Raw genomic sequence first — 70675 nt, 5'->3', positions numbered from 1 at the left:
CCCCAACGAGCCAGTGTCCATGCCCTGGGGCTGTGGCTGGGGATCCCCCCGATGAGCCAGTGTCCATGCTCTGGGAGCTCAGTGAGGGCAGCAGAAGGATGTTGTGGTGCCCAAGTGTCTGGTCCTCCCTGGTTGGGCCCCCGTACCCTGGGTATCGGACCCTCCCCCCTGTCACTTTGGGGGCAGGAGGAGGGCGGGCTGGTCCCCAGAAGGGAGGCTTTGGTGATGGGATTGCACAGAGAGAACAAGGGCAGATCCGAGATGTCCCACAGAAGATGTTCAGGGAAGACGTCCCGGCACCCCTGACGACATTTCCTACCCCCAGCCAGAGCCCCCCGCCACGGCCACGGCCCTGATCATTAACGGGCCTCCCCCTCACCGCAGTCCCAGCCTCAGGGTCCAGAGGGAGCCTCTGGGCTGGCGGCAGGTCAGTGTCTTTAATTCACCAGGATTTATCTGGAGATCCTCCGGGGCACTTGTCCATCAGTGCCCCTGGGGGGAGCTTAAAACCCCACGCATGGGCAGCAGGTGGCAGCAGAGGGAAGCACTGGGCCCAGATGTGTGAGGTGATTGGCCTCTGGGGCGGCCAAGACCGGTCACGTCATTTCTCAGTGGGGAACTTCCACATCCTCAACTGGGGCCGGTTTGCTCCCATGCTGGGAGGTGGCATCTGTGGGAAGGGGGCGTGCGGATGGGAACAGCTCAGCACCTGACCACCAGCCCCCAAATTGAGGCCGGGGGGGGGGGCGCCCTGCTGCTGGAATCTTGCCTTGATGACCCCCACCCCCACCATAAAGCAAATCCCCCAGTCTTAGGTGCCATCCCCAAGGCCTCCTCAAGCGCTTGCGCACATCGAGAATGGCCCCCAGAGATGGGAGCCCCGTGAGTGCTGGCCCCCAGCCCGCTTTGCCTAAGGGAGGGGCTGGCACAGTGCCCTCTAGCTGTCGAGGACGGACGTCCCACCCCGGCCCCCTTTCTGGACAGCAGGGCGAGGGATGATTTTTCTGTTTTAATTGAGCTGAAATCCACTGTCTCAGTCTCCCGGTGCTGCTGTAACAGAAACACCACAATTGGGTGGCTGTGAGAAACAGAAATTTATATTCTCAGGGTTCAGGAGGCTGGAAATCTGGTGCAGTGGTTAAGAGCTTGGCTGCTAACCAAAAGGTCAGCAGTTCGAATCCACCAGCCACTGCTTGGAAACCTTATGGGGCAGTTTGACTCGACAGCAATGGGTTTTTCTCTAGGGGAAGGCTCTTTCTGTTGGCTCTGGGGGAAGGTCTTTGTCTCTTTTCAGCTTCTGTTCCTTGGTTCCTTGGGGATCTCCACATGGCAGCTCTTCTCCCTTCTGAGCTTGCTGGCTTCTGTGCCTTCTCTGCTGGTAGATCTCAGATGTGACTGGCTTAACACACACCGTCCATAATGCCACCTCGTTAGCATTGCAGAGAAAACCTGTTCCCAAACGAGTTCACACCCACAGGCCCAGGGGTGAGGACTTACAGCACGTTTTGGGGGGACACTGTTCAACCCCTAACACTCACCTCACCTGAGACCCACCGTGTCACCATCCTAACGCATACAGTCCTGTTTTTAGCAGATTCACAGGGCTGTGCAGCCGTCGCTGCTGATCTCAGGACATTCTCATCACCCCAGAGAACAGCGCCGCACCCCTTAGCGGCCATCCTCCGTCCCTACCTAACGGCTAATCTGCTTTCTGCCTCTGAGGGTCTGCCAGGTGTGTTCGTGTTAGCCCCGCCCTGACGGTGGGGTCATGCAGGGAGCAGACCCTCACCCATCATGTGACCTGGAGCCCGCTTCCAGAACTCTCCACCCTGTTGGCAGCTGTACACATTTTCCAAATTGCTGCGGGCACAGGGTCCCCCAACTGCTGGCCATAAAGTGCTAGTCTGTAAATTGCCCTGTGAGGCCAGAGGGCAGCGGCTTCCCTAGTGACCCCTGCCACCGCCACTGCTCACAAGGGTCAGAAAGCTCACCGGAGTCCCATCCCCAGGCGCAGTGCTCAGACTGGTGGTGAGGACAGGTTTTCCAGGGGCAGGTGACCCCGAACCGCCAGCCAGCAAGTAAGACAAGGGTTCCGTCAGAGCCTGCCTCGGCGGCAGCGAGTCCAGGTCCATTACAAAGCGGGGGTCTTGGTCTCCTAGTGCTTCTGTAACCAAAATACCACCAGTGGGTGGCTTTGAAGAACCCCAAAAAACAAACCAAACCCATTGCCATCCATAGCAACCCTATAGGACAGAGTAGAACCGCCCCATAGGATTTCTATGGCTGTAATCTTTATGGATGTAGACTGCCACATCTTTCTCCACAGAGCGGCTGGTGGGGTTGAACCACTGACCTTTTGGTTAGCAGCCCAGCGCTTAGCCACTGTGCCACCAGGGCTCCCTTTGAAGAACAGAAGTCCAAATTCAGGGCACTGGCTCGCTCTCCATTGGCTCTGGGGGAAGGTCTTTGTCCCCTTCAGCTCCTGTAGCTCCATTGTTCCTTGGTGATCTCCACATTGCGTCTGTCTTCCTGTCTGCTTCCTTTTCTCTGGGTCTGTGCTGCTCCTTATAGCTCAGAAGTGATTCGGTTTGAGGCCCACGTTACACTGGTACGGCCTTGTAACAAAGAAGATCCCAAACAGGATCACATGCACGGGTGTAGGGGTTAGGATTTATCACACATACTTTGGGGGGACACAGTTCAGTCCATAACAGGGGGCATGGAAGCATCTCTGTTCCCCTCTGTGGGCATCTCTATCTCGAAGGTTCTCGAGTAATCCAGGAACTGGGCACGATCTGGGCTCACTGGGTTTACTTCTCAGGGAAGAGTAAAGTCATAATCTTTTTTGGAGTTCTTTGAAGGGTCTCCCCTGATAGCACCTGGAATCCAGTTCTGCCTCCTTCCCCTCTGCCCCCACCTGACTCTTCCCGTTGACTCTGATCTTCGCAAGAAAGTCTGTTGTTTTAACAGCTTTTACAATTTGTTAAACACATCTTCGTATAACCTTTTCCAGTTTGTGTATTCCCTTGGGGGCTTTGCCTATAAGTAAACATCTTCCCTGAGTTAAAAGTATAGCATGGAATCTCATGATCTGCTTTTTAAAATCATTATCATTCTGGAGGAAGATGGAGAATAAGTAGGAAGTCATGATTTCCCCCCTTGTTCCTGGAAGACTCTCAGAGCTGGGACTGAGCAGACTGGCATCACCTATTCAGCCGCCAAACTATCACTTCCTCGACCAGCCTCTTGTTCTGGAGTAGTGAGGTTTTCCCAACCTTGCTGTCATATAACATGGCAGGGAATGCCCTCAAGCATCTAGATTTTTTACATTTGTTGATGAACTCTCTACAGTAGGTTTCCAAGGCCGGAGTTCCTGGGCCTAAGGTGGCACTGAGGGTCTTCGTCTTTATTTCCAGGTTGTGTTCCAGAAGCTTTGTTCTGGTGTCTGATCAGCCATATAAGGCAGGGGTCAGCACACTACAGCCTGAGGGCCAGACACCGGCTTTTTGTCAATAAAGTTTTATTGGCACCTGGCCACGCCCCCTCACTGACTTATTTTCTCTGGCTGCTTTAAGCTACAACAGCAGAGTTGGGTCTTGGTGATAGACAGCATCTGGCCTGCAAGGCCTCAAATATTTGCCCTCTGGCCCTCTACAGAGGAAGCTGGCTGACCCCTGGTCTACGGCGTGCAGTTGTCCGCTTTTTCTAAATTTTGTGTGTTGTTTCTGTCACCTCGCACGCGACCGTCTGCTGGCATCTCACCTGCTGTCCTCTCGTTCCCCACAGAAGGAAATGACCATGCGAATGTGCCACTGAGTGCCCCGACCACCCCCGGGCCTGTCCACCACCACGGAGGTGCCATGTGGACCCGCACATGCTCGGATGATGACGGTTTTGGACGTCCACGTCTGTTTTTCTAACCCAAGCGCCTCAGTGGACTTGGCCTCCATTGTAGCCCGGACATCCTCGACTGGGCCACTGCATTTCCGTCTCCCTCCTGTTCTCAAGTGGCCGCCGCGGGTCCCAGCCTTCCTGAGCCTCGGTCTCCTCATCATTCCCACGAGGAGGTGGAACTTGAACCCTCACCCTGTGTGTCCTCTGACAGTAAATGGAAAAACCCACTTTGCTTTTAAACCACTTGCTTTCGCCAGGAGGCTGGAGAGCTTCCCCAGAGTTGCTTCCAGCACGTGGTCTCGCCCTCTGGGAAGTTCCGCCCCAAACCCTCCCCGTCCCGCCTAGACCTGCACTGGGGCGTGGGGGGTGGGGGCAGGAGGAGGGCTTGGTGCAGCCTGGCTCCGCGGCTGGTGCCCCCCTCCCCAGAGACCCCTGGCCTAGGAGAGGGGGAACACGGGGCCCCTCTGAGCCACGAGAGGTACGACTGGGACCCCGCTTCCTTCCACCCTGTCTCTTCCTGAATCTACTGCTGTTCCCTCAGACCCCCTTAAACATGCGCAGCACTCGGGTTTCACAGGCCCCCACGGCCCGCGCCCGCGCCCAGGTTGAGAGTCGTGGTGCCAGGTGTTCCCTGAAGGCCCCTCATGCGACCTAGAAGGTTTACCTGGTCTCATGCACGACCACCCCGGGATGCTTGGAAAACAAAACGTTTTTTTTAACCTGTAAACAATGATGTCCTAGAAGGAGGGCCTGGGTGTCACACCAATGGTTAAGCACTCTGCTAGCCAGAACGTTAGCAGTGTGAACCCACCCAGAGGCACCTCAGAAGAAAGGCCTGGTGATCCGCTTCTGAAAGGCCCCAGCCGTGAAAGCCCCACGGAGCACACTTCTACTCTGACGCACAGGAGGTGGCCATGAGTCCGAGTGGACTCGGCAGCGCTAACAACAATAACAACATCGTAGAGAAGTGTCCCTGTCCTTCATGAAGGATGCCTCTCTGGTTTGCAGTCCTGGAGTGTTGCCTTCACGTGGCCTGTCTAGAACTTTCTATGGAAACCTTTTGTTTGCACGGCCCCTAAGGGCTGTGGGACCAAACCTCGAAAGTACTGTTGCCCTGTAGAGCATTGGAGATGCGGCTGGGGTCCTTGGTTCAGGACACACTGGAATGACCAAAGAAAACCACGTTCCGGGCCCAGCTGAGCCCCCGTGTCCGCCCCTCGCCCGCACTGGGTCCAGCTGAGCCCCCGCATCTGCCCCTCGCCCGCTCTGGGTCCAGCTGAGCCCCTGTGTCCGCCCCTCACCTGTGTTGCCATTAATTGCCAAGGTCTCTCTCCCCGTGGAGGTCCGAACCTCCACACGTTCCCAGACCAGTGGCACTGATCATTCTTGGGTGTTCTGGGAGTTCACCGAGGGGCAGGGTGGTGTCCACCTCTCTCCTGGGTGGCACCCAGAAAGCCAGCAAGAGCAGTAAACCCAGATCTCCGCCACCTGAGCTCCAGCACTGGGAACTCAGCTCTCACAGCCGCTTGCCAGAGAGAGCACAAAGCCAGGCCCATGTTGTGGAAAGTGCTTCTTTTTCTGTGTGAAGCAATGACCGAACAGCCAGAGCTGCTTTTCCTTCCCCGGGAAGGAACCCTGTGGTGCCGTGGTTAAGCGGTTGGTTGGTGACCCAAAGGTTGGTGGTTCAAATCCACCCGGCAGCTCCTCGGGGGGAAAAGACCGGGGGATCTGCTCCCCTGTGGATCACAGCACACAGAACCCTATGGAGCAGTTCTCCTCTGTCACATGGGGGCCCTGTGAGTTGGAATCGACTCCATGGCACCCAACACCCGGACACTGGATGTTTTGAGCAGTCCAGCTTTCTGTGTAGATCCGGGGATGGTAGCCTGAGCCAGCACAGACAGGAAGGAGGGAGGTGTCCGTGGGAGGGTCGCTGTCCAGGACTGCCACTGCCTTATTCCGCCACTTAGAAGTCTGCCCAGCCCTCCCGTGCTCTCCTGTGTGGATACGAACATCAGAATAAATTGTGTCCTGCTCATATTTGGCTGCTGGTTGTCCTCTGTTGCGAGTTCCTAGGTGGGAGGCCTGGCATGGGAAACGTCACCTTCCTGTGGTCATGTGAGACACTGTCCCCAAGGCTGTGACCATCGGTTCTTGGGGACCAAGAAAATCTTAGATATTACAGTGGTGTGTGGCTCTCCAAAGGACCCCAGTACATGAATAGATACCCAGTATATTGGTGGTATTGAAATTTCCTATGGGGGTGGTGGTTCGATGGTAGAATCCTTGCCTTCCATGCCAGAGACCTGGGTTCAATTCCCAGCCAGTGCCCCTCATGCGAAGGCATCAGTCATCTGTCAGTGGAGACTGCATGTTGCTCTGATGCTGAACATGTTTCAGTGGAGCTTCCAGACTAAAACAGACTAGGAAGAAAGGCCTGGCGATCGACTTCTGAAAATCAGCCAATGAACAGCCTATGGATCACAACGGTCCAATCCGCAGCCGATCGTGGGGATGGCGCAGGACCGGGCAGCGTTTTGTTCTGTTATGCGAGGGGTTGCATGAGTCAGGGGCCAACTCGATGGCAACCCACAACAGCGGGGGAGGGAACAGCTAGGACAGAGCTGTCTACAAAAGGCTTTTTATTTCGGGGAGCGATGGTGTAAGAAAAGCCAAACCTGTTGCCGGTGAGTCGACTCCGACTCATAGTGACCCTATAGGATAGAGTAGAACTGTCCCATAGGGTTTCCAAGCAACAGCTGGTGGATTCTAACTGCTGACCTTTTGGTTAGCAGCCACCAGGGCTCCTGAATCACTTAAGTGTTTGTTTTGTCTTCGAGTTACTTTCAGCATTTATCAAACAGAATTTTACCTCGCTGCCTCATTTGCCTTGTAAAAGAGAAGAAAACAGAAAACGTTTAATCAACTGCAGGACAGCCTTGGAAGGAAAATACAGAAGGGCGCCAGTGGTTGACCCTATGACAAACAAGCTCCGTGACCTTGGATCCATCAGGTATCCTTGCTGGGTGGCATCCAGCCGATTCTGACTCATTGTGACTCCCTGTGACAGAGCAGAACTGCCCCATAGCGTTTCCTACACTGTAATCTCTATGGGGAGCAGATCGCCAGGTCTTTTCTCCCTCGGAGCCACTGGGTGAATTCAAACCGCTAACCCTTGGGTTACTAGCCCAATGCTTAACCACTGCACCACCAGGGCTCCTATTCATCATATATAGATCCTAAGACCTTTTCTTGTCTGTTTGTTTTTACACGTGAAGAAATAGGATGGGACAACTTCATCTCAGAGGTCCCATTCCACAGTGGAATCTCATGGTGCCAGGTGCTACAGGAAACGGTGGATTTGACTAAGGGGTCGGTCTTTTGCAACATGGGCTGCACCCCATGTTCTGGGCTCGGGGGCAGATCGGGAAGAGGGTTGCCATGGACAGGCCACTGTTCGGCACAGCAAGGGTGACACCGAGGGAACACCAGGTCAGCCTGCAGGATCGACGGTGTGGAAAACGGGGGTGTGTTGTGACTTCTCGCCCCTAGAGGGCGCCGTGTGTCCATCGGAAGGGACGTACTTTTGGTTTTCAAAATGTATGTTCTTTGGGCAAGCTCTCTAAAGAAGCGTTAGTTTCTCACCAAGCTCACCATTTGATTATGCAAATGCACCTCAGCCCTCTCGAGGACCAGCTTTGGAATTCCAGAGCGTATGGGAGCCCTGGAGCCCTGGTGGCGCAGTGGTTAAGAGCTCAGCTGCTAACCAAAAGATCGGCAGTTCAAATCCACTAGCCACTCCTTGGGAACCCTATGGGGCAGTCCTACTCTGTCCTAGAGGGTCACTATGATTTGGAATCGACTCCACGGCAACGGGTTTTAGTTTATGGGAGACCTGCTGGCACAGTGGTTAGGCACTCAGCTGCTAACTGAAAGGTCAGCATTTCAAACCCACCCATCCGCTCCACAGGAGAAAAAGACCTAGTGATCTCCTCCCATAAAGATTACAGCTAGAAAACCCTGTGGGGCCGTTCTACCGTGCCCCATAGGGTCGCTATGAGTCAGGATCGACTCAGTGGCAATGGGATTGGAGTCCCTGGGTGGTGCAAATGGTTAACACGCTGGGCTGCTCACTGAAAGGTTGATGGTTCAAGTCCATCCAGAGGCACCTTGGAAGAAAGGCCTGGCGATCTTCTTTGGAACAATCAGCCATTGAAAACTGTATGGTGCAGTTCTCTGTCACGTGGGGTTGCTGTGAGTTAGAATCAAATCGATGCACACAACAACAACACGGGGTTTATAAACCATCCCTCTGTGGCTGGCTGAATATTGGTCCCCCCAAAACGTCCCCAACCTGTTCCCCAAACCTGTGGACTTGGTGCCTCAGAGGCACCCTGCAGATGGATGATGTGAAGGGTCTTGAGATGGGAGATGATCCTGGATCACCTGTGTGGCCCATGTGATCACAGGGTCCTCATCTGAGGGAAGCAGGAGGGACAGAGTCAGAGGAGGAGATGTGAGGACGGAAGCAGAGAGAGAGAGACTGGTAGATGCTCGCTGCTGGCTCTGAAGACGCAGGAGGGGCCACGGGTCAAGGAACACGGGGCGTCTAGAAGCTGGAAAAGGCTGGAGATGGTTCTCCCCTGGAGCATCCGGAAGGAACCACCCTGCTGACACCCCCATTGTAGGACTGATTTCTCCTGGTTTGTTTGTCCTTTAATTCTGTTTGTGGTCATTTTGTCATACTAAATGAACTTTAAAATTTTTGGTTTGGGTTCCAATTAGTCTTTTCCTTGATGGTTTCTTCCCTTGATACAAAACAAAACAAAACAAAACAAAACAAAAAAAAAAACCATTGCCGTTGAGTCTATTCCAACTCATATGACAAGCTTATAAACATGGACTGGGAAAGGTGTTGCTATAAATACTTACCTCTATTTACTTCTGGTTCTCTATGGTTTTCTCTTATATATATGTACTAAATTCCAGATAAACTAGAGAGTTAAATTTCCATGTATGATGAGAGGTAAATCTCTAACGAAATTTTTTTTTTTTACTTTTAAAAAAATGTGATAAAATATATCTAACATAAAATTGGCCACCTCAACCATTTTGAAGTGTACAATTTCCTGGCACTAATTAACAATGTTGTACAGCCATCACCTCTACCTATTTCCAAATTTTTTCCATCACCCCAAACAGAAACTCAGTGCCCCTTAAGCAATAACAACCCCAAAATCCCCCCCGTCGGTCGGCACTAATCCACTTTTTGTGTCTACGTATTTTCCTGTTCTAGACATTTCACATAACTGAGATCATACAGTATTTGTCCTTTTGTGTCTGACTTATTTTGCTCAACATGTTTTCGAGGTACATCCAAGTCATAGCATGTATCAGAGCTTCATTTCTCTTTACAGCTGAAGAAATATGTTTTTAAAACTAACCTAACCCAGCACCATCTAACCCTGATATGTGGATCAGAAATGCTGCTTATTTATACATGTGTCTGTCCCTGGATTTTCTAGGAGTTTGCCTATACCAGCTCCAGTTTTCATGTACCGTATAAAGTTATTGCTGTTGTTGTTAAATGCTATCGAGTTGGCTCCAACTCATGATGACCTCATGTACAACAGAATGAAATGTTGCCCGATCCTGCGCCATCTTCATGAGCATTGGTATGTTTGAGGCCATTGTTGTGGTGATTGTGTTCATCCACCCCATTGAGAGTTTCTCTCCTTTTTGCTGGCCCTTTACTTTACCAAACATGATGTACTTTTCTAGCAATTGATCTTTTCTGATGATGTTTCCAAAGTAAGCCAGCTGAAGTCTTGCCATCCTCACTTCTAAGGAGCATTCTGGTTGCATTTCTTCTAAGACTGATTTATTCATTCTTCTGGCAGTCTATGGTATATTCAGTATTCTTCACCAACACCACAACATCCATTCTTCTTTGATCTTCCTTTTTGTATTGTCCAGTTTTCCCATACAGAGGAGGCAACTGAAAAGACCATGGCTTAGTCACTTTGATGACTAAAAAAAACCCCTTGCCATCGAGTTGATTCTGACTCATGGCGACCCTCTAGGACAGAGCAAAATTGCCCCATAGGGTTTCCGAAGAGAACCTGGTGGATTCGAACTGCCAACCTTTTGGTTAGCAGTGATGTCCTTCTCCAGTGAGCTCTTAACCACTGTGCCTATGGGGCGCTGTATAAATTTAGAATCCCTTCATCTGGAACTGCCACATTTCAAGCACTCAAAAACTAACTTATTGGACAATGCGATTCTGTATACATTAATTTGTGACTTGCTTTCTTCAGTTAATACACATGCGCACGCACACACACACACACAAACACACACACTAGCGACCCTCAAGTTGATTGCAGTTTATGGCAACTCGGGGGCACTGGTGGCAGCATCGGCCTGCTGAGAACTGCACCCAGGGCTTTCCCAGTACAGGCTTTTTAGTCCCTGGATAGAGGTAGGAGGGCTCTGCTGACTTCAGTCCTCACTAGCACTTCATCTTTTGAGTACGTGTTTTCTTACCCTGCAGAGTTCGTTCTCCTGGAATTGCACGGGAGTGAGAAGTAAGCGCTTTCTTAAATGTCTTGCGTCCTGTTGTGGGCATTTCTCGAATGTGCCGTCCTCCGCTCGCGGCCCTGGGTCCTTATATTGCAGCTGCTCTTTCACTCGACCCACGCTGGCTTTCTTCTCTCCCTTCACTTACACATTCCTTCCTTCCATAACCAAATCTGAGCTTGGAAATGTGCTGGGTATTGGGATCTCTGCATGTCTTTAAATTTATTTCTGAATCTTGGCGAGCTTGACTTGGCTGATGAAAATGCTGCAGTATATTATTCCACATAACAAACATAAATACATACTGTAGTGGTTACATTTTGTTTTCAATGTTTTCGGCTTCTCTTTTGGCATCTCTGTTTGTGTCTGGTCTTCAGCAATATTTTCTAAGGCATCTAGAATCTGAGTGTACGATTCCAGGATTGCACTCATTGCTATAGCATGTGCTTCCCAATGTGAATTAGAACGACATTTTAATAGTCAGTCATTGCCTTAATATGTTTTAAGAACTGCCCGTTAGTGAGTAGAGGCAGTAAAAAATGTGTAGAGTGACTGAACGGTAAAAAAAAAAAAAATCAACTCCTTCCGGACAACAACCTACTGTGCTGTATCAAAAAATCAACTCCTTCCGGACAACAACCTACTGTGCTGTATCCTACAAGATTAAGGGGAAAGTGCAGCACACGGTATGAAAATGGCATATTCATTAAGTTATAAAATTTTCTGTTGCGTGCATTTATAACACCCTGACATACAGGCAGCATTGTCATAGGACTGTCCTCTGCACTTAGAAAAATTAATTTTGCAAACTTCACATAAATAGTCAAGTACTTGATTTGCAATTTCTTCACCAGTATGACTTTTTAAGCTAGTAAATATGATAAATCACTCAACGGGTTTTCCAACTGTTGGAAATACATATCTTAAAACAATCCTTAGCTGATCTGTATGAGAAAGATCAGGAGTGGAATTTACAGACAAAATGAAATATCAAGCTATACTTGTTGCTAGGTGCCATCGACTCGATGCTGACTCATAGGGACCCTGTGTACAACAGAATGAAACACTGCCTGGTCCTGTCCCATCCTCACAATCATTGCTATGTTTGAGCCCATTGTTGCAGCCACTGTGTCCATCCATCTCATTGAGGGTCTTCCTCTTTTTTGCTGACACTCTACTTTCCCAAGCATGTTGTTCTTCTAAAGGGACTGGTCCCTTCTGACAACATGTCCAAAGTACGTGAGATGAAGTCTCACCATCCTTGCTTCTTAGGAGCATTCTGGCTGTGCTTCTTCTAAGAGAGGTTTGTTCGTTCTTCTGGAAGTCCATGGTATATTCAATATTCTTCACCAACAGCATAATTCAAAGGTATCAATTCTTCTCCTTTTTTGAGCTATACTTCTTTCACTGAAAATAGCTGATTGAATTTTATCACTTATTAAAGTTTATTAATTAATCACACGTTGTTTTAGACATATATGATGAGTTGTTCTTGCCTGTATTACCATATTTTGAGATATGACCTGCTAAAAATGGATCAAATTGAGCAACAAGTTCAAGTAAACCCAAAGATTTTTCATTTTGTTGGGACCCAAACACTTCATTTCTTCCTCAAAAAGATGATTTACATTCAGCCATTGTTATAATGACAGCAACAACACATTGCAAAACGGCTTTCCAGTACTGATATTCTTCATTAATTTGTGTTTCCAGTTCATGAGTTAAGCCAAAACCGTATCTTTTGCTTAAATACGACAACACACAATCTCTGTGAATTGAACTCTTTTCATGTTTATCAATCATATTCGAGTTGTGCCAATTGCTAAATTCATCCTTAGCAAATCTAGAAAGAAATGATTTAGGACTGAACAGTTTGCAAACAAAACAATAAACAGAGCCAATTAATGGAGAATACAGTAGCCACTCACTCTAATTTTCACCATTAGCTTTGCACCCTAAAAATATATTCTGGTTACAGAACCTTGTTTGTTTATCATTCATAAATTTTCAAATGATCCACTGTGATGTTGACAATCACTTGGCCATCTTTCAATCCAATAATTTACATCATTAGAAGAAAAATTATTCCACAAAGCAGGATCTGTGTTTCTGTTATTTATGGGGTCTGCAGATGAGACAATTTCAGATTCTAAAATAGTTTCACTTTCTACACCATTATTATTTTTTTTTTTTACTACAGCAAGAAATAGATGCAGAATTTGGAACAAATTCTGTTATCTTCATATTGCTATTAGTAATTACGCGTCTGTCAGTTTGTCATATTGTGGGGGCTTGCGTGTTGCTGTGATGCTGGAAGCTATTCCACCAGTATTCAAATCTAAGTAGGGTCACCCATGGCAGACAGGTTTCAGCTGAGCTTCCAGACTAACACAGACCAGGAAGAAAGACTCAGCAGTCTACTGAAAAGAATTAGCCAGTGAAGATCTTATGAATGGCAGCAGAACATTGTCTGATATAGTGCCAGAAGATGAGCCCCTCAGGTTGGAAGACACTCAAAGACAACTGGGGAAGAGCTGCCTCCTTAAAGTAGAGTCAACCTTAATGACGTGGATGGAGTCAAGCTTTCGGGGCCCTCATTTGCTGATGTGGCATGACTGAAAATGACAAGAAACAGCTGCAAACATCCATCAATAATCGGAACATGGAATGTACGAAGCATGAATCTAGAAATTGTCAAAAAGGAAATGGAACACATAAACATCGATATCCTAGGCATTGGTGGCTGAAATGGTCTGGTATTGGCCATTTTGAATAGACAATCGTTATGGTCTACTATGCCGGGAATGACAACTTGAAGAGGAATGGCGTCGCATTGATCGTCAAAAAGAACATTTCAAGATCTATCCTGAAGTACAACACTGTCAGTGATAGGATAATATCTATACACCTACAAGGAAGACCACTTATTATGACTGTTATTGAAATTTATGCACCAACCAGTAAGGCCAAAGATGAAGACATTGAAGATTTTTACCAACTTCTGCAGTCTGAAATTGATTGAACATGCAATCAGAATGCATTGATAATTACTGATGATTGGAATGTGAAAGTTGGAAACAAAGAAGAAGGATTGGTAGTTGGAAAATAATGGTCTTGGTGATAGAAACGATGCTGGAGACCGCATGATAGAATTTTGCAAAACCAACGACTTCTTCATTGCAAATACCTTTTTCACCAACATAAACAGCGACTATAGATGTGGACATCGCCAGATGGAATACACAGGAATCAAATCGACTACATCTGTGGAAGGAGACAATGGAGAAGCTCAATATCATCATCCAGAACAAGGCCAGGGGCCGACTGTGGAACCGACCATCAATTGCTCATACACAAGTTTAAGTTGAAGCAGAAGAAAATTAGAACAAGTCCATGAGAGCCAAAGTACAATCTTGAGTGTATGCCACCTGAATTTAGAGACCATCTCAAAAACAGATTTGACGCATTGACCACTAAATGACTGAAGACAAGATGGATTGTGGAATGACATCAAAGACATCATACATGCAGAAAGAAAGAGGTCATTAAAAAGATGGGAAAGAAAGAAAAGACCAAAATGGATGTCAGAAGAGACTCTGAAAGTTCCTCTTCAACGTCGAGTAGCTAAACTGAAAGAAAGAACTGATGAAGTAAAAGAGCTGGAAAGACTTCAAAGGGCAGCTGGAGAAGACGAAGTATTATAACGACATGTGCAAAGACCTGGAGTTAGAAAACCAAAAGGGAAGAACACGTTTGGCATTTCTCAAGATGAAAGAACTTAAGAAAAAATTCAAGCCTCGAGTTGCAATAGTAAAGGATTCTACAGGGAAAATATTAAACGACGCAAGAAGCATCAAAAAAAGATGGAAGGAATATACAAAGTCACTATACCAAAAAAGAACTGGTCGACATTCAACCATTTCAGGAGGTAGCATATGATCAGGAACCAATGGTAGGGAAGGGAGAACTCCAAGCTGCACTGAAGACATTGGCAAAAAACAAGGTTCCAGGAATTGACGGAATATAGATTGAGATGTTTCAACAAATGGATGCAGCACGGGAAGTGCTAACTCATCTATGCCAAGAAATTTGGAAGATAAAAGGGGCCCACCAGCCCAGGGGCAAGGACTAGAAGACAAGAGAGGGCAGGAAAGCTGGTAATAGGAAACCTAAGGTCAAGAAGGGAGAGTGCTGACATGTCGTGGGGTTGTTTACCAATGTTATAAAACAATATGTGCACTAATTGTTTAATGAGAAACCAATTTCTTCTGTAAAACTTCATCTAAAGTACAATAAAAAAAATTGAAGATCAAAAAAAATTTTGGAAGACAGCTATCTGGCCAACCGAACTGAAGAGATTCATATTTATGCCTATTCCCAAGAAAAGTAACCCAACAAAATGCGGAAATTATCAAATATCATTAATATCACACGCAAGTAAAATTTGGCTGAAGATAATCCAAAAGCGGCCACAGCAGTATACTGACAGGGAACTGCCAAAAATTCAAGCTGGATTCAGAAGAGGACATGGAACAAGGGATGTCATTGCTGATGTCAGACGGATCCTGGCTGAAAGCAGAGAATACCAGAAAGATATTTACCTGTGTTTTATTAACTATGCAAAGGCATTCAACTGTGTGGATCATAACAGATTATGGATAACATTGTGGAGAATGGGAATTCCAGAACACTTAATTGTGCTCTTGAGGAACCTGTACATAGATCAAGAGGAAGTTGTTCAAAAAGAACAAGGGTATATTGCATGGTTTAAAGTCAGGAAAGGTGTGCGTCAGGTTTATGTCCTTTCACCATACCTATTCAATTTGTATGCTGATCAAATTAATCTGAGAAGCTGGACTATATGAAGAAGAATGGTACATCAGGATTGGAGGAAGACTCATTAACAACCTGCATTATGCAGATGGCACAACCTTGCTTGCTGAAAGTGAAGAGGACTGGAAGCACTTACTGATGAAGATCAAAGACCACGGCCTTCAGTATGGATTACACCTCAACAAAAAGAAAGCAAAAATCTTCACAACTGGACCAATAAGCAACATCATGATAAATGGAGAAAAGATTGAAGTTGTCAAGGATTTCATTTTTCTTGGGCATTGCATTGGACAAATCGGCTGCAAAAGACTTCTTTAAAGTGTTGAAAAGCAAAGATGTCACCTTGAAGACTAAGGTGTGCCTGACCCCAGCCACGGTGTTTTCAATTGCCTCATATGCATGCGAAAGCTGGACAATGATTAAGGAAGACCAAATAATAATTGAGGCCTTTGAATCGTGACATTGGCGAAGAATATTGAATATACCATGGAATGCCAAAAGAACGAACAAATCTGTCTTGGAAGAAGTACAACCAGAATGCTCCTTGAAAGCAAGGAGCATTCTTTGGACAAGTTATCAGGAGAGACCAGTCCTTGGAGAAGGACATCATGTTTGGTAAAGTAGAGGGTCAGCGAAAAAGAGGAAGACCTTCAACAAGATGGACTGACACACTGGCAGCAACAATAGGCTCAAGCATAACAAGGATTGCAAGGATGGCGCGGGACCGGGCAGTGTTTTGTTCTGTTGTACACAGGGCCGCTATGAATCGGAAAGGACTCAACGGCACCTAACAATAACATTAGTAATTGAATATACCATGGACTGCCAGAAGAACGAACAAATCTGTCTTGGAAGAAGTACAGCAAGAATTCTCCTTGGAAGTGAGGAGGATGAGATTTTGTCTCACGAACTTTGGACATGTTATCAGGAGGGACCAGTCCCTGGAGAAGGACCTCATGCTTGGAAAAGTAGAGGGTCAGAGAAAAAGAGGAAGACCCTCAAAGAGTGGCTACAACCATGGGCTCAAGCATAGCAATGATTGTGAGGATGGTGCAGGACCGGGCAGTGTTTCATTCTGTTGTACATAGGGTTACTATGAGTCAGAACCGACTTGATGACACAACAATAACAGTAATTTCACCTCTAATGGTACTAGTACAACAATCTGCACCCATTAAACCTGAGCGTTCAACAGAAGTCTCTTCTGATTGATTACGTTCTAAAAACGAAGTTAATTTTGGAATTGTCTTTAGGGATTATTCACAAATCTTTTTCTTTTATTTTCTACAAGCTTTTGTATTTGCACTCCACTTAGTTGTTGCTGTTTCATTTTACCTGGTTATAAAATTAAGTCAGTTTTTAAATTTGATTCTACCATAGTAAATAAATTTGAATAATTGAAAATAAATAAAATGTATTAAATAACATTCACGTTTGAATTTCGAGGTTAATACAAAAATTTATATTTGAAAATTATTAAGTAAAAAAATTGATTTGGAACATGTACTTTTGTTCTTCAGGTCTTAGATAGTCAAAAGAAATAGTACTTACAAAGCAGTCAGAAATAATTTCATTCATTTGTAGTACGACGTTTGTTGGCGGGCCCTTTGAAGATCTTCATGAGTGTTTTCCTCTGGAAATAATACTTAAAAACTTGCGCCCTCTCTTTCAGTCCTTTGATGCTGCATATTCACCGTTCATTGGACTACTACTGATACTCATTGGGGGCAAGATCAATTACAAAGAGCAATACACAAATACAAGTGTATGTTCAAGACGTTATTTAGTTCACTTTGTGTAGGACAGGACCAGATACATCCAGAGTCATGTGATTATAGTGCCACTGGCGCATTCTTACGTGGTCAACAAGAGAGAACTGAATGTGAGGTTATACCCAATTGGTCTGAAATACAAAGGAAAATATAATTGTTATCATATACAAAATTTATAAAATGTACATTCTATTTCTTTTTGGAATTGTTCAATTGCCACATTCGGAGAAAACAAAACAAACCATAGCGACCCTATAGGATAGAGTAGAACTGCCACATAGGGTTTCCAAGGAAAGGCTAGTGGATTCGAACTTCCAACCTTTTGGTTAGCAGCAAACGGTTAACCACTACATAACTGATGTAACAATAGCACCACTTGTCCACTAGCAAGTTTGTTTTGCGAGTCATAACAATATCAATCAATCTCTTAAAGGAATGTCAGTCTGAAGGAAGTGTAAAATAAAATAATTTATAAATTTTTATTATTTAAGTATTTATTTAAGTATTTATTTCCTTGAGGAATTGTTCAGTTTCCTTGCACACAGATATGTAAATATTCTGATAAAATATAAAAGTAATGTTCTGATAAATGCCCTTTGTTGCTTTCCTGGAAGATGAATTTAGAAACACACTCACTGCTGCAAAACAGAAACATACTTTGCATGATAAATAAATATCGAATTTTGCATCCACTTAATGTGCTTAATACTTTGTTTATTAGCATAGATAGAGTAATAGCTAGCACTGTGTCCCACACAACAGGCAATAAAAAGGAAACTCATTTGATACATAGATTAAAACTTTTTGTGTTAGATAAATATTAATATTTCTGATATTTTTTGGACGTTTGCTATGTTAGTATTATAATAAATTATTAACCATGTTACCATTATATTAAATGTATGCTAGATTGTGACTGCGTGTGTGCTGAAAATATTTTAAAGTTATAAATATTACTGTTTACAAAACTTAGGCCATAACTCAGTACGTAAATGCTATAGAAAAGTAACTTGACTGAATTCGTTGCCGTGGTCAACTAATTTGAGTTCCCTCGCTTTTACATCTAGGACTAGAGTTTCCATTGGTTGTTTACTGGGATGTGCACAAGAGCATACCTTTGTGTTTGTATCATGGCAAAGAGCATTGCTCGCCCTGCTGGCTGGAGCTGCTGGATCAGCAGACGTGGATGTACGATTCTCTCAAGATGGATCAGAGACCTGTTATCTATTAATATAATCTGTCGTTGCCCAGTAACCTCATGTTGGATCCAGTTGCATTTTGGGTGAATGTAGCAAGAGTAAGACTCGACAGCACACCATCACCTCTTGTTTATTAGAAAGAAAGTAGTATACTCCCAAGAGACCTGCCGAGAAAAGGAGTTTCAATTACAGGGGAGAGGACTGTAGGAGACAGAGGTCAACGAAGGTGTTGAAGTGGTAGGCGCCTCGTAGTTTAAACAACATTGCTTGTGGGCACCCTTGTGACCCTGCATGAACTTTATTTCCAACCAGCACATTCTCACACACTGGAGCTGTTATCAGTTTCATTTAGTGCCCTGCCAGTTCACTTCCACTTCGGCACTTGCTTTTCCTTGTGTCCTGTCTGCTTGGCATCTATAGGTCTTTGCTTTGGACAACTGGTGCCCTTGTTTTATTCATGCCCTAAGCACGTGCTTACCTTGCTTATTGGGTAATCCATCCCTGACTAGGAGAATAAGGTCGCCCGAAGCCAAGGGAGAAGTTTTGTTGGGCCCTGTGGGCCTGGAAGGCTACGCTGAGGCCCAGGACTCAAGAGTCGCCACCCAGAATCCAGAGAGTGCAACCAACATCTAGAGTCTGGAGGGCAGGGCCATTGCCCAGATGGTCTCAGAGAACAGAGGATTATTTTCAAGCCTTGAGAGCTAATGTAGTTTGTTCTGCTGTATTTTGGATTTGCTGTGTGCCCATTATCCCTTATTTCTCTCCAATTTCTCCCATTTGTAGTGGAAAGTCTACCTTGTGTCTGTTCCACCATTGTACTTTGGAAACAGATAACTTGTAGTCTGTATTTCACAGGTTCACAGATGGAGAGGAATTTTTGCCCCAGGACGGAATCTGCCTAAAGTCTCACTCATACTTGATTAAGATGATTCAGAAGATGAGATTTTGGACTTGGAGTTGATTCAAGATTTTTGAACGATGTCATGGGGCGAATGTATTTTGCAAATGGCAAGGACATGAATTTTGGGGGATCAAAGGGTGGAATGTTATGGATTGAACTGTGTCCCTCAAAAATATGTATTGTAAATCCTAACCTCTATTCCTGTGGTTCACATTCAAGTAAAATTTTGCTGAAGATAGTTCAAAAATGGTTGCAGTACATCGATAAGGAACTGTTAGAAATTACAGCCAGATTCAGAAGAGGACATGGAACAAAGGATATATCATCGCTGATGTCAGATGGATCTTGGATGAAAGTAGAGAATACCAGGAAGATGTCTACCTGAGTTTTATTGACTATGAAAAGGCATTCGACTGTGTGGGTCATAACAAATTACATATAACATTTCAAAGAATGAGAATTCCAGAACACTTAACTTCGCTAATTTACCACCTATACATAGACCAAGAGGCAGCTTTTCGAATGGAGCAAGGGTGTGTTAGTCATCTTGTGCTGCTATAACAGAAATACCACAACTGGATGGCTTTTATCAAAGAGAAATTTATTCTCTCACAGTCTAGTAGGCTACAAGTCTAAATTCAAGGCATCAGCTCCAGGGGAAGTCTTTCTCTCTCTGTAGGCTCCGGAGGAAGGTCCTTGTCATCAATCTTCTCCTGGTCTAGAAGCTTCTTAGGCACAGGGACCCTGGGTCCAAAGGACACACTCTGCTCCTGGTGCTGCTTTCCTGGTGGTATGAGGCCCCCCATCTCTCTGCTTGCTTCTCTCTTTCATATCTCAAAAGTGATTGGCTTAAGACACTATCTAATCTTTTAGATCTCAGCAATTTAACTGCTACTAATCCATCTCATTAACATCATAGTGATAGGATTTACAACACATAGGGAAATCACATCAGACGACAAAATGGTAGACAATCATTCGATACTGGGAATCACGACCTAGCCAAGTTGACAGATATTTTGGGGGGAAATAATTCAATCCATGACAAGGGGGATACTGTGCGGTTTAAAATCAGAAAAGGTGTGCATCAGGGTTATGTCCTTTTAACATACTTATTCAGTCTGTATGCTGAGCAAATAATCCAAGAAGCTGGACTATATGAAGAAGAATGCAGCATCAGGATTGGAGGAAGACTCGTTAACAGTCTGTGATATGCAGAGGACACAACTTTGCTTGCTGAAAGTGAAGAGGACTGGAAGCACTTACTGATGAAAATCAAAGACCACAGCCTTCAGTATGGATTACAGCTCAACATAAAGAAAACAAAAATCCTCACAACTTGACCAACAAGCAGTATCATGATAAATGGGGAATATATTGAAGTTGTCAAGGATTTCATTTTACTTGGACCCATAATCAACGCCCACAGAAGCAGCAGTCAAGAAATCAAGTGATGTATTGCTTTGGGCAAATCTACTCCAAGAAACCTCTTTAAAGTGTTATAAAGCAAAGACGTCACTTTGAGGACTAAGATGCACCTGACCCAAGCCATGGTATTTTCAGTCACCTCATATGCTTGTGAAAGCTGGACAATGAATAAGGAAGCCTGAAGAAGAATTGATGCCTTTGATAAAGTTACGGTATTGGCGAAGAATACTGAATATACCATGGAGTGCCAGAAGAACGAATATGTTTTGGAAGAGGTACAGCCAGAATGCTCCTTAGCAGCGAGGATGGGAAGACTTCGCCTCACGTACTTTGGACAGGTTATCAGGAGAAACAAGTCCCTTGAGGAGGACATCATGCTTGGTAGAGTGTCAGCAAAAAAGTGGAAGACCCTCAAGGAGATGGATTGTCACAGAGGCTGCAAAAAATGGGCTCAAACATAGCAACAGTTGTGAGGATGGTGCAGGACCCAGCAGTGTTTTGTTCTGTTGTACACAGGGTCTCAATGAGTTGGAATGGACTCCATGGCACTGAACAACAACATTCCTGTGGTTATAATGCCATTTGGGAATGAGTTGTCTTTGTTACGTTAATGAGGCTGGATCAGTGTAGGGTGTATCTTAAGTCAATCTCTTTTCAGGTATAAAACAAATTAAATAAGCAAGCGATAGAAGAGATGGAGAAAGACACATGCTAAGCCACATAACGATCGCTCAGGAGCAGAAGCTCAGAAGACACAAGGACCTTACTCCAGGGCCAATAGAGAAAGAAAGCCTTCCTCTAAAGCCAGAACTCTGAATTTGGATTTTTAGCCTCCTAAACTCTGAGAAAATAAATTTCTGTTTGTTAAAGCTACCCATTTGTGGTATTTCTGTTATAGCAGCACTAGATAACTAAGACAAACACCATCAACCATCTTGACCTAATTGACGTTTACTGAACATTCCACCCAAGAGCAGCATAAGACACATTATTTCCAAGTGCTCATTAAACATTCAGCAAGACAGACCATATGCTAGGTTATAATACAAACTTTAACAACAGAATAAAATGAATGAATAAATGAATAAGATAAATTGTGGAGTATTCATGCATTGGAATAAGACACAACAACAAAAAATAACAAATTACTGCTATGTGCAACAACAGATAAAATTTCAGACATTACGTTGACTAGATGAAGTGAGACACAGTATACTTCATACATTATTATTCTTATTATATGAAGTCAAAGATTGGGCAAATCTTATCTCTGGCAATAACAGTCAGAACACTGGTTACTGCCAGGGTGAATATCAACTGGGAAAAGGGCAGGAGGGAATCTTGTGCTCCTGAAAATTTCCCTAACTTGATCTCAGAGAATGTTACATGAATGTATATCCAGATGTAAAAATTTATTGTGTTGTACACCTAAGATTAGGACACGCTGTGTGCTTTATTACATGTGTAGATATAGAAGGTGCACCTGACCCAAGCCATGGTGTTTTCAATCGCCTCATACGCATGCAAAAGCTGGACAATGAATAAGGAAGACTGAAGAATTGATGCCTTTGAGTTACGGCATTGGTGAAGAATACCGAATATAGCATGGAGTGCCAGAAGAATGAACAAATCTGTCTTGAAAGAAGTACAGCCAGAATGCTCCTTAGAAGCCAGGATGGCGAGACTTCGTCTTACCTGCTTTGGACATGTTATCAGTAGGGACCAGTCCCTGGAGAAGAGACAGCATGCTTGGTAAAGTACAGGGTCAACGAAAAAGAGGAAGACCCTCAACGAGATGGATTGACAGTGGCTCTAACAATGGGTTCAAACATAACAACGATCATGAGGATGACGTCGGACCGGGCAGTGCTTCCTTCTGTAGTACATAGGGTCGCTGAGTTAGAACCTACTTGACCGCACCTAAAACACCAACATGTAAGAGAAAAAAGTAAAAACTGTTTATAATTGTCATTTTCAAAGGTACTTCACCTTTTATCTACTGGTTCTCAGAACGGCTGGTACCTCCTGCCTCTCACTCTGGAAAACTCCTTTCTCCAGGGTGCTCAGCACCTGGAGAGATCAGATTGGGTATGCACAGTCTGTACCCGCTCCTGGGGAAAAACACCTAGCATGCAAGAGACAACAAACCAGGAAATAGAAGCCAAAATAGAGACTTCAACAATTCTAAAACAAACCAAAACCAAACCCACTGCCATCGAGTAGATTCCGACTCATAGCAACCCTGTAAGACAGAGTAGAACTGCCCCATGGGATTTCCAAAGATGTAAATCTTTATGGAAGGGGACTGCCACATCTTTTCCCCCCTAACGGCTGGTGGGTTCCAGTCGCCGAACTTTTGATTAGCAGCCGAACGCTTTTAACCACTGAGTCACCAAGTCTCCTTCAACAATTCTAAAGATGGGGAATTATTTAAGAAGAGCGAATAAATTATTTCTAAAGAATTTGGTAAAAATTTTTTAAATGGGCAGATATGCAAATACTTTCTCTGCTCCCCAAGGGGATCTGTGATTACTGAAATCCGCGTTTCAGTTCATACATGCATTTAAGAAAACCTACGCTTCCCTGTATAGAGGAAATTAGGACAGCCATGGCCAGAGCCCATATACCAGGGAGAGCCATTGAACGCCACGGTCACGAGTTAGAGCCCTCTAGGTTCCCGCACGGAACCCCTTCCCTGAGGCACCAAGCGTCCACGCAACCGGAACCGGACGTGTGCGTCCTCTGGTGGCCAGCGGCGGTCCGTTGCCCACCAGCTCCGGTGTGAGGGTCGTTTGTCTCGGTCCCCGGTCAGACGGCCCCATTAACGGGTGACCCGCAGGCTCCTGTCCCGGGTCTGAGGGCGCTGCTCCCGCTCCCCTCGCGATCCGGGTCTCTCCTCCCCCAGAGCCTCCGGACTCCCTCCAGCCGGGGAGCCGCCGCCGCCGCTTCCTGCGCGACCCCGGCCCCGCGGCCGCGGCTGCTTTCCGGAGGCCGAGGAGGTGGGGACCTGTGTCTCTCGGGGCGCTCACAGGTGAGACCGTGGGGGTCCTCGCCGCGCACAGCACACACGCGCGCACGCACACATGCACGCGCACACGCACACACACTACAGTCACATTGAGCTCCTCATCAGGCGTCAGTCACCCCCCGGACTGTGTGTATATTTACCATTTACTGAGCTATTTCAGAAGGGCGGGGCGCTGTGCTAAGTACTTTATATACTGCAGCTCATTTTATTCTCAAAACAACACCGTGAGGTAGGGAGTATTTGTGGCATTTAAAAAAAGTAATTGTCTTGGAGAAATTAAACAGCTTGCCCAAGGACAAATATCTCGTAAGTGGCAGTGTCTGAACTGAACTTCAGGTCTGTTCTTACTTCAAGAATATTCTTGATCACAATTTCCCCGGCTAACATGGCTCCTTGTTTTCTGTGCTTCATCAGGCAGGACTTTTGTGGCGTATTGGTGGTCATACAAAAATGAAAATTGTGGTGAGGAATACATCTCCCTCTTTTAATGGTTATAGGTATTGAAGACAGGTGAAGAATACAGAAACGTGAGTTGGAACTAGTACGTACACTTAGGACCTTGTTTATCCCAATGTGAGAGGAAAATATTTAGTAAGAGGCATGTTTTGTCAAGATTGTGTGAGAAACAATACGGCGAGTCCAAGTTGGTCTGATATAAAATGTGATGTTGCTGAGCAACCTTCACAGAGGCGAAGAGGGATTTATAGAGATCACACACCCAGTGTGTGTGATCTGTGCTGGACTGGATGCTGGGGATTGAGCCACAGTTTTTGTTACCAGTGAACCACACTTCTTAAAAGGTCGAAGGCTTCTTGGAGCAAAATGCATGCATATTCCCAGTGTCAGAACAGCAAATATAGGAATGAGGGCAAAATGGGAGGCATGTGTGGTGAAGGTAACCAGAATATTTCAGCAGATCCTAGAGGGTCAGCCACACTCCAATGTTGCAGAAAGTACGTCATCTTTTGTAATGATTATTTTACAAAGTAAGAGTCAAGTAGGGAGTCCCTGGGTGGTGGAAAAGGTTAAGATCACTAGCTGGAAGGCTGTGAGTTTGAACCCACCCAGATGTGCCTTGAAAGACAGGCCTGGTGATCTGCTTCTCAGAGGTCACAGCACTGAAAACCCTGTGGAGCAAATTTGAAGTGTCTCCATTCCTGTTTGAGAAATCGGGAACTCCCATGCCAGTAGCATAAAGTCTTTTTTTTTTTAACTCGTTAGGATTATAATTCATGAGTTTTTTTTTTTTTATGGAAGCAGTCCTGATTTCTTTTTTTCTCTTCATATTAATAACAAGGTGATCCAGAGCCAATTACCTTAAAAAGTCCATGCTTTACACACTGCAGTTCCTTAAATGTAATTTTATTTCTCTAGGTTGGTACGAAAGGAGCCCTGGTGGCTCAGTGATTAAGCTCTCAGCTGCTAACCGAAAAGTCATCGATTCGAAACCGCCAGCCCTCTGTGGGAGAAAGATGTGGCAGTCTGCATCTGTAAAGATTTCAGCCTTGAAAACCCTGTGGGGCAGTTCTACTCTGTCCTGTAGGGTCACTGTGAGTCGGAATTGACTTGACGGCAATGGGTTTTGTTTTGGAGGTTAGTAGAGCCTAAAGAAAATACCTGCTTTCCTCCTATATCCCCATAGTATTTAAATTTCCCACCTTTCACTTACATACTCAGACCAAGAAACTAAGTTTCTGCTTTTTTATTATTTTTTTTATTGTACTTTAGATAAAGCTTCACAGAGCAAACTAGTTTCTCATTAAACAATTAATATACGTATTATTTTGTGACATTGTTTGTTAGCCCCTCAACATATCGACGCTCTTCTCTTTCTCGCCCCTAATTTCACTATTACCAGCTTTCTTGTCCTCTACTGCCTTCTCATCCTTGCCCCTGGGCTTGTGTTCCCGTTTAGTCTCGTTTTGTTTTATGGGCCTGTCTAATCTTTGGCTGAAGGCTGAACCTCAGGAGTGACTTCAGTACTGAGCTATAAGCGTTTATGGGGGCCATACTCTGCGGGTTTCTCCAGTCTCTGTCAGACCAGTAAGTCTGGTCTTTTTTTTGTGAGTTAGAATTTTGTTCTACATTTTTCTCCTGCTCTGCCTGGGAACCTCTGTTGTGATCCGTGTCAGAGCAGTCGGTGGTGGTAGCCGGGCACCATCTAGTTGCTGGACTCAGGCTGGCGGAGGCTGTGGTAGTTGTGGTCCATTTGTCCTTTGGACTAATCGTTCCCTTATGTCTTTGGTTTTGTTTATTCACCCTTCCTCCAGGTGCGGGGAGGCCAGTGGAGTATCTTAGATGGCCACTCACAAAGTTTTAAGACCCCAGATGCTACTCACCAAAGTAGAATGTAGAACATTTTCTTTATAAACTATGTTATGCCAGTTGAGCTAGATGTTCCCCAAGACCATGGTCCCCACAGCCCTCAGCCCAGTAATTTAATCCCTCAGGGAGTCTGGATGTATCTATGGAGCTTCTATGACTTTTCCTTGTACAAGTTGTGCTGGCTTCCCCAGTATTGCATACTGTCTTAAACCCTTCACCAGAGTTACCACTTATCTATTGTCTATTTAGTGTTTTCCCGTCCCCACTCTTCCCATCCCTCGTAACCATCAAAAGTTGTTTCTTTTTGTGTGTAAATATATTCATGAGTTTTTATAGTAGTGATCTCATACAGTATTTGTCCTTTTGTGATTGACTTATTTCACTTAGCATAATGCCCTCCAGATTCATCTATGTGGTGAGATGCTTCACAAATTATTCTTTATCGTTGGGTAGTATTCCATTGTGTGTATCTACTATAGTTTATTCATCTGTTGATGGGCAACTAGGTTGTTTCCATCTTTTTGCTATTGTGAACAATGCTGCTATGAACATGGGTGTGCATATGTCTATTTGTGTGGCAGCTCTTATCTCTCTAGAATATATTCCTAGGAGTGGGATGTCTGGATCGTATGGTATTTCTGTTTCTGGCTATTTAAGGAAGTGCCATATCATTTTCCAAAATGGCTGTACCATTTTGAATTCCCACCAGCAGTGCATAAGAGTTCCAGTCTCCCCCTAGCCTTTCCAACATTTATTATATTCTGTGTTTTTGATTCGTGCCAGTAGTGTTTGGGTGAGATGGTATCTCATCGTGGTTTTGATTTGCATTTCTCTAATGGCTAGTGATCGTGAACATTTCTTCATGTGTATGATAGCCATTTGAATGTCTTCTTTAGTGAAGTTTGTTCATATCCTTTGCCCATTTTTTCATTGGATTATTTGTCTTTTTGTTGTTGAGGCATTGGATTTTCCTGTAGATTTTAGAGATTAGACCTTTGTTGGATTTGTCATAGCCAAAAATTTTTTCCAAGTCTGCAGGTTGATGAGCTTAAGTGTTTAATTTTTAGAAGATCCCGGTTATCTAGCTTATCTTCTGGTGTTTATTGTTAGTTATAGTTTATATCCTGTTAATACCATGTATTGGGGTCTCTTGCATTGACTGTATTTTTTTTTCTATGATGTTTAGAGTTTTTGGTTTAATATTTAGGTCTTTGATCGATTTTGAATTAGTTTTTGTGTATAGTATGAGGTGTGGGTCTTATTTCATTTTTTTACAGATGGACATCTAGTTTTGCCAGCACTGTTTGTTAAAAAGACTGTCTTCCCATTTGATGGACTTTGGGCCTTTGTCGAAGATCAGGTGACCATAGGTGGATGGATTTACATTTGGGTTCTCAGTTCTGTTCCCTTTGTCAATGTGTCTGTCAGCATACCAAATACCAGGCTGTTTTGACCACTGTAGCTGTATAGTAGGTTCTGAGGTCAGGTAGTGTGAGTCCTCTTACTTTATTCTTCTTCAGTAATGCTTTACTTATCCAGGGTCTCTTCTCTTTCCATATAAAGTTAATGCTTAGTTTTTCCCGCTCTTTAAAGAATGCTGTTGGTATTTGGATGGGGATTGCATTGTATTTGTAGATTGCTTTGGGTAGAATTGACATTTCACAATGTTAAGGCTGCCTGTCCATGAGCATGGTATATTTTTTCATTTATGTAGGTCTCTTGATTTCTTGCAGTAGTGTTTTGTTGTTTTGTTTGTATAGGTCTTTTATGTCCTGGTTAGATTTATTCCTAAGTATTTTATTTTTTTAGGGGCTATTATAAATGGTATTGTTTACCTGATTTCCTTTTCATCCTTTTCTTTATGGGTATATAGGAATCCAACTGATTTTTGTGTGTTTATCTTATATTCTGCTATTCGGGTGAATCTTTGTTAGTTCCAGTAGTTTTCTTGTGTAGTCTCTTGGGTTTTCTATGTATAGTGTCATAACATCTGCAAATAGGAACAGTTTTACTTCTTAATTACCAATTTGGATGCCTTTTATTTCTTTTTCTTGTGTTATTACTCTAGCTAGGACTTCAGCACAGTGTTAAAGAGGAAGAGTGATAAAGGGCATCCTTGTTCTTGTTCTCAAATGGAATGTTTTTAGCCTGTCTCCATTAAGAATGATGTTGGCTGTTGGTTTTGTTTAGATGCCCTTTATTATGTTGAGGAATTTCCATTCTATACCTATTTTATTGAGAATTTTTATCAGGAGGGGTGTTGGATTTTGTCGAATGCCATTTCTGTTGATTGAGATGATCTTGTGATTCCTTTATTTATGTGGTGGATTACATTGATTGATTTTCTAATGTTGAACCATCCTTGTGTACCTGGTATGAATCCCACTTGGTTGTGGTGTATTATTTTTTTGATATGATGCTGAATTCTATTGGCTAGAATTTTCTTGAGAATTTTTACATCTGTGTTCATGAACCCCCACACGTCTGTCAGTTTGTCATACTGTGGGGGCCTGTGTGTTGTGATGCTGGAGGCTATGCCACTGGTATTCAAATACTGGCAGGGTCACCCATGGCGGACAGATGTTAGCTGAGCTTCCAGATTAAGATAGACTAGGAAGAAGGACCTGCGGTCTACTTCCGAAAAGAATTTACCAGTGAAAACTTTATGAATAGCAGCAGAACATTGGCTGATACAGTGCCGGAAGATGAACCCCTCAGGTTGGAAGGCATTCAAAATATGAATGGGGAAGAGCAGCCTCCATAAAGTAGAGTCAACCTTAATGACGTGGATGGAGTTAAGCTTTTGGGAGCTTCATTTACTGATGTGGCATGACTCAAAATGAGAAGAAACAGCTGCAAACATCCATTAATAATCGGAAGCTGGAATGTACAAAATATGAATCTAGAAAAATTGGAAGTTGTCAAAAATGAAATGGAACGCATAAAGATTCATGTCCTAGGCTTTAGTGAGCTGAAATAGACTGATACCGGTCATTTTGAGTCTGACAATCATATGGTCTACTGTGCCGGGAATGACAACTTGAAGATGAATGGCATTGCATTCATCGTCAAAAAGAACATTTCTAGATCTATCCTGAAGTACAATGCTGTTTGTGATAGGATAATATCCATACACCTGCAAAGAAGACCAGTTAATATGACTAATTCAAATTTACAAACTAACCACTAAGGCCAAAGATGAAGAAATTGAAGATTTTTACCAACTTCTGCAGTCTGAAATTGATCGAACATGCAATCAGGTTGCACTGATAATTACTAGTGATTGGAATGCGAAAGTTGGAAACAAGAAGCATCAGTAGTTGGAAAATATGGCCTTGGTGGTAGAAACTATGCTGGAGATCACATGATTAAATTTTGCAAGACCAACAACTTTTCATTGCAAATAACCTTTTTTCAACAACATAAATAGTGACTATACATATAGACCTTGCCATATGGAATACGCAGGAGTCACATTGACTACATCTGTGGAAAGAGACAATGAAAAAGCTCAATATCAGTCAGAAAAAGGCCAGGGGCCGACCGTGGATCAGACCATCAATTACTCATATACAAGTTCAAGTTGAAACTGAAGAAAATTAGAACAAGTCCATGAGAGCCAAAGTACGACCTTGAGTATATCCCACCTGAGTTTAAAGACCATCTCAAGAATAGATTTGACACATTGAACACTAATGACCAAAGACAGGCTGAGTTGTGGAATGACATCAAGGACATCATACGTGAAGAAAGCAAGAGGTCATTAAAAAGACAAGAGAAAGAAAAGACCTAAATGGGTGTCAGAAGAGACTCTGAAACTTGCTCTTGAACTTCAAGTAATTAAAGCAAAAGGAAAAAATGATGAAGTAAATGAGCTGAACAGAAGATTTCAAAGGGTGACTCGAGAAGACAAAGTGAAGTATTATGATGACATGTGCAAAGACCTAGAAATAGAAAACCAAAAGGGAAGAACACGTTCGGCATTTCTCAAGCTGCAAGAACTGAAGAAAAAATTCAAGACTTGAGCTGCAATACTGAAGGATTCTACAGGGAAGATATTAAACGACACAGGAAGCATCAAAAGAAGATAGAAGGAATGCACAGAGTTACTGTACCAAAAAGAATTGGTCGACATTCCGTCATTTCAGGAGGCAACATATGATCAGGAACCGATGATAAGGAACAGGTCCAAGCTGCACTGAAGGCACTGGGAAAAAACAAGTCTCTGGGAATTGACAGAATACAGATTGAGATTTTCAACAAATGCATGCAGCCCTGGAAGCACTCACTTGTCTATGTCAAGAAATTTGGAAGACAGTTACCTGGCCAGCCGACTGGAAGAGATCCATATTTATGCCCGTTCCCAAGAAAGGTGATCCAACCGAATGAGGAAATTATCGGACAATATCTTTAATATCACATACCAGCAAAATTTTGCTGAAGATCATTCAAAAGCAGCTGCAGGAGAGTATCGACAGGGAACTGCCAGAAATTAAAGCTGGATTTAGAAGAGGACGTGGAACCAGGTATATCATTGCTGATATCAGATGGATCCTGGCTGAAAGCAGAGACTACCAGAAAGATGTTTACCTGTGTTTTATTTACTATGCTAAGGCATTTGACTGTGTGGATCATAACAAATTATGGATAACATTGCAGAGAATGGGAGTTCTGGAACACTTAATTGTGCTCATGAGGAATCTGTACATGGATCAAGAAGCAGTTGTTCAGACAGAACAAGGGGATACTGCATGGTTTAAAGTCAGGAAGGGCATATGTCAGGGTTGCATTCTTTCACCATATGTATTCAGTCTGTATGCTGAGCAAATAATCCGAGAAGCTGGGCCATGTGAAGAAGAACACGACATGAGGATTGGAGGAAGACTCATTAACAACCTGTGTTATGCAGTCGACACAATCTTGCTTGCTGAAAGTGAACAGGACTGGAAGCACTTACTGATGAAGATCAAAGACCACAGCCTTCAATATGGATTACACCATAAAGAAAACAAAAGTCCTCACAACTGGACCAATAAGCAACATCATGATAAACGGAGAAAAGATTGATGTTGTTAGGGATTTCATTTTACTTGGATCCACAATCAACATCCATGGAAGCAGCAGTTAAGAAATCAAATGATGCATTGCATTGGGCAAATCTGCTGCAAAAGACTTCTTTAAAGTGTTGAAAAGCAAAGGTGTCACATTGAAGAATAAGGTGCGCCTGATCCAAGCCATGGTGTTTTGAATCGCCTCATATGCATGTGAAAGCTGGACAATGAATAGGGAAGACCTAAGAAATGACACCTTTGAATTGTGATGTTGGTGAAGAATATTGAATATACCATGGACTTCCAAAAGAACGAACAAACATGTCTTGGAAGACGTACAACCAGAATGCTCCTTAGAAGCAAGGATGGCGAGACTACATCTCACATACTTTGGACATGTTATCAGGAGGGATCAGTCCCTGGAGAAGAACATCATGCTTGGTAAAGTAGAGGGCTAGCTAAGAGGAAGACCCTCAATGAGATGGATTGACACAGTGGCTGCTACAGTGGGCTCAAGGATAGCAACAATTGTGAGAATGGAGCAGGACCAGGCAGTGTTTTGTTCTGTTTTGCATAGGGTCCCTAGGAGTTGGAACTGACTTGATGGCATCTGATAACAACAAAAACAACATATTCATGAAAGATACTGGTCTGTAATTTTCTTTTTTTTTTTTTGTGGTGGCTTTTCCTAATTTTGGTATCAGGGTTATGCTGGCTTCATAGAATGAATTTGGAACTATCTTTTTTTATTTCTGTATTCTGAAATAGTTGGGATAGTACTGTTGAAGCTTTTCTCTGACTGGTAGAATTTTCCAGTGAAGCCATCTGGGACAGGGATTTTTTTTTGTTAAGAGTTTTTTGTTGTTGTTGGTTTTTCTAAATTACCTTTTCAGTTTCTTCTCTTTATGGGTCTGTTCAGATTTCCAACTTCAGTTTGTGTTAGTTTGGGTAGGTAACGTGTTTTGGGAAATTTGTCCATTTTCTCTAGCTTTTCAAATTTGTTACAGTTTTTCATAGTATTCTGTTGTGATCCTTTTTATTTCAGTTGGGTCTGTTGTAATGTCCCCCATTTTGTTTCTTATTTGGGTTATTTGCGTCCTCTCCTGTTTTTCTTTTGTCAGTTTGGCCAGTGGTTTGTCAATTTTGTTGAACCTGTCAAAGAACCAACTTTTCGTTTTGTTGATTCTTTCTATTGTTTTTCTACTCTTGGTTTCATTTATTTCTGCTCTAACCTTTATTATTTCCTTCTGGTGGCCGTGGGCTTCTTTTGCTGATCTCTATTCAAGTTGTGTAGCTAATTTTTTATTTTGTCTCTTTCTTCTTCTTTGATGTGTGCATCTATTGCTATAAATTGATCTCAGCACTGCCTTTGCTGTATCCCAAAGGTTTTGGTGGGATGTGTTTGATTCTAGGAATTTTTTTATTTCATCTTTTATTTCTTCTATTACCCAGTGGTTTTTAAGCAGTGTGTTATTCAGTTTCCATGTATTTGATTTTTTTCTTTGCTCTTCCTGTTGTTAATTTTTACTTTGATGACATTGTGATCAGAGAAGATGCTTTGTATTATCTCAGTGTTTTGGATTTTGTAGAGGGTTGCTTTGTGGCATAAGATGGGTATATTCTGGGGGATGTTTTATGTGTGTTGGAAAAGAATACGTACTTTGCTGCTGTTGGGTGGAGCATTCTATATACATCTATGACATCAGGTTGGTTCATTATGACCTTTAGATCTTCTTTATCTCTGTTGAATTACTTTCTAAATGTTCTATCCTTTACTGAGGGCGGTGTGTTGAATTCTACTATTATTGTGGAACTATCAATTTCTTTTCTCAGTGCTGTTAGAGTTTATGTATTTTGGAGCCTTGTCATTGGGTGCATAGATATTTATTATGGTTATGTCTTCATGGTGGGTTGCCCCTTTAATCATTTTATAATGTTTTTCTTTGTCTTTTATGGTGGATTTTGCTTTAAAGTCTATTTGAGATTAGTATTGCCACTCCTGCTCTTTTTTGGTAGCAGTTTGCTTGATATATATTTTTTCCATCGTTTGATTTTTAATGCATTTATATCTTTGTTTCTAAGATGTGTCTCTTGTAGACAGCATATTGATGGCTTCTGTTTTTTTAATCCATCCTGTCACTCTCTGTCTATGGGTGCATTTAAGCCATTTATGTTCAGTGTGATTATTGATAGGTGTGAGTTTATTGCTATTGCTGTATTTTGTAGTGATTTTTTTGTGGTGCTGACATCTTCTTTGTTTCTCTTACTTTTCTGTGCTGAATTCCTTATGTTTGTCTTTTTTTGTTTCTGTAGATTTTGTGTTTATTGAGACTGTGTTTTTCTTCATTTTGATGAGTAGGTTTGTTAACTTTCTCTGTGGTTGTCTTGAAATTTACTTGTAACTTTCTAAGTTTAAACCAGTCTTTTATTACTTGATAATACTTTGACTTTCGTTTCTGTTTGAAAGTTCTGTGTCTACACCATTTATTCTCTCTTATTGTTCTGTCATTCTCCTTTACAGATTGATGTCTCTGGTTTCTTGTTGTAAATATTTTATCCTTGAGAGTTCATTATCTAGGTTGGTATCTGGCTGAGACTGTCTTATGTGCTAGATTCACATTGTCTAATGTTGTTGGTTCTCTAACCAAAGGACTTCCTTTAATAATTCTTGTAAGTTTGGTTTGGTTTTTACATACTCTCTTAATTTCTGTTCATCTGAGCCAGAGTTTTGCAGGATATATTATTCTTGGTTGGCAGTTTTTGTTTTTGTTTTTTTTCCTCCAGGGTTTATATGCGTCATCCCATTGCCTTCTTGCCTGCATGGTTTCTTCCAAGTAATCGGAGCTTAGTCTTATTGTTTCCCCTTTGTATGTGACTTTTCGTTTTTGTCAAACTGCTCTCTGGATTCTTTCTTTGTCTTTGATTTTAATGAGTGTGATTATGATATGTCTTGGTGTTTTTCTTTTGGGGTCTATCCTATATGGGGTTCGTTGAGCTTCTTGGATAGTTGGTTTTTTGTGTTTCATAATATTAGGTAAGTTTTCTGTCAGCAAATCTTCAATGGTCTTCTTTGTGTTTTCCATTTTCTCCCCGTTCTGGAATTCCAGTCACACGTAAATTTTCGCTTTTGATTGTATCCCACGTTGTTCTCAACGTTTCTTCATTTTTATCTGTTATTTTTCTGATTTTTTCTCAAAGTGGTACCCAAGTATTTGTATTCAATTTTGCCGATCTTTTCTTCCATTGTTTCAGGTTTGCTTCTGAAATCTTCTATTGTGCTGTCCATTTCTGAAAACTTGTTTATCATTTGGATTTCTAATAGCTGTTTTTATATGATTTTTAGCTGTTTGTTTATTTTGAATTTTATTCCCGTATTATTTTCTTGATTTTTTCCATCGTTTTGTCTGTTTTTTCTATGCTTTTGTCTGTATTTTCCATGATTTTGTCTATTTTTTTCTTATTTTTGTCTGCATTTTCTTTCATCTGCTGGAGAACCCTGAATACTAGAGTTCTGAATTCCCTGTCAGGTAGTTCCAGTGCCTTTTTTTGTAGGAGAAGGTCATCTGCTGTTTTATTTTGGTCACTTGCTGGAGCCATCCTCTCCTGGTTTTTTTTTTTTGTTTTGATATTGCTTGCTGTCTCTGGGACATTCAAGAATTATTTTCTTTGCTTATTGATTGTAGATTTGATTGTTTTATCCTGGTTGTTTATTTATGTCTGGGCAGGTGGGCTGGGTGTGTTTTGTTGCTTGCCTGTGGGCACGGTATTTCTCACCACCTTGTCCAGGTGGGCAGGGTTGGTCACTCAGCTATGGTGCAGCAGGGCAGGTCCATCGGGAGTGGAGGGGTGGGGTGGGTAGTTTTTGGCACAAACTGGGGATGACGGGGCAAGGCTGGGGGGCAGTGCAGCGCAGGGTCCGGGGTACTCCATCGGTTCCGCTTGGGGCTATGGCACTCAGCACAAGGTGCAGATAGATAGGAGGGAAAGGAGATGTGATGTGTAGAGCTAAACAGGTAGATGAAAAAAGAGAAACAAAAACAAAAATGAGTAAAAATGAAGTAAAGAAATAGCAAAAAGAAAAGTAAATGGTGTGGTAGGATTTGGCAGGTGATGGTAGGGCATACCCAGTGAGGCCATGTGCTGGTGGCTCTCTAGCTGAACAGTGTGGCTTGACCTGTCAAGAAGTGGCGTGAGTGGCATACAGGACTAGGTGGGTGGGATAAAAGAAAGAAAAAAAACTAGCAAACAAAATAATAAAAAAAATAAAAACAAGATATGGTGGTAGGGCATCAGGTTTTTTGGGTGGTATGGAAATTGAGTGGTGGCAAGCTGATGTGTCTCTTGCCCAGTGGCTTGGCATGGCCCGTCAGGAAGGGACGGAGGCAACACAGGGCCTAGGTGGAAGGGAGGAGAAAGATAAGGAAAAATAAAAAAATATGGTATTGAGAGAGCTGGGCTGTGGGGGTGGTGCAGATCTGGAGAGGCCGTTTGCCAGAGGCTTTCCAGCTGATCGGTACAGCACAGCTCACCAAGACGTTAGGGGCAGTGCACAAGGCTGGGTGGATGGGAGAAAGGAAAGGAAGGGAGAGAGAGAATAAATAACAAAAAATAAAACGGTGGCACAGACCCACGGAGGCCACACAGTGACTCTCCAACCAAATGGTGCAGCACGGCCCCTCCAGAAGGGATGAGAGTGGTGCACAGGGCTGGGTGGGCGGGAGAAAGGAAAAGAAGAAAAGGAGAGAGAGAAAAAACAGAAAAAAAAGAACAAAGCAAACAGACCAAAAAAATCATAGCCCATCAATAAGGGGAGGAGGTGGCACACGGGGCTAGCTGGGAAGGAGAAAAGAAAGGAAGGAAAGGAGAGAGAGAAGCAACAAAAAAGTCCCCACCCCACCCCAAAAAAAATAAAAAAATCACACAAAAAAAGAACAAGGAAACAAACCAAAAAAATCACAACTCATCGATAAGGAGAGGGGATGGCACACAAGGCTACTTGGGCAGGAGAAAGGAAAGGAACGAAGGGAGAGAGAAAAGCAACAACAACAAACAAATCAAAAAAATGGTGCTGAAGGGGCCGGGTGGTGGGGGCAGGGTGGACCCCGGCGGCAATGAGCTTGTGTCTCTCTGGCCAAGCTGCCGTGTCCTGTTGGCAAGCAGTGGAGGCTGCATAGAGGGAAGAAGGATGAGGGTGGGAAAGCAAGTATCCCTGGTTACTGGGTGCTTAGTCTCCTGCTGGGGGCTCTGTGAAGTTGCCTTCCCATACTCTCTGCATTCCTTGGTGGCTGTAACCCAAGATGGCAAATCCAGCTATGTTAGCTGGTATGGGACCGCTACGCCATAGCTCTCCTCATTCTCTGATCTGTGTCAGTTTCTTTTTCCATTTGGTGCTTGATTGAGTTCTTTATTCCTTCATTTGGTACTTAGGGTTCCAGGATTGTATCTGTTTGTATCTGTTTTACTTAGTTTTTTTGGGTCTTTGCTAGAGAGAGGCAGCATGGTGCTTCTGTCTATAGTGCCATGTTGTCTTTGCTTTTTTTCTATGGTATCATTTTATATTGTCTTGTGTGTGTGTGTGTGTGTGTAGTAAAATATATACATCAAAACCTTTTTCTGTTTCAGCCACCTTTACATGTATGAGTCCATAACATTAGTTTTACCATGTTGTGCAGCCGTCACTACTGTCAGTTTCCTAGTTTTTCCATCACCTGCAGCAGAGACTCGGTGCCTCTTAAGCATTAACTCCCCTCCTCCCTCCCATCCATCCCTGGTAACCATTTGGTCTCTGTATTTGTCTATTCTGGATATTTAGGTGGGAGTATACAATATCCGTTCTTTTGTGTCTGACTTATTTCATTTAACAAAGTGTTTTCAGGGTTGGTCTATGTTGCAGCATTTATGAGAACTTCATTTTTTTAATGACTGAATAATATTCTGTTTTCTTTACTCATGCATTTGTTGATGGACGTTTGGTTTTTTCCCACTTTTTGGCTATCATGAATAGTGCAGCAGTGGACACTGGTGTAAAAATACCCATTTGCTTCTCTGTTTTGAAGTCTTTTGGGTATATGCCTGTTGTTGTTAGGTGCTGTCAAGGTGATTTTAGACTCTTGGTGATCCCATGTGACAGAGTAGAACTCCCATAGGGTTTTCTTGGCTGTAATCTTTACGGGAGCGAATCGCCAGGTCTTTTGTCCACAGAGTTGCCAGGAGTTCTGGCCACCAACCTTTTGGTTAGCAGCCAAGTGCTTAACCATTTGTGCCACTAGTGGCTCCTAGAAATGGACATTTCTGGGCCATAGGTAGTTGTATTTTTAACATTTTGAAGAACCGCCAAACTTTTCCATAGCGGCTGTGCCATTTTACAATCCTAACAGCAATTTCTCCACGTTCTCCCCAGCTCTTGTTGTGTTCTGTTTTTCTGATAGTAGCCACCCTAGTAGGGATGAGGTGGTATCTCATGTGGTGTTTGTTTTCCATTTCCCTAATGAATAACGAATGGAGCCCTAGTGATGCAGTGGTTAAGCACTTGGCTGCTAACCAAAAAGTCAGCAGTTCGAAATCCACCAGCTGCTCTTTAGGAACCCTTTGAGGCAGTTCTGCTCTGTCCTAAATCAGGTCTCTATGAGTTTAACTGACTCCACGGCAACAGAGTTTTTTTAAATGAATAATGAAGGAGCCTTGGTGGTGCAGTGGTTAAAGCATTCAGCTGCTAACTGAAAGGTCGGCAGTTCGAACCAACCAGCTGCTCAGCAGGAGAAAGATGTGGTAGTCTGCTTCCACAAAGATTACAGCTTTGGAAACCCTATGGGGCTTTTCTGCTCTGACCTAAAGGGTCACTGTAAGTCGGAATTGACTCAACAGCAGTTGGTTTGGTTTAATGACTTACTAATGGAGAAGGACATCATGTTTGTAAAGTAGAGGGTCAGCGAGAAAGAGGAAGACCCTCAACAAGATGGATTGACAAAGTGGGTGTAACAATGGGCTCAAGCATAACAAGGATTATGAGGATGGCACAGGACTGGGCAGTGTTTCATTCTGTTGTACACAGGGTTGCTGTGAGTCAGAACCAACTCGACAACATCTAACAACAACAACAGTGGCATTGAGCATCTTTTCACGTGTTTATTGACCATTTGTAGATCACCTTTGGTGAAATGTCCATGTAAGTTTTTTGCCCATTTTTAAAATAGTTGGTATGTTGTTGAGTAACGGAATTCTTTATATATCTTGGGTATTAAACTCTTATGAGGTATATGATTCCCAAATACAAGAAAACCTGTAAAAACCTAAACGTGTCAGAGAAGGAAAACTCATTTTCCACTAAAACAAGTGTTAAAAAAGTTGTAAGACTGCACCTTGTCAAAGGTGGAAAACTTACAAGACCTGGAAAAACAAGGCAGTCCCAGTGAGTTCCGGCTCACACAGGTTTCACTGTATTTTCTTCCATTTAGTAGGTTGTCTCTTCACTTTGTTGATGATGTCCTTTGATGCATGAGATTTTTTAAATTAGAGATTTATTAAAGGTTGAAGACAGTTTAAATCAGGGATTTCTGTAGCCTAGGTGCACAAGATTTTTAATTCATCTGTTTTGTCTTTATTGCTCGCGCTTTTGGTATCATCTAAGAATCCATAGTTGAAATCTAGTGTGTGAGGAAAATAAATATTCTTATTTTTTAGAATTGTAAAAATATTGCATGTGTCAAAAAGTGCAAAAAATGCCTAAGGTGAAAATGATCCTTAAACACCCCTTGTAATCTCAACATCCGTAGAAAAATGTGGTGCCTTTTATTTTTCTCTTTCCTTCCCTAGAGATCAATATTCTAAAAGTACTCCCTTTCTGAACTGGAGTTCCCCTTGGAAACACGACTGGTAGTGTACTCACTTCAAGTGAAATTCAAACCTTCATTTAAAACTACTGAATTTTCCTAGTTCGGAATCTAAGAATTGCCTCTCATATAACTCCACTATATTAGCTTACAGTTCCTAAAGGCCTAATCCATGCCAGAACTGTGTGCTTCCTTTCTTTTAGCTTGAAGCTTCAAAAGTGGGAATGGAGCTTGTTTCAGCGGTCACAGTTCAGTTCTTTTTGGCCAGGAGGAGACAACCTAACAAGTCTAAGACACAGGTTTTACAATCTCAGCTGAACAGATCTACTTCTCATGTGGCTTTCCCAACCAGTAAGCGGCATCAGCATCCATTCACTAGATTCAGGGAAATAGTCCAAGCTACCGTGAGAGGAGAGCTCCCTTATAAAAGCAGCCTCTGAACTTTCTTCTACTTTTTTTCTTGTCACAAGAAGGTATAATCTTCTCCGAGCAGCAAGAGGTATATTTAAACAATGTAAACCAATTAAGCTTTAATCAGACATAGAATAAAATGCACATATTTTATGTTGGTCAACAATGTCTTCAATGTTCAGGCTCACGAATAGCTCTCTGACTTAAATGTGTGACCCCCTCATGTTAGATAAGTTCTTGACACATTTTTAAAACACGAATTCAAAAATGTTAGGATTTTCCGTGCCTTTCAACCTTTGCACCAGGTAATTTTTCTGATCACAGGAAAACTTTTCAACCATGGGAATTTGATAATTCTTATAATTCAGGTCTCAATTCAAATATCTCCTTAGAGAGTGCCCCGCCTGTCCCATCAGTTACTCCCACTAATGTCTATGTGTAAACATCATTCTGGGTTTCAGAATGAGGTAAATCCAATTTAGGTTGACATTAACCTTCATCATGTAAATACAGATTGAGTTGAATCTTAACTTTTCTTGTACTAGTTCTATTTCCCTATGTGACAGGCTTCCAGCAAACAAAAAGCTGTGAGGCTCTGCATTGTCCCGATGGCAGCTTTCACACCTTCTCTGCTGTGTTAGTCACTTAGGGCTCTGGTGAATCCACTAGAGCTGTGATGTCGACTAGCCAGATGCTGCTATTTCAGTTAAAATTAATTAAAACCAAAGGAAAAATTTCAGTTCCGTAGTTACACTAGTCATATATTCTGTGCTAACTAGCTGCATGGGGCCAGTGGCTACCATACTGGACTGTGCAGAGACAGAACATGTCTATCTTCAAAGAAAGTTCCCTTGGATAGTGCTGCTGAAGAATATATACAACAAGTGATAATCTGTGTGTTTATATTCTTCACAGTGTCATTAGGCTAGAAGGAACAAGAAAACAAAATACAGAGTATCTGCTCATATATTTACAGTCCTGCATGGGAGGCAGTTTTAAATAGTGAAAAACCAGGCATATCTGATACCTGCAGTAAAAAGACCTAACCCCAGAATCAGGTTAGACTGCCTGAGAAGGAAAATTATTTAAGTGCAGATCCAGAAAATTAGTTTTATTTAGCTTCCTGCATGGTTGTGTAGGGCTGAGAGCATGTGGTATGGGTGAGAGTGGGAAGTATGTCAATTGGGAAAAATGAGTGTAAATCCCTGAGGCAGCAGAGAACCCAGTATCCATTCCTTGATGAAAGTCCGAGATGACTGAGGCAGAGAAAACGAAGTGTGAGTAGGTGGGGGTGTTTTGTGAGGCAGCTTGGAGAAGGCAATGGCAGCAGGTCGTTTAGAACCATGCTAACTACTCTAGGCTTTTTGAAGGCCAGTGGACAGTCACTGACGAGCATTAAACAGTTCTTGTGCTGCAAATAGATTTTGGAAATGACAACCATGATTGAATGATGTTAGACAGGAGCTTGTTATGAACAAGTTAAGGAAAACTGTGAGGAGGCCTAGACATGGAGATTGGTTGTGGATTAGGAATATAGTGCAGTGATATAATGTAGATGTATATGATTGAAGGGCATCAATTGATAGAATGCTCATTCCTTGCGTTACAGGCCATAGATCAGTGAGTGCTTTTCATACTTGAATGTCAATGTGGATAATCGGGAATCTTGTTAAAACGCAGATTTTGATTTCAGCCGTTCTCGGGTAGGGCTTGAAATTCTACCTACTAAACAATCTCCTAGTTTATGCTGGAAATGATAAGTTTAGAAATAAGAATGTGAATTAAAATTAGAGAGTTCTGTTAAAGAAAATGATAAAAGGATAGTGTTTAAAGGGGAGACACTGGTGTAAAGAGCAGAGTAGAAAGAGAACATCTACATGAAACCGAAAAATGAAAGAATAGGAGACAGCTTGGAGGGAAGCAGGGTGGAAAGAAGTGGGAACAGAGGCGGGAGACGGCTTACTAGAGGAAACTCATCATTTTCTGATTTATTTGTTGATCGATTTATAAGGCTGTAAGACAAAATGTTCAGGAATCACCCCAGATTTCTCAAAAGCTTAAGGACTGGTGGTGGTATGGTTTGAGAACAAAGGGAAAAAAGGGGGGAGGGGGAATATTAATTGCAAAAGCAGCAGGGAAAATACGGATTACATGTTACAATGCTAGAAATGAAATGAAAAAAAATTTTAAAAGCACGATACCAAGAAACTCATTGCCATGGAGTTGATTCCAACTCATAACAACTTTATAGGACAGAGTAGAACTCCCCTATAGGGTTTCCAAGGAGCTGCTAGTAAATTCGAACTGTCAACCTTTTGGTTAGCAGCTGAACCCTTAACCATTGCACTATCAGGGCTCCAAAAACATAGAAGAGTTTTAACGGAACATAAATAAAAATGAATGAACCGTGATGAGTTCATTGAGAAAACTCGAAAAATATGTTCTTCCTGAAAATTTACCCATGTTAGTATCAAATAATAGTGCATGTGTTGATCTATAAGGGACAAAATTACATAGGTGAACTCAGCTTCCACATTGGACCCCTGACTCCCTGGAGGAAATCAGGTTTAAGTTTTCCAGCTTGGCCAGGCCTGGTTGCTTCTCATGCTCTGGGATAAGTAAATTCATTCCTCTGTGATCTTGTTGCCGGAAAGAAGAGCCCACGGAGCTGCATGAAGAATGCAGGCATGTGCTCTGCGGGCTGGAGCATGTTCTGCCTTCAGTGCAAATGCCTCAGGGTGGAGCATTGCCCTGAGGCTGGGAGGAAGCCAGAAACCTGTCACTCCCTGCTTCCTCAACACTGTTTCCCCCCATCCTTCTTCCATTTCAGGTCTCAGGTGTGGTGCAGGGAGAACTGGGGACCTAGGGCAACCATCTTGCACATCCATAAACCAGAAGTCAGGATTTCAACAGCTCTGACTGGTGTGTGGAGCAAACATTCATCTTCCAAACTGCCCAGTGCTCTGCTTCCACTCCCATCCCTGTTCCTGAAGTGGTTTCTTCTTGGGCTCAGAGATGACATTCCTTTAGACTTCTGGAGGCCAGAGAAGGAAATGGTGAGTTCTATGGAGAACTGAGTTACACTTACCATACATTGGTGAGGCTGGATGTGAATTGTTGGGGGACCATCTGTGTGCTGTCACACTGTGGTTCCTCAACGAAGAAAAAAGGTGGCAGAGGCGGCCAAGGGACTGAGCCCTGGGAGGCATCCTGAGGCCCTGCTCCACTGTCACTAAGCCCTTCCTCTACAGTTACGTGGCTTTTCAAGATTTGGATACCTGGGGTCACCTTCCTTATGTGACTCTCAGAGCTGGCACCATGGGGCGTTAAATCCCCATCCTGGGCCTTGGTGCTCCATGTCGAATGGCAGAGTCTGCTGACCAGAGCCTGAAGACAGAGCAGCTCTGGCTGTGGAGGCTGAGCCCTGCCCTCCAGAGCCGTCCTTGTCTCATCTCTCGTAATAGTTTTCTTGACTCCTCCCGGGCACTGCAGGATTTCTTGTGCAGTTCTAAATATACAGCTTCTCTTCTCACACTGTATTATAGGTTAGAAAAGGGGGAGAGTTTGTAGGTGAAAGCCTTGACTCTTTATGGGGTCCTGGGAGGTGGTGGTGCTCTCCTGACATCGCCAAAGATAAGCTGTGGATAGTGAGTCCAGCTGGATATTGTGTGGGGTCTCCAGACCTCCCCCCCCACCCTGCCCCACAGTGGGGAGTGTTTTTGCCTTGAGGTTTTCAGGTGTGTGGAAAGCATGAGTCCCCAGTTTAGGTCCTTGTCTTCCAACCTATGCATAGAGCTGGTATTTATTCTCTGTAATTTTTGACTGTTCTCCATAGTCTTGAATTAGAATCTAAACTCAAACTGTTTTCTTTGGCTAGAGAAGCTTAATATGTGAGATGTGTGTATTTAATTTCTTGGGTTTACGGTTTCCACTGGAAGAAAATTTCTAGATCATTTGGTGTGTTTCTGCTGAGAATTTTTCAATTTAATGGATGTAATCAAATTCAGAGGAATGCCTGTTTTAACTGATGTTAAAGTTACTTTAAAGCTTAATTAAATTCTGGTAAACCTCTTAAATTCTCTTATTAATATTTAGCAAGTCATGCCAAAACCCCAAATGTGTTAAATATTATTAGCCGTTTTAGCAGCATTCTCCTTGGTGAGATAAAATGGATGTACAGACTCAGATCTCCCTGGTTTCTGCTTGTAGAGAGAGACCTCTAATTTATACTTTTATGCTTTGCACAAGTGTATTAGATGATTTAATAACAGCTGAGTTCTAAATGATTAAATTTTAAATGGTTTTATTATTATGAGCATGAATTCCTAATAAAAACACTTAATATCTCATCTGACTTGTATCATGTTTAAAAGTACAATTCGTTGTTAGGCGCTGTCGTCAAGTTGGTTCCAACTCATATCGACCCTGTGTTCAATAGAATGAAACACTGCCCAGTCCTTGTTATGCTTGAGTCCATTGTTGCAGCCACTGTGTCAATCCATCTTGTTGAGGGTCTTCCTCTTTTTTGCTGACCCTGTATTTTACCAAGCATGACATCCTTTTCCAGGGACTGATTGCTGCATCCGTTTACTGAAACATCTTAATTCGTATTCTGTCAGTTTCTGGAGCCTTGTTTTTGGTAATGCCTTCAGTGAAGCTTGGACTCTTTCTTCAGAACCATCTGTTCCTGATCATATGCTATCTTCTGAAATGGTTGAATGTCGACCATTTGTTTTTGGTATGGTGACTCTGTGTATTCCTTCTATCTTCTTTTAATGTTTCCTGCATTGTTTAATATTTTCCCCGTAGAATCCTTCAGTATTGCAACTCAAGGCGTGAATTTTTTTTCTCAGTTCTTTCAGCTTGAGAAATGCATGTGTTCTTCCCTTTCGGTTTTCTAACTCTAGGTCTTTATGTATCGCATTATAATACCTTACTTTATCTTCTGGAGCCACCCTTTGAAATCTTTTATTCAACTCTTTTACTTAATTTTTTCTTTTGCTTTAGCTACTCTATGTTCAAGAGCAAGTTTTCAGAATCTCTTCTGACATCCATTTTGATCTTTTTTTCTTGTCTTTTTAATGACCTCTTCCTTTGTTTACGTATGGTGTCCTTGATGTCATTCCACAACTCAGCTAGTCTTCGGTCATTAGTGTTCAACACATCAAATCTGTTCTTCAGATGGTCTCTAAATTCAGATGGGATATACTCAAGGTTGTACTTTGGCTCTCGTGGATTTGTTCTAATTTTCTTCCGTTTCACCTTGAACTTGCATGTGACCTAATGATTGTCTTTTCTGCAGTCAGCCCCTTGCCTTGTTACTGATGATATTGAGCTTTGCAATCATCTCTTTCCACAGATGTAGTCTATTTAAGCTGTCATTCCCAATTTAAGTTGTCATTCCTGGCATAGTAGACCATATTTTTGTCCAGTTCACAATGGCCAGTACAAGTCCATTGCAGCTCACTAATGCCTAGGATATTGATTTTTATGCATTCCATTTCATTTTGACGATTTCCAAGTTTCCTAGATTCATATTTCCTACATTCCACGTTCTGATTATTAATGTTTGCAGCTGCTGCTTCTCATTTTGAGTCTTGCCATATCAGAAAATGAAGGTCCCAAAAACTTGACTCCATCCATGTCATTAAGATCGACTCTACTTGAGGGGGCAACTCTTTCCCAGTTGTCTTTTGAGTATCTTCCAAGCCGAGGGGCTCATTTTCCGGCACATATCAGACAATGTTCACTGCTATTCGTAAGGTTTTCACTGGCTAATTCTTTTCAGAAGTGGACCACTGGGTCCTTCCTAGTCTGTCTTAGTGTAGAATCTCTGCTGAATTCTGTCCACCATGGGTGACCCTGCTGTTATTTGAATACCAGTGGCATACCTTCCAGCATGACAGTAACACGCAAGCCCTCACAGTACGACAAGGTGACAGATGTGTTTACTGTGCTGGGAATGACAACTTGAAGAGGAACGGAATTATATTCATCATCAAAAAGAACATTTCAAAGTCTATCCTGAAGTGCAGTGTTGTCAGTGATAGGATAATATCCATACATCTACAAGGAAGACCACTTATTATGACTATTATTCAAATTAATGCACCAATCGGTAAGGCCAAAAATGAAGAAATTGAAGATTTTTACCAACTTCTGCATTCTGAAGTTGATCAAACATGCAATCAAGATGCATTTATAATTACTGGTGATTGGAATACAAAAGTGGAAACAAAGAAGAATTGGTAGTTGGAAAATATGGCCTTGGTGATAGAAATGATGCCGGAGATCATGCGATAGAATTTTGCGAGATCAGTGACTTCATTGCATATTCTTTTTTCAACAAAAACGGTGATTTTGCTGGATGGAATACACACAGGAGTCAAATTGACTACATCTCTGAAAAGAGGGGATAGAAAAGCTCAATATCATCAATCAGAACAAGGCCAGGGGCTGACTGCGGATCAGACCATCAATTGCCCATATGAAAGTTCAAGTTGAAGCTGAAGAGAATGAGAACAAGTCCACTAGAGCCTAAGTACAACCATGAGTATATCCCACCTGAATTTAGAGACCATCTGAAGAATAGATCTGATATATTGAAACCTACTGACTGAAGACGAGCCAAGTTGTGGAATGACATCAAGGACATCATACATGAGAAAAGCAAGAGGTCATTAAAAAGACAGGAAAGAAAGAAAAGACCAAAATGGATGTCAGAAGAGACTGTGAAATTTGCTCTCGAACGTTGCGTAGCTAAAGCAAATAGAAGAAACGATGAAGTAAAAGAGTTGAACAGAAGATTCAAAGGGCGGCTTGAGAAAACAAAGTATTGTAATGACATGTGCGAAGACCTGGAGGTAGAAAATCAAAAGGGAAGATCACTATCAGCATTTCTCAAGCTGAAAGAATTGAAGAGAAAGTTCAAGCTTCAAGTTGCAATATTGAATAATTCTATGGGCAAAATACTGAATAACACAGGAGGCATCAAAAGAGCATGGGAAGAATGCACAGTCACTGTACTAAAAGAAATTGGTTGACACTCTATCATTCTCTGAGATAGTCTATGAACAGGAACCGATGGCACTGAAGGAAGAGTGCAAGCTGCATTGAAGGTATTTGCAAAAAGCAAGGCTCCAGGATTTGACAGAATACCAATTGAGAGGTTTCAATAAACAGATACAGTGCTGGCAGCAAACACTCATCTATGCCAAGAAATTTGGAAGACAGCTACATGGGCAACCAACTGGAAGATATTCATATTTATGCTTATTCCAAAGAAAGGTGATCTAGCAGAATGTGAAAATTATCGAACAACATTGTTATTATCACATGCTAATAAAATTTTGCAGATGATCATTCGAAAGCAGCTGCAACAGTATATCAACAGGGAACTGCTAGAAATTTAAGTCGCATTCAGAAGTGGTTGTAGAATGAAGTATATCATTGTTGATGTCAGACGGATCCTGGCTGAAAGCAGAGACTACCAGAAAGATGTTTATCTGTGTTTTATTGACTACACAAAGGTGTTTGTATCATAACAAATTATGGATAACATTGGGAACAATGGGAATTCCAGAACACTCAGTTGTGCTCATGAGGAACTTGTACATAGGCCAAGAGGCAGTCATTCAAACAGAACAATACTGCGTGGTTGACAGTCAGGAAAGGTGTGCGTCAAGGTCGTATCCTTTCATCATACTTATTCAGTTTGTATGCTGAGCACATAATCTGAGAAGCTAAACTCTATGAAAAACTCTGCATCAGGATTGGAGAAAGATTCGTTAACAACCTGCGATGTGCAGATGATGCAGCCTTGCTTGCTGAAAATGAAGAGGACTTGAAGCACTTACTGATGAAGATTAAAGACTGCAGCCTTCAGTATGGACTACACCTCAATATAAAGAAAACAAATCCTCACAGTTGGAGCAAGAAGCAACACCATCATAAAGGGAGAAAAGATTGAAGTTGCCAAGCATTTCATTTTACTTGGGGCCACAATCAATGCCCATAGAAGCAGCAGACAAGAAATCAAACTACACATTGCATTGGGCAAATCTGCAAAAGATCTATTTAAAGTGTTAAAAAGTAAAGATGTCACCTTGAAGACTAAAGTGCACCTGATCCAAGCCACGGTGTTTTCAGTTGCCTCCTACACATGAGAAAGCTGGTCAATGAAAGCTGGACAAAGAAGAATTGATGCCTTTGAATTGTGGTGTTGGTGAAGACTATTGAATATACTCTGGACTGCCAAAAGAATGAACAAATCTGTCTTGGAAGAAGTACAGCCAGAATGCTCCTTAGAAGCAAGGATGGCAAGACTTTGTCTCACATACTTTGGACATATTATCAGGAGGAATCAGTCCCGGGACATGGATGACATGCTTGTTAAAGTAGAGGGTCAGCAAAAAAGAGGAAAACCCTCAACAAGATGGATTCACACAGTAGCTGCAACACTGGGCTCAAACATAACAATGATTTTGAGGATAGCCCAGGACTGGGCAGTGTTTTGTTCTGTTGTACATTGAGTTGGTATGAGTTGGAACTGATTCGAAGCCACCTAACAACAACAACAGGGCCTTGGGATGCAAGCTTGTTGAGGCATTTGGTCCTCCCATGCCTGTGTGCAGCAACACAAAAACTGCCATTCTTCACTGGTTCCCCGTTGTTAATACCTCATTGTGACTTCACCCAGTGCTTTATAATTTGTTGAGTGTTCTGGTGGGTTTTATGGAAGGAGGTGTAATTATTTTTTCAGAAGGAAGTGGTGTTCTGAATTAGAGCATTTCTCTACTTTCTGCTATATTTCCTAGGTGTTCTAGATCATAAAAAGAGAAGGATAAGACTGCAGTTGATGACAGTCAAATTTGGAGAGATTCAGTATGTTGGGAGTCTGTGAGACAGGATGCAATCAGTGAGGAAGTGAATGTAGTTAGTGAAGGGATGAGGCTGATGACTATATGCTAGAGATGCGGTACTTTGTGTCAAATCCCTGTGAATTCTCAGATCCCCAGGAATGTCCACCTCTCTCTTCATTCTTGTACACATTGTAGTACATGGTACATTGCTGATCCAGAATGTGTGGGATATTTTAGGACTCAGTGGTCGCTGAGGATGTGGCCATGGTCTTTAGCCAAGAAGAGTGGGCTTTGCTGGATCTTGCTCAGAGGAAACTCTATAAAGATGTGATGCTGGAAACCTTCAGAAACCTGGCCTCAGTAGGTAAGAATGGCATAATTTTTTAATTCCTTTAATGAACAAAAATATTTTACTTATCTACTTTGTTCCAGTATGTGGGCTGAGGAATAGGAATAAATTGTTAAAAGACACACACACATACACATACACACACACGGTCCCTTGGTCTTTGGAGTTCACATATCCATGATCATAATGCTACATATATTAAAGTGAGTTTTCATTTCTCTTGTGATTAAAACCCGAAGGTTCTTCAAGTGTTATAAGTGTAAGCATTGGCTTCAGAGGTCACTCTCTGGTGCTGAGAGATTTTTAGTTCAGGACCTTGTAGAGAGTTTTCCTATGTTTATTACAAGTTTATTATGATTATTTTGCTGCAAATAATATCATACCTTCCCATCTCCAGAGATTCTGAAGAGCAAAGTATTGGCTCAGTGTCATGGGAAATGTTTTATCACTCTTCACTAGCTTCCGTATACGTATTTCTCCGTGACTACCATGTCAGTTGTACACATTTGTTTTCCCAGAGAAGCAAGGGAAAGATATGAGGACAGTAGAGATAGAACTCATTCAGGACTACTCTGTTGGGGAGAACCAGGAAAGCAAGAATTTTTTGAAGGAGAGCATGGGAGGGAATTACATTTGAATCAGCTAGAAAAAGTCACTTTTGGGTTGAGTACACAACTTCACAGATACCTGAGCTTTTCAGACTTTAGCAATTCTCTCACACCCGTGGTCATGGAGACCCTTTTCCTCTTTTAATGTTAAATGTGTATTTTGTCGAAGATCTTTGTGCTTAGTTTTCTTAATTATACGTATTTATATCACCATCACTCTCAATCCTCATGGGTGTATTTCCTTGTAAATTGCTTTTTAACCACTGTCAAAGTGCTGAAACAGCGAAATGTGGCTAAGTCTTTGTTAACAGCAGCCTTTTTTCCCCTAATAATTCGTTTCTTTTTGTTTCACATGGTGAACCTCAACTTGAATTATTGGGTCAGTCTCTCGAAACCTTAGTGATGGAGAAAAGTTATCCAGTGAACATATAATGGTGCAATTCATTAAGAATAACACCTGGTCTTCCATGTTAGGAGAAATCTTCGAATCACATGGCAATAAAGATCAGCATGAAAACCAGAGGAGACATTTGAGGTAAGTGTCATTCATACAAGAGAAAACAGTGCCTCAGGAGAAAGTCCTAATGTACTATGACATTAAAATACACACAAACGTATATATATGTGATTTTCTATATATATGTAAATCTAGCTGTAAAATTATGTTTTCAGAGAATTTTCACATTACAGCACTTTTATCAATGTAAGTCAGATATCGAGTATTTGAAACTTTGACAACATTATCAGAAAGGCTCATATTAGAAAAACAGTGACAGTAATGATAGTATCTCTGGTAAGTGATTTAATCTATGAAACTTAAGTCAGGACAAGACCATTCACATTCACTGTGTTTGGTAATGGTGAAATGGGAACAAAATTTATTTCCAACAGCATGTTGCCTATTTTTAACAGAAGTCATACAATAGAGAACCTATGTGAAAGTAATGAAGGCCATCTGTGTGGGAAAACCTTCAGCCGGCTTCCAAATATTACTGTCCTAAAAAATAATCCTCCAGAAGTAAATCCTTTTAAATGCTATGAGAGTGGAAAAGCCTTCATGGATCACTCATCACATAAGCATCCTACCAGATCTCACACTAGATGCAATACCTTTCAGTGTAAGGAATGTGGAAAATCCTGCAATTGTTCCTCTCACCTATCCACTCCTATGAGAATTCTTACTGGAAAGAAACCTCATAAATGTAAGGTATGTGGGAAAGACTTCATTTGTATCTCAATGCTTAAGAATTCTGTGACAACACTCATTGGTGAGAAACGCTATCAATGTAAAGAATGCGGGAAACATTTCTGTAGTTTCTCATCCTTTTGGACACATTTGAGAGGCCTTAAGTGTGAATGTAAAGAAGGTTGCAAAACCTATAGTCATTCATCCATTTTACATAAAAAATTTCATAATGGAGACATGCTTTATGAATGTAAGGAATGTGGGAAGGCCTTTAGTCAACCATCACACCTCAGTGAACATATAAGAATTCACAGTGGAGAGCGATCTTATGAATATAAAGAATGTATAAAAGCCTTCAGTGATTCCTCAGCCGTCACTAAACATATAAGAACTCAGGGTGAAGAACGGCCTTATAAATATAGAGAATGTACGAAAGCTTTTAGTGATTTTTCAGCCCTCACTAAACATATAAGAACTCGCAGTGGAGAGAGGCTTTATGAATGTAAAGAATGTGGGAAAGCCTTTAGTCGTTCTTCATCCCTCACTATACATATAAGAAATCACAGTGGAGAGAAACCTTATAAATGTAAGGAATGTGGGAAAGCTTTTACTCGTTCGTCACTCCTCAGTTCACATATAAGAATTCATAGTGGAGAGAGACCTTATAAATGTAAGGAATGTGGGAAAGCCTTTAGTCAGGTCTCACATCTCACTAAACATATAAGAACTCACAGTGGAGAGAGACCTTATGAATGTAAGGAATGTGGGAAAGCCTTTAGTTGTTCGTCACACCTCACTTCACATAAGAAAACTCACAATAGAGAAAGGCCTTATGAATGTAAGCAGTGTGGAAAAGCCTTTAGTCAGTCATCATACCTCACTACACATATAATAACTCACAAAGGGCAGAGACCTTATGAATGTAAGGAATGTGGCAAAGCCTTTAGTCTGGCCTCATCGCTCACTAGACACACAAGAACCCACAGCAGAGTGATGCCTTATGAATGTAAACATTGTGGGAAAGCCTTTAGTCAGTCATCACACCTCACTACACATATAAGAATTCATAGTGGAGAGAGGCCTTATGAATGTAAGGAATGCGGAAAAGCCTTTAGACACGCCTCATCCCTCACTACGCATATAAGAACTCACAGTGGAGTGAGGCCTTATAAATGTAGGGAGTGTGGGAATTCCTTTAGTTGTTACTCACACCTCACTTCACACACAAAAACTCACAGTGGAGAGAGGCCTTATGAATGTAAGGAATGTGGGAAAACCTTTAGTCAGACCTCATCCCTAACAAAACATATAAGAACTCACAGTGGAGAGAAACCTTACAAATGTAAGGAATGTGGGAAAGCATTTAGTTGTTCTTCATCCCTCACTACACATAAAAGAACACACAGTGGAGAGAAACCTTATGAATGTAAGGAATGTGGAAAAGCCTTTAGTCAGGCCTCACACCTTACTTCACATATAAGAATTCACAGTGGATAAATTCTTCTGTGTCAAAAGTGGGATGTTTCATTCTTACTGCTGTAATTTCAAACATCAAATTTGCCAAAGTCTTTGATAAAAGAACAGAGTATCTCATAGGAAAGCAGTACTAACTCAAAGAAGGGGTATTAGAGCTATTTTGTGCCTTTGGGAGAAATAATAGTTTCATTGTAACTGCAGTGCTGCCCTCATCAATGTTTTTTATTTTCTCAGTCCAAGCTAAATTTTACCTTTCTTAGTCTTTGGCTGTTAAAAATAAGGCTGCAGGGAAATAGCTTTGAGAAAACGTGGTTGTATATTTTTTAAATGTTTTTATTGATGTTATTTTACACACAATAAAATACACTGATCTTGTATTTAGTTTGGGTGTTTTTTTTGTTTCCGTATTTATTACTTTTCTGTTGTTTCATATTGTAAAGTTAACTATTTTACTCTTTATAATTAGTAACTTTCTCATAGGGTGATATTTTGAGACTGCAAATACTCTCGTTTTTCATCGTATTTTGGCCTAGTAATTATAGGATCCACTGATAATTATTACCTGTAATTGTTATTACTATGGTGTTTACCAAATGGTATTTTCTGTTCCAATCGTTTCTTTTATGTTTATAAATTGGAATTCTGCAAGAAATAGCTTTTCCGTCTTTCCGCTTTATTATATTTATGATAGTATAAGTTAATGCATATTACTTTTTTCTTTGTTGCTCAAATCGTCCCAGAGTTCCCTTAAGTAGGTTTCTGTATTTTTGACATGTCCCCATTATAACTTGTACATTACTTTCTGCCAATGTTTGAGGCTTATCTTGTCCTTTTCTTGCCCAAGCACTGGAATCAGACTTTTTTCCAGGAAACCCTGGTTCCTTTTATTAAAGAATAATATTTAGAAATGAAGATCTGGGCATTAGGTATGCTTGTTGCTACTGGGTCCTCGGTGTGGAAAGAGCTAGGAAATAATGTGTGAGTATACACATACAAAGGCACGTATTTGTACCTATTTCTATATGTATCTGTATATATTTTTAAAATTACGAGATCATTCCCATATTTTTTATTCCTTTTTGACACCACAGAGTTGTTAGCTTTTTCCTTTACTTTATTATCTTACTCTTTTCTGTAATAGTAATACTGCTGGTTCTCATTATCCACAATACATTAGTTCCTGAATCTTAGAATATACATGAAGTAGCTTCAGAATTGCTAACTGTGAGTTGATGAACCACCTTGCAGAAAGAATTTGCCCTTTGTTTAAGGTTCCTGAGTGTTGGAGTGTAGTTAAGGTGAATGAGTGAGGGCGGGTAAGATCAGAGGGATCACCTGGTGGCCTGATGCTAACCTCAAGGTATAAGTTAGCTTATCATGCAGGAGTAGCCAGTAAAATCCCAGAACTTAGAGGCTTAAGGAAGCTTCCCCATTGGTAAGAAACATCCATCCATGTGGAGGGTAGCATGTCCTGGGGGTATGGAAGCTCTGCACTGGTACCCTCCCAGACCTCACTCTATGGATCTCTTTGTATCCTTTTTGTTATATTTAAGCCATACTTGTAAGGATGGCCTTTTTGTGAATTCTGTGGGTCATTCCAGTGAATTATTGAACCAAAAAGAGGCTCTGAAGAAGAAGGATAGGGATCCCTGATCTTGAGGCTGTATTCTAAGGGGTTGGGGGAACCCACAGAATTTTAGTCAGCTGATCATAAGTTGGTTTCTGCCTGTTTAGCAGTCTGAAGGATGGCATCCTTTTAACTTGGGGGCTCTGGCCTAGCCTCAGGTGGCTAGAGTCAGAGGGAGAATCCTGTGTGGGTGGCTGGCGTCAGAACAAGGACAGGAATCTGAGATTTCCACATGATGCAGTTCGCCTGTGAAGTGGGAATTTTTAGTCTCCTTGGCATAGATAGTAATTGGAGTTAAGTTCCATCTGATGCTAAAAATGATTTCTTTACTGTATTACATGACGGGTGGAATTTTAGTGAGGGTTGGAAAGTGGGTTAAACCAGACTGATGCCTGTGCACCTGAAGTCTGTACATAGTAAGGACTTAATAATTTTGAATGAGTGAATTCATAAATGAATACATTCAGAGGCAATCAGGCAGGGACTTACCTCAATTTCCTGCCTCTCCTTACAAAAGTTTCTGCCCCTACACCCATCTACACCTCCATACTATCCATCTCAGTGAAAAATTTGGCCTTCTCCATCACCTGTGGGTCCCCTCCCTTCATTTCTGATCCATCACACCATCAATCATTTATTTTCTCTCTGGTGTCTTCAATATCTTCTATTTCCTGACAACTTTCCCTTGGTATCAAATCTCTCCAACCTAATTGAACCCTCTTCTAGCTATGTTTCAGCTCTTTTCATGATCTTCATGTTTAAGCGTCTTTGAAAAGGTTCTACAGCCACCCTTGTTTTTGGCTTCAACCACCAACCCAGTCAACACCCACATGTTGACATCTCCAGCAGAGATCTCTTTCCCAAGCTTAAGCCCCACATATCCTATAGTCATTACAGTAGGCTCCAAAGTATCTTTTAGTCACTTCATTACTGCCAGCAGAATGTTGGTTTTTAAACACAGCATCTAATGATATCGTCCTGCTTAATATTTATATTTCCACCTCACCTGTCTAAAACACATTTTCCTCCGTTTCTTCGATTTTACATCAAGACTCCTCTGTGAGGCCACCACTTCTAGGAACCCTTTTCTCATCACCCCAACTGCCCTTTGTGCTATCCTGGTACTCTTGTTTGGCCCCTAGTATATAGCACTGATTGTCTTCTGTTTTAGTATAAATAGAGAATCTTGGTATGGAGCTTATGCTTGTTTATGTCTGCTGCTTTCTGTCCCTGTCACACAGCAGGCCCTCAAACACTTCAAGCAAAGAATGGATGGGTGAACTAATTATTTATGACACATCAGATTCATTTTGTATCACCAGCCCAAAGAACGGGGCCTATCACAGAGCAGGCAGTCCTTTAATGAATGTGTGATGGGTGAAATTAAAAAGATAATGATGAAATGGAATTTTCAGATGATTGGTAAGTGGAATGAAAGAAGACCGATCCTGCAGGCAACTACCAGAGGTCTTAGAAATAGAAAGTGTGTGGGTTTTTTTGTTTTGATTTCTTTCTTCCATGAGGTGTCCTCATCTTCACCACAATTCCAGGTAAAGAGAATCCTAGGAATACAGTGGTGGGAATGTTGGTGCTTTACATGGCTCAATCTCATCAAATGGCTGATTTTATTTTATAAAAGCAAGCAATTAAAGATAACAGGGCCTCTTTTTCTTTATATTAACACAGACTTATCTAGAAATCTTCCCCATCAAACCTATATCTGCCTCCTGGGCATGCAAAAAATAAATATATTCCCTTTTACATATGGAACTCTTGAAATATCCTGATATATTCTTCAGGTTTTATACTTTCTAGGCTAAATATCCCCATTTTTGTACCTGTAAATGTTTTACTTTCTACTCCCTCAGCTTTTTCTTTACACATTTTGTGGACAGTGTCCTTGTCGGGTTAAAGCCAGTATTAAAGATTGTTGTTGTTAGGTGTCGTCTAGTCAGTTCCAACTCATAGAGACCCTGTGTACAACAGAAGGGCGCACTGCCTGGTCCAGTGCCATCCTCACAATCATTGTTATGCTTGAGCCCATTGTTAGAGCTACTGTGTCAGTGAGGGTCTTTCTCTTTTTCTCTGACCCTCTACCAAGCATGTTCTTCTCCAGGGACTGGTCCCTCCTGATAATATGTGCAAAGTACATGAGATGAAATATTGCAATCCTCACTTCTAAGGAGCATTCTGGCTGTACTTCTTCCAAGACTGATTTGTTCTTCTGGCAGTCCATGGTGTAGTCAGTATTCTTCACCAACACCATAAATCAAAGGCATCAATTCTTCAGTCTTCCTTATTCATAGTCCAACTTTCACATGCATATGAGAAGATTCCACCATGTATCAGTTTGTCATACTGTGGTGGCTTGTGTGTTGCTGTGATACTGGAAGCTATGCCACCAGTATTTCAAATACCAGCAGAGTCACCCTTAGTGGTCAGGTTTCAGCTGAGCTTTAAGACAAAGAAAGACCTGACAGTCTACTTCTGAAACAATTGGCTAGTGAAAACCTTATGAATAGCAGTGGAATATTGTCTGATATAGTGCCGGAAGATGAGCCCGTCAGGTTGGAAGGCACTCAAAATACTACTGGGGAAGAGCTGCCTCTTCAAAGTAGAGTTGACCTTAATGACATGGATGAAATCAAGCTTTTGGGATCTTCATTTGCTGGCATGGCATGACTGAAAATGAGAAGAAACAGCTGCAAGCATATGTTAATAATCGGAACGTGGAAAGTACAAAGTATGAATCTAGGAAAATTGAAAGTTGTCAAAAATGAAATGGAATATATAAACATCGATATGCTAGGCATTAGTTGAAATGCAGTGGCATTGGCTATTTTGAATCAGAAAATCATATGGTCTACTATGTGGGGAATGACAGCTTGAAGAGGAATGGCATCGCATTCATCATAATAAAGACTATTTCAAGATCTCTTCTGACGTACAGTGCTGTCAGTGTTAGGATAATATCCATACACTTACAAGAAAGACCACTGACTATTATTCAAATTTACACACCAATCACTAAGGCCAAAGATGAAGAAATTGAAGATGTTTACCAACTTATGCAGTCTGAAATTGAATGAACATGCAATCAGGATGCACTGATAATTACTTGTGATTGGAATGCAAAAGGTGGAAATGAAGAAGGATCAGTAGTTGGAAAATATGGCCTTGGTGATAGAAACGATGCTGTAGACACGTGATAGAATTTTGCTAGACCAACGAATTCTTCATTGCAAATACCTTTTTCAGCAACATAAATGGTGACTCTACACGTGGATCTTGCCCAGTGGAATACACAGGAATCAAGTCGAGTACGTCTATGGAAAGAAGTGATGAGAAAGCTCAATATCATCACTCAGAACAAGGCCAGGGGCCGACTGTGGAACAGACCATCAATTGCTCATACACAAATTCAAGTTGAAGTTGAAAATTAGAAGTCCACGAGAGCCAACATATGACCTTGAGTATATCCCACCTGAATTTAGAGATCATCTCAAGAACAGATTTGACGCATTGAACACTAATGACCGAAGACCAGATGAGTTGTGGAATGACATCAAAGACATCATAATGAAGACAAGAGCTCATTAAAAAGACAAAATAGAAAGAAAAAACCAAAATGGATGTCAAAAGAGACTGTGGAAGTTGCTCTTGAACCTGTAGAGTAGCTAAAGCAAAACGAAAAAATGATGAAGTAAAAGAGCTGAACAGAAGATTTCAATGGGCGGCTCAAGACAACAGAATAAAGTATTATGATGTGTATAAAGACCTGGAGTTAGAAAACCAAAGCGGAAGAACATGCTCCGCATTTCTCAAGCTGAACTGAAGAAAAAATTCAAGCCTTGAGTTGCAATATTGAAGGATTCCATGGGGAAAATATTAAACAATGTAGGAAGCATCAAAAGAAGATGAAAGGAACACACAGAGTCACTATATCAAAAAGAATTGGTTGACGTTCAACCATTTCAAGAGATAGCATATAATCAAGAACTGATGGTACTGAAGGAAGAGGTCCAAGCTGCACTGAAGACATTGGCAAAAAACAAGGCTCCAAGAATTGAAGGAATACCAACTGGGATATTTAAACAAATGAATGCAATGTTGGAAACGCTCACTTATCTATGCGAAGAAATTTGGAAGATACCTATGTGGGCCAACTGACTGCAAGAGATCCATATTTGTACCGATTCCAAAGACAGGAAATCCAAACAGGATGCGGAAATTATCAAACAATATCATTAATATCACACACAAGTAAAATTTTGCTGAAGATCATTCAAAAGCAGTTACAGCAGTACATTGACAGAGAACTGCCAGAAATTCAAGCTGGATTCAGAAGAGAACATGGAACAAGGGATATCACTGTTGATGTCAGATGGATCCTGGCTGAAAGCAGAGAATACCAGAAAGATGTTTCCCTGTGTTTTACTGACTATACAAAGTTATTTGACTGTGTGGATCATAACAAATTATGGATAACATTGCAAAGAATGGTAATTGTAGACACTTAATTGTGCTTATGAGGAACCTACACTTAGAACAGGAGGCAGTCATTTGAACAGATAAAGGGAATACTGCATGGTTTAAGGTCAGGAAAGATGTGCATCAGGGTTCTATCTTTTCACCATACTTATTTAATCTGTATGCTGAGCAAATAATCCTAGAAGCTGGACTATATGAAGAAGAAGGGGGCATCAGGATTGGAGGAAGACTCATTAACCTGTGATATGCAGATGACACAGCCTTGTTCGCTGAAAATGAAGAAGACTTGAAGCACTTATTGATGAAGATCAAAGATCTTCGGTAAGGATTACACCTCAACATAAAACAAAAATCCTCACAACTGGACCAATAAACAACATCATGATAAACGGAGAAAAGATTGAAGTTGTCATTTTACTTGGATCCACAGTCAACACTCATGGAAGCAGCAGTCAAGAAATCAGATGATGCATTGCATTGGGCAAATCTGCTGCAAAAGACCTCCTCAAAGTGTTCAAAAGCTAAGATGTTACTTTAAGGACTAAGGAGCGCCTGACTCAAGCCATGGTATTTTCAGTCACCTCATATGCATGTGAAAGCTGGACAATGAATAAGGAAGACCGAGGAATAATTGCAGCCTTTGAATTATGGTGTTGGCCAAGAATATTGAATATACCATGGACCGCCAGAAGAACCAACAAATCTGTCTTGGAAGAAGTACAGCCAGAATGCTCCTTAGAAGCAAGGATGGCAAAACTTCGTCTCACATACTTTGGACATGTTATCAGGAGGGATCAGTCCCTGGAGAAGGCATCATGCTTTGTAAAATAGAGGGTCAGCGAAAAAGAGGAAGACCCTCAACGAGATGGATTGGCACAGTGGTTGCAACAATGGGCTCAAGTATAACTACGACTGTGAGGATGGCACAGGACCGAGCAGTGTTTCAATCTTTTGTACATAGGGTCTCTGAGTTGAAATTGTCTGGACGGCACCTAACAACGAGACGATTGAAAATATTGTGGCTTGGGTCAGGCACACTTTAGTCTTCAGAATGACATGTTTTTTTTTTTTTTTAACACTTTAAAGAAATCTTTTGCAGCAGATTTGCCCAATGCAATATGTCGTTTGCTTTCCAGACTGCTGCTTCCGTGGGCGTCGATTGTGGATCCAAGTACAGCGAAATCCTTGATAATGTCAATTTTTTCTCTGTTTATCATGATGTTGCTTATTGGTAGAGTTGTGATTTTTTTGTTTTCTTTATGCTGATACATAATCCGTACTGTTTTCATCAATAAGTGCTTCAAATGTTCTTTGCTTTCAGCAATCAAAGTTGTGTCATCTGCATACCACAGGTTGTTAATGAGTCTTCCACCAGTCCTAATACCCCGTTCTTCTTCATATAGTCCAGCTTCTCAGACTATTTGCTTAGCAAACAGGTTGAATAAGTATGGTGAAAGGATACAACCCTGACTCATAACTTTTTTAATTTTAAACCACGCAGTATCCCCTTGTTCTGCTTGAATGACTGCCTCTTGGTCTATGTACAGCTTCCGCATGAGCACAGTTAAGTGTTCTGGAATTCCCATTCTTTGCAATGTTATCCCTAATTTATTATCCACACAGGTGAAAACTTTGCACAGACTGTGTCTTAGTTATCTAGTGCTGCTATAAGAGAAACACCACAAGTGGATAGCTTTAACAAAGAGAAGTTTATTCTCTTGTAGTCCAGTAGGCTAGAAGTCTGAATTCAGGGCGCTGCCTCCAAGGGAAGGCTTTCTGTCTCTGTTGGCCCTGGAGAAAAGTCCTTGTCATCAGTCTTCCTTTGTTCTAGGAGCATTTCAGTGCAGAAACCTCAGGTCCAAAGGACGCGCTCTGTTCCCAGCGCTGCTTTCTTGGTGGTATGAGGTTCCCCTGTCTATCTGCTCACTTCTCTCTTATATATCCCAAAAGAAACCAGCTCAAGAAACAATCCAATCCTGTAGATTGAGTCCTGCCTCATCAACACAACTGCCGCCCATCCCCCATCATTAACATCATAGACGCAGTATTTATAACACATAGGAAAATCACATCAGATGACAAAATGGTGGACAATCACACAATACTGGGAATCATGGCACAGGCAAATTGATGCTTTTTTGGGACACAGTTCAATCCATGACAGTCTGCTTTCTGCCAAGTTCCAAATCTGGCAACTGTTTTTTAATTATCTTCTGCAAAATTTTATTTGTGTATGATAGTAATCGTTTCCTCTAAACAGTTACTTCTGATGCATCTGGGGAAGATGTTGATAGGATTATAATGATTCAGTTGTGAATGTTGGTTGTTTAACAGGGTTGTTATTGTAAAAACTAATTGTGGAAGCAATAAGTATGAAACAGTGATCTAACGGGGAGTCGCTACTGGACTGGAGTACAGTGGCTAAACCTACAGTCCTTTAAAGGTTTTGTTATGCCGATACCTTGAGAGAGGCTCAGAGTAAGGGAATAATCTCTCAGTTAAATTTTATTAGAGGCCAGAGAGGGTAAAGACGAGACGAATTTTTTGAAAACCTAACCGAATCAGATTGATACCTACAGCCAACCTGAATGGCTGATATCTGAGTAACCTCACCTTGAGAACTCTTCGCCCTTCTGAAGAACTAATTGTTAAGGTCTGTTTTGGACTGGTAAAATGATTGGGAGGTGGAAGTTACACTCCAGGTATGAAAGAAGCATGGCTAGAAAAGCCAGGGGTTGGTCTGCAGTGCGATAGATGGCTTTTATATGGTTTTTCTCACCATGGTCTTTTAACCCCCACCAAATGATTGGATTGTTCTAGTTAGGTGCCATCGAGCTGGTTCGGACTCATAGCAACCCTGTGTACAACGGAAGAAAGCATCGCCTGGCCCTTCGCCATCCTCACAATTGTGCTTGAGCCCATTGTTGTAAACACTGTGTTAATCCATCTCCTTGAGGAACTTCCTATTTTTCACTGAACCTCCATTTCACCCAGCATGAGGTCTTTCTCCAGGGACTGATTCCTCCTGATAACGTGTCCAAAATGTGTGAGACGAAGTCTTGCCATCCTTGCTTCTAAGGCGCATTCTGGTTGTACTTCTTCCAAGACAGATTTGTTCACTTTTTGGCAGTCCATGGTATATTCAATATTCTTTGCCAACACCATAACTCAAAGGCATCAATTCTTCTTCGGTTTTCCTTATTCATTGTCCAGCTTTCACATGCATATGAGACTATTGAAAACATCATAGCTTGAGTCAGGGACTCCTTAGTGCTTAAAGTGACATCTTAGCTTTTGAACACTTTAAAGTGGTCTTCTGCAGCAGATTTGCCCAGTGCAATACATCGTCTGATTTCTTGATTGCTGCTTCCATTGGTGTTGATTGTGGATCCAAGGAAAATGAAATCCTTGACAACTTCAGTCTTTTATCTGTTTATCATGATGTTATATATTGGTCCAGTTGTGAGGATTTTTGTTTTCTTTATGTTGAGGTGTAATCCATACTGAAGGCTGTGGTCTTTGATCTTCATCTCTAAGTGCTTCAAGTCTCTTTCACTTTCAGAAAACAAGGTGATATCATCTGCATAACACAAGTTAATGAATCTTCCTCCAATCCTGATGCGGCGTTCTTCATATAGTCCAGCTTCTCAGATTATTTGCTCAGCATACAGATTGAATAATTATGGTGAAAGGATACAACCCCAACACACACCTTTCCTGACTTTAAACCACGCAGTATCCCCTCGTTCTGTTGGAATGACTACCTCTTGATCTATGTACAAGTTCCTCATGAGCACAATTAAGTGGTCTGCAATTCCCATTCTTCACAATATTACCCGTAACTTGTTATGATCCACAGTCAAATGCCTTTGCATAGTCAGTAAAACACAGGTAAACATTTTTCTGGTATTCTCTGCTTTCAGCCAGGATCCATCTGACATCAGCAGTGATATCCCTTGTTCCACATCCTCTTCTGAATCCAGCTTGAATTTCTGAAAGTTCCCTGTTGATATTCTGCCGTAACTGCTTTTGAATGATCTTCAGCAAAATTTTACTTGTGTGTGATATTAATGATATTGTTGGATAATTTCTGCAATTGGTTGCTTAAAATCAGCTACTGAGACCATCCTCTGGGGTCCAGGTCCATCCCAATCCTGTCGGTGCCAGTTGGGTGGGACTATGCAGATAAGGTTCTTGTGGCCCACCAAGGGGATCGGAAGTTTTGCTAATAATACAAATAAGGTGCATAGCACCCTTGTGGTGAGGGGTCATGCAAATAAGGTGGATGGAACCCTGATGAGGGGATTTTTCAGTTTTGATATCCTTCTAGGCTTAAAATGAGCCACCCCAGAGGCAGAAAAGGGTGACTCACTTCCACCAAGAACAAGAGACAAGAGCAGAGTGTGTTCTTTGGACCTGGGGTTCCTGTGTTGGGGATCTCCTAGACCCAGGAGACTGAGAGAGTTAACACTGAAGAAAGGGAGAGATGATGGTGAGAAGCAGCAGCAGTGAAATGGCGGTAGCAGAGGCAGCAGGACCACAAGACCTGCAGGAGATGGCACGGTGGGCTTTTGGGCCCACGGAGGGAGAGAGCTGAGTGCCTGCTGGTAGGAGACTCGCTGGCAGGGTGGAATGCCTCTGGAGATTTGTCTGCAGAGCTCGACTTGCTGACCCACGGAGCTAGAGAGCTGAGTGCCTTCAGGCCAAGTTTTATTGGTAGAGCTGTGTGCCTCCGGGCACTTTTCAGCAGAGCTAAAAGAGCTTGGTTACAGTTGCCTAAGCAGGGCAGAGGCTTGGCCACCCCAAGAGTTCAGAGGGGCCTAGAGGCTGAGGGCTGTGGAGAGGCCTGCCTGCGGGCACAGTTGAGAAGCAGTCTTGAGAGGAACTATATTCTGAGTTTTCCTGATCAAGAATCATAACCTGTTACTTCCCTAATAAACTTCGTATTTGTGAGTATTGTCTGTCAGTTCTGTGTGGCCATTGCAATGAATCATCGACCCTAGCAGAGAAGTAGGGCCGTGGGAGGGATGGCTGGTGTCAGAACTGGTAAAGATGGCGGAGAGAAGAGGTATGTCAGACCTCTGCCTCATAGGAATCAGCCTTGGGTGGAGTTGATGCTGATAATGATTCTCCTTTCCTCTTGTGAAGTTAGAGGAGGTCAGACACCTCTGCCACACCATTTTTACACCAGGCCAGAGAAGGAGTCCAGGGGTAGGTGATCTGGGTCCATCCACAACCCATGTGGACCCACTTATAGGATGAAACTTCTGAAACTCAGAGGGGAACATAGGTCTGGGCTGGCAAGAAAGGCCTGGCCCTGGTGAAACCATGTTGCTGGATGCGCCTTCCCCCAATTTTTCAACTCTCCAAAAGAACCAGCCTGAACCAGCTGGCAAGGTCTGGGGAGGGTGTCCTACCCAGGCCATGGCCCTGTGGGGGGGGTGTGGTCTTAGTAGGCACCTCCTGTAAACATTTCTAAGTCCCCCTCTGGTGGTAAGTTCCAGCCTCAGTCAACCAGAGAGGCCCAAGGAGGGCACCTCAGGTAGCGCCTTGATTCCTCATGTGTTAGAAGCCCTCCCCCCCGAAGTTTGCTAATTCCCCCTCCAGCGTCCAGGATCAGTCTGAGTAGAACAGGGAAGTCCAGGCAGCCTGCCCCAGCCCAGCCTTGGTCTTACGTGGGGCCTGTTTGATGGGTGCACCTCTTGAAAATATTTACAAGTCTCCTTCCAGATGGGAGAACTGGGCAGCCATGGAGCAGGTGCAGGGAGCTCGTGTCCTTCATTGGATCTAGTCGTAGGAGGAGCCCCTAAAGTATTTGTACATCCCCCTTCACTGGTGCGGACAGGCCAGGGCCAGCCAGGGAGGTCCAGAGCAGGTGGTGCAGTCTTAGAAGGCACCCACCAAAAGCATTTCCAGTCTCCAGTGGTGTGGACCAGACTGGATGGGCCAGTGTGGCTTGGGGAGTGTGACCATGACTCGACTGACTCCCTCTTGTTCCCTGGTCTTCGTAGTCTTATTCTTTCACCCTGGAAGGGGACACCAGCCCAGACCATCAGAGAGCCTGGGTGTCTGGGCACCAGACTGGTGTTGGTCCTGCTTGGGTGCCAGTCTTTAAGAGAGTTTAGGAAAAGATTTCTAAGTCCTTTTCACAAGCTGTAACTGGTCCAAGTCAGAGACAAATGCTGGTGGAGGTTCCCAGGCCTGCCTGCGTCCATGTGTGGGACCAGTTTGAGGATGTGGCTCCTGGATGTTTTCTAAGTCCCCTATTAGGAGGAGCAGACCTTGGCCAACCAGGGAGGCCTGGAAGAGTGCCCCAGGTGCACGCAATGACCTGCTTAGGGCCTGGGCATTGTATGGGCTCCCTGAAGAACTCCCTGAGTTCCCTTGTGAAGGCCAGGACCAGCCTGGCCAGCCATGGAGGCCATGGTCCTGCTTAGGGCCCTGTCTCCGGAGGTGAACCCTAAGAAGATGCTTAAACCCCCCACCTTGGTGAGGACTTGTCAGGACCAGGAAGTGAGCCAAGAAACGGCATCTTGGACACAGCCATGTTTCTGAATTTGCATCAGTCATCACACATACCTCTTGAAAAAGTTTTCCAGTCCCCCTCTGGAGATGACCACTGGCCTGGGCTAAGTAGAACCACCATAGGAGGACTCCACCTGGCAGCCATTTTTGAATCATCCCCAGAGCTCTGGCGGCCTCGTCGTGGGATGGGATTCGGCCACAGAGCCCAGAGCAGAGTTCCAGGAGGTCCCCAGTGATGGCAAGGTGGTCCTGGCCACGACCTGTGCTGTTCAGAACGGATTCATTTGAGAGGTCCTGTAGCTAGAGGTGAGAGCCAGCATCTGGGAACTGAATGAGTGGGACAACCGGCCTGGAGATCCCCTCTGCCCACAGGACCCACTTAGGCCATCGAGGACAGCTTGGATAGGGTGCCTTTAGCTGGCTGCGTTCCCAAGTGGAATTGTTCTAAGTCCCCTTCATGGGGCCGTGACTGACTCGGAGCAAGTAGGGAGCCCGTGAGGGTGCCCCACACCCAGCTGGCATGAGACTGCAGTCCCATATGGCCCACAGTTGCCAGCTTTGCTCCCTGAAAGTGTTTCCAAGGCCGCCTCTGAAGAGGGGAGGTAGGGCGCCCTGCGCCCAGCTGCAGTTGCATTTGAGGCACCCCCAAAAGGTTTGTAAGTTCTTCTCTAGTGGTGGGACCATCCAGGCCAAACAGAAAGGCCAGGGGTCGGTGTCTTGGACGTGGCCACGGTCTCAGGCCTTGGTTGACTGAAGGACCTGCTGGAAGCATTTCCCATTCTTCTGGGGAGCGGGGCTGGCCCTCGCTGGTCAGGGAGGTCCGAGTAGGTGCTCTGGGCCAAGCTTCATGTCCAGCGTGGACCTTCCACAGTGTTTTCTAAGTCTCTCTTCAGAAGCTGAATCCTTAACAGGCTGGGCAGAGAGGCCTGAGGACATTGCTTCTGGCAAGGCGGTGGCCCTGCTTAGGGCCCGGGCATCACCTGCAGCTCCCGATAGTGTTTCTAAGTCCCTAGGCAGGCTACGTACACCCTGAGATCTGCAGTCACATCTGGGTCACATTTGTTGGATGTATCTCCTAAAATTTTTCTAAGTCTCTCTTTGTAGAAAAAAACAGGGAGGAGGGTGCCCAGGGCCTGGTTGTTGGAGGTTCCCCTGGAAACATTTCAAAGTCCTCGTAGCAGGCTGGGACCTAGTCTGGCCAGCCCTGGAGACCTGGGTGCCCATCCCCGTCCTATTTGTTGACTTACATGGACCTGTTGTTATGTCCTCTTATAAATATTTCCAACGTCCCTCAATGGCCAGGAACCTGCCAGGCCAGCAATTGAGGCCCAGGGAGGGTGCACCCAGCCCAGAGGCAGTCCTGCGTGGAACTAGATTACTGGTTGCACCTTCTGAAAATTTTGCTAAGTGTCTCTTTGGAGGGGGCACCTCGGGCCTGTGTGGGGCCTGGTTGTACGAGCTGTTGTTAGGTGCTGTCAAGTTGGTTCCGACTCATAGCAACCGTATGTACAACAGAACGAAACACTGCCCAGTCATCCGCCATCCTCACAATCGTTATGCTTGAGCCCATTGTTGCAGCCACTGTGTCAATTCATCTCATCGAGGGTCTTCCTTTTTTGCTGACCATCTACTTTACCAAGCATGATGTCCTTCTCCAGGGACTGGTCCCTCCTGATAACATGTCCAAAATCCATGAGATGAAGTCTTGCCATCCTTGCTTCTAATGAGCATTTTGGCCGTACTTCTTCCAAGACAGACTTGTTCGTTCTGGCAGTCCATGGTTGTATGAGACACCTCCCAAACATGTATCTGTGTCCCCATCCATGGTCGTCTGGTCAGTAATGACTGCAGAAGGTACTCCGGGCCTGGCCATGGTGTTGCAAGGGTCGTGGCTGCCATATGCACCTCCCAAGTATGTTTCCAAGACCCTGTCTAGGGGGAGGGTACTAGCCTGGGCTACCTGGAGATGACCCCTGATAATGGCTGTAGTCCCACGTGGGGCCTGATTGCCAGATGCTCTTCCTGAAAACTTTTCTGAGTCCCTTTCCTGAGGCGGAGACTGGCCATCTATGGCCAGGCTGGTCCGGATGCATGCTGTCTGCATGGCTGCTGTAACCACGTAACCAAGTTTTCAAAGTATCCTCTGAAGTATGTCCTAAGCCAGGGTGCAGCCACATGTGCAGTCCAAGCATTGGGGGTGCCTCCTGTGAAGTTTCTGCAGTTCTCCTCTAGAAGGTAGAACTGGCTCAGACTGGACAGGGAGGCCCATGGAGAGCCCCTCTCCCCCTGGTCCACCAAGGCCCTTTGAGAGACCCACTTTTAGGATGTGCCTCCCAAACTGTTTTCTAAGTCCTCCAACAGGGGGTCCAGTCCATGCTGAGCAGGAAGGCCCTGGAAATCTAGATACCCTAGTGCCAGACTCAGTGCTGCCTGGCATCCAGTCGTAGAAGATGCTCCACACCTTTCTGACTCCTCTCTGATGGTTTTGGGGTACCTCCAATTACCCCACTATGCAAGACCCCACCAGAGTTTACAGCACACTCCCTGAAACTCCCAGGTCATGGAATGTCCTTGCAGGAAGTGTTTCTAGGTCTCACTCTGAAAGGGGAGGGACTGGCTTACCAGAGACCACCTCACCTGAATTATCTGTACTAGAACTTCCTGGGTAGCCCAGGCTGGTTTCTCCCAAATGAGAGTGCGGCTCTACCAAGGACCTCCCTTGTAGGCCCAACTTTTTCCCCTACACCAGACTGCGGCTCTGCCCTGGTGTCCATCCTGGACTTCCATGGCTGGCCCAGCCTGGTACCTCCTCCATGGAATTCTGGATCTGCTGGGATGCTTGTCCCGGGCCTCCCTGTACAGCACAGACTTGTCCTTCTACATGAGATTGAGGTTTGGACAGGGTATCCATTCTTAACCACAGACTAAAAAACACTAGGAAAAAAAAAAGGCCTGGAGAGCTACTTTCAAAATTAACCAATAAAAACCCTATGGATCAGAAAAAACTATCGTTTGACTGGACTCTGGAAGCTCTGCTAAAACCTGTTGATTGTGGGTGATCCTGTTGGTATTTGAAATACTAGTGTCATAGCTTCCAGCATGACAGCAACATGCAAGCCACCACAGAATGACAAACCAACAAATGGTGAAATGGTTACCCTAGCTCTGTTCAATCATCCCAACACCTAGATGAAAATTATTAGGAAAACCAATCACCAAATTTCCCCCACATCTTGATAGGATCACAAGCATGTTTTAAAAAATTTTATTGTTAAGAAATATATATAAGAAAACATTTACCATTTCAACCATTTTTATGTGTACAATTCAGTGACAATAATTACATTCACCATATTGTGTAATAATCACTACTCTGTGATTGCAAATTTTTTATCACCCTTCACAGAAACTCTACCCTTTAAGCAGTATCCCTCCATTGCCCCCATCTTACCCGCACCTGGTAACCACTAGTGAACACTGGTCTCTGTACATTTGCCTATTACAGATATTTTACGTAAGTGGGATCATACAACATTTGTCCTTTTGCTACTGGCTTATTTCACTCAGCATAATGTTTTCAAGGTTCATCCATTATTCTGGCATGCATCAAGGCTTCACTTCTCTTTGTGGCTGTGTATTATTCCATTGGAAAATGAATAAGGAACACCGAAGAAGAATTGACACCTTTGAACTATGTTGCTGGTAAAGAATATTGAATATAACATGGACTGCTGGAAGAATGAACAAATCTGTCTTGGAAGTACAGCCAGAATGCTCCTTAGAAGCAAGGATGGTGAGATGTTCTCTCACGTGCTCTGGACATTGTAAAAACAGCATGGGAGACTTCCAGCCAACATGGCACTATAGACAGAAGCACCATACTGTCCCTCCACAGCAAAGACCCAAAATACTAAGAGACAAACATCAGTCCTGAAACCCTAAGCATGAAATGAAGAGATAAAGAACTTGGCTGAGTGCTGAATGGAATAAGAAACTGACAGAGAACAGAGAGATAAGTGCAGAGGTCCCCTGTTAGTTAACACAGCACGGATTTGCCATCTTGGACTCCTGTCAGAGATCAACAGAGAGTATGGGAAAGCAGCTTCACGGCGCTCCCAGCAGGAGACAGAACAACTGGTAACCAGCAATATACAGTTTCCCACCTCCCATTCTTCTTCACTCCCACTTGGCCTCCTCTGCTTCCTGCAGCCACAGTCTCTTGGCCGGGAGGAACCGGCTTCAGCCCTTTGCCGCTTGGATTTCACCCACCCACACTGGCCAGCTCCTTGAGTGCCATTTGTTTGTTGCTGGTGTTGGTTTTTTGTGCTTCTTTTGGTTTCTTCCATACCTCTCACCACCTCCACCTCCTTTTTCTCAAATACCTGGCTCCATGTGCCATCTTTGCTTCCTCCTGAAAGGCTGTGAAATACCACTTGACTGTGAACTGCTTCCCAGCCCGTCTCGCCACGCTGATGGGATCCCTGGGGCTTTGTTTGTTTTGGTTTGTCCTGCTTTGATTTGTTTCTTTGTTTTCTTTTTCTTTTCTCAGCTTGGGAGCCCCTTCTAGCCAAGCTATACTGTGAGGCTTAGGAGCGACTTCCTCAGTGTGCGCAGCTGTGAAGTGGGATCCACGGGGGTGTTTCTTTTTTCTTTTTTCTTTTATTTTGCTTTGGGTTTTTTGTGGGTTTGTTTTTTGCTTGTTTCTTTTTGTTTTCTTTTTCCCCTTTTGTCTTTCTTCATTTCTCAGTTTCTTGTCTCTCTATACTTACCTTCTCTTCCTGTCTCCTGAATAACTGGTGCTGTGTGACACCTCTACTCCTTCTAGCCAGCCTGTACTTTGTGGCCTGGGAGCCACTTTCCTAGTCTTTGTAGCTGCACCGGTGGGATCCCTGGGGGGTTTTCTTTCTAATTTTTATGTATTTATTTTTCTTTTACCATTTTTCTTTTTTTTTTTTTTTCTCCATTTCTCAATCTCATCTCTCCACTACAATGGCAAGCTCCCTTAGCACTCTTTTTTGTTTGTTTTTGGCCCCCGTTTCTCTTTCCTTTTTCCCATGCCCATCTTAGCTTCACACATCACAATCTCCCCCCTCCTTCCTGCCTACCTGCACCCTGCACTGAACATCACACCCTTGAGCAGTACAGGCACGGCCTACAAGAACCTGCCCTGCACTGATTCTAAGCCCGCCCTGTCAGCCCTAGTACGTGCCAAACAACCCACCCCAGCAACTCCCCTTCAGCTGGACCCACCCTGCTGCACCATAGCTGAGTGATTGACCCTGCCCATTGGACAAGGAGGTGAAAAGTATCATGCCAACAGGTGAGCAGACAACAAAGTATTCACAGCCCGCCTGCTCAGACATAAGCAAATACAACAAAAAAGCAGGAGGAAACAAATCTACAATCAATAAACGAGGAAAATAAATACTGAATGTCCTGAAAACAGCAGACAATATCAAAACATATTAAAAAAGGACAAGATGGTTCCAGTAGGTGTCCAAAATAAAACACCAGGTGACTTTCCAGTAGAAGAAAAGGCACTAGAACTACCTGATAGGGAATTCAAATCCCTAATATTCAGAGCTATCCAAAAGTTGAAGCAAAAATCAGACAAAAATGAGGAAAAAATAGACAAATTCATGGAAAAGGCAGACAAATGCATGAAAAATAGACAAAAAATGTAAGAATTCAGGAAAATAATACAGGAACAAAAAAATCCACAACTAGAAATAATACAAAAACAGTTAGAAATCCAAAAGATAAATGACAAGATTTCAGAAATGGACAGTGTCATAGAAGGGCTGAGGAGCAGGTTCGAAACAATGCGAGACGGGATCAGGGAAATTGAAGGCAAACACTTGGATACAACTCTGAGGAAAAATTAGAAAAAAGAATGAAGAAACCCTGAGAATTATATGGGATACAATCAAAAGCAAAAATTTGTGAGTGATCAGAGTTCCAGAACGGGGGAGAAAACAGAAAACACAGAGATTATCATTGAAGAACTGCTGACAGAAAACTTCCCTAATATGAAAGATGAAAAGCTGACCATCCAAAAAGCTTAACGAACCCCATATAGGATAGACCCCAAAAGAAAATCACCAAGGCATATCATAATCACACTCACTAAAAACAAAAAACAAAGAAAGAATCCTGAGAGCAGTTCAAGAAAAATAAAAAGTTACATACAGAGGAGAAACAGTAAGTCTAAGCTCAGATTATTTGGCAGAAACCATGCAGGCAAGAAGGCAATGGGATGACATATATAAAACCTTGAAAGAAAAAAATTGCCAGCCAAGAAT

At 42.8% G+C, this 70675-nt stretch overlaps 2 protein-coding genes across 2 annotated transcripts in view; both read left to right on the top strand.

Annotated features, from left to right (window-relative positions):
• MOB3A (MOB kinase activator 3A) overlaps positions 1–4220 on the top strand; it is a 25634-nt gene extending 21414 nt beyond the window's left edge. Inside the window, exon 5 of the mRNA XM_004378499.2 lies at positions 3787–4220. Within this exon, the coding sequence (XP_004378556.1) occupies positions 3787–3816 (30 nt within the window). The 3' untranslated portion in view covers positions 3817–4220. The remainder of the gene's footprint in view (positions 1–3786) is intronic.
• A 37356-nt stretch (positions 4221–41576) lies between these two features.
• Positions 41577–52111, top strand: LOC101342594 (zinc finger protein 709-like). Its single transcript, XM_023733322.1, is given in 5 exon segments — positions 41577–42306; positions 48349–48475; positions 49453–49603; positions 49981–51646; positions 51649–52111. Coding segments are annotated over 5 exon segments (2358 nt in total). The 5' UTR covers positions 41577–41922; the 3' UTR covers positions 51679–52111.
• The last annotated feature ends 18564 nt before the right edge of the window (positions 52112–70675 follow it).

The sequence above is a fragment of the Trichechus manatus genome, unplaced genomic scaffold (genome assembly GCF_000243295.1).
Source record: "Trichechus manatus latirostris isolate Lorelei unplaced genomic scaffold, TriManLat1.0 scaffold00057, whole genome shotgun sequence".
NCBI classification, from domain to species: domain Eukaryota; kingdom Metazoa; phylum Chordata; class Mammalia; order Sirenia; family Trichechidae; genus Trichechus; species Trichechus manatus.
Note: the sequence above shows the minus strand (reverse complement) of the source record. Positions and strands in the feature narration are given on the sequence as shown.